Below are 72,089 nucleotides of genomic sequence, written 5' to 3'. Positions count from 1 at the left end.
ATAGATAATATTTGTTTGATTGTTTTACAAACAATATTGAAGAAAAAAACAAAGAAAAAAATCATAAACAATTCTTAACCCCTATAATATATATTATCACACCAATAGTTTATGTGTCAATTATCATGTCAAAGAGCGTGCAGCAAAGGGCAAGTGGGTAACGCGTCCAACCTCCCACTTGGAATTGTTCAAATCCTTCAATTTATTTATTTATTTTTTTTAAGTGTTTAGGAGAATTTGGTTAACATTACATTGGATATCCTTTTGGCGTTTTTTTGATCTTTCTAGGAACCTTATCTGGGTCTTTGGCATTGATATTGACTCTTGCCTTCCGATGATGAGCCAATTAAGATTTTTCTAAGAACCTTGTCTCCATCTACGATCCAATTGCTTCCTGCTTCTCCCTTCAGATCTGAACATTAGAACTTACTCTTTGCTTCTGCCATTCAGTAAGAGAAAGACAGAGCAGATCCATTCTAATCCAGTAAGTTTCTCATGTTTCTTTCTTTTCTTTCTTTTTTTTTTTTTTTTTTTTTTTGGTTCTTATATTTATAAACAAAAAATATATCCATAAAACAAAGACTAATTACTGGATCGACCTTGTTCAGGTAAATTTCTATTAGAGAGCTTCTTTTATATGTAGTACTTTTTTTAAATGGCGTTTGGTTTGTTCACATCTCATGCATCTTTTATTAGTTTATTTATTTTATTCTATTTTCTTTCTTTCTTTCTTCTTTTTTTTTGTTTTTTTTTTTGTTAAAATACCAAAAAAAAAAAATAATATAAGAAAAATAAAATACTCATCTTTATATGTATACACATCTCCGTGAACTACCTATACATTAATACATGCACCCAACTTTCTATCATTTCATTTTTAATCATTGTTAAAAAATAAAGATGCGATTAAAATATATGGCCTCTATATTGTTAGTTTAACCAAATTTTAGTAAAAAATATAGGAGATGTAGTAATATGCTATTGTGTCAGAATACACTGATAAAATTGCTTAAAAAAGAAAATATTATGGATCAAATATCAAAAACTAGTTGTAGTTAAATAATAATAATGTAGGGTTCGAAATAATATTGGTTAAAGTATTAGAGTAAGACCGATTGATTGACAATCTTCAACTTAACCAGCATATTATAATGCTCAAGTCCTCGTCTTGAAAAGCTAGAAATTGCCTAGGATTTTTTTATTTTTATATTTTTCCTAGCCATGCTATTTTCTTCATTTTTGTTTTGTTTTGTTATTATTATTATTAACTTTTCTTTCTTTTTTTTTATTTTTTATTTATCAGTTAAGATTCAAATTCTCTTATTATTTTTTGACAAATGGCTTTGCTAATGTTAAACGAACTAATAAAAGTCATGCATTCATAAGTTTGGTTTAATAGTAAAGCCACTGAAAATAAATCTTCAAGATTTAGAGTTCAAATCCTTAATCACTGTGAAATGCCCCCTTCCTATATTGTAATATAAAAAATAAAAGAAAAATTAATAATTAAAAAACCACTAATAAAAGCAAAATCAAATTAAAAATAGTCCCTACCTACAAAATGGCTAAATGAATATAAAAATGATAAGTCCTAATTCGAAGCAATTACAAAATAAAAATTAAACTTAAAATAATCAAAAAAATATTTAAATGGATATATATGGAGTATAGTGTATTAGTAATTAAATAAGCTTATCGTGATGCATATATACTAGTTTGGATTAATGTAACTTCATATATATATATATGGTCTGTACCCATATATATTTGCTCATTTATATTTTCCTCTCTGTAAAGAGATATATCTCCATGTATTTTGCTTGTTTCATAGTGAATTCTACATAGGGATGGTGAATTATCAATATTATTATGGACAAATATTAATTAATGTTTTATTTTATGTGAAATGTTAATATTAGTGTGAGGTTCTAATTTGACCAGATAAAATATTTGATTTTCTTTAGGGTTTATTTATCATAAAAATATGTGTTGTTTTGTGGTGGATATTTAATTGGCCTTAGTTGTGATGCTTTTGCTTAACGATCGGTTCTTTTTTTTTTCCCCCTCATTATTGATTTGTTTGAGCTAAACATTTCTCTTTTTAAGCACATAAAATATTTGTCCATTAGAATTGTAGAATATTTTGGATTGTTGCTTTATGTCTTCAAGCATATAGTTATCTACATGTTACTTTGTTAGGTATGGATTGCATTAAGACTGTTCTGGGGTACTTGTTGGACGTGAAGAACGTTGTAGAAGAAGTAAGAAATTTTATGGACATTGATGGAAAGATGAAGAAATTAAAAACGAAATGCGATGATTTAAAGAAAAAGGAAGAAGATGTCAAGGCAGGGCTCGAGTATGCAGAAGGCTCATCGTTGATGAAAAAACCAAGGAATGTAGTTGAAAATTGGTTGCAAAATGTTGCAAGCATAAAGAATGATGTTAATCAGATGGAGCAAAAAGTTCGTGAAAGGAGCAGGCTTTACTCATGTTTGATACTTAATCCGAAAATAAAAGAATTAACAGAACGAGTGACAGAATTCGATCAGCGTCAATTTTCTGATGGGCTTACACTTGAGGTACATGGAAACCAAAAGATCAAGTTAATTACAACAGAATTGATTGGTCAAAAATTTCAGCAACATAAGGATGAGATATGGGAAGGATTGAGGAGGAATGACGTGTCAAAAATTGGCGTATGGGGAATGGGGGGAGTTGGAAAAACAACCTTGCTTACACATGTTCACAATGAACTTCTTGCTCATCAAGACTTTTCTGTTACTTGGGTGACTGTGTCACGGAACTTTAGTATTAAGAAACTGCAAAATGACATTGCAGAAACTATAAAACCTAAAATAGAAAATTGTGATGATGAGATGAAAATGGCTGCGAAGCTAGCAGAGCGCTTGGAAGGGAAGAAGAACTTTGTGCTCATCTTAGATGATGTGTGGCAACATTTTCCACTAGATAGGCTGGGAATTCCTGCAGGCGAAAGTGAAAATGGATGTAAGTTGATTTTAACAAGTCGTTCCTTAGAGGTTTGTCGACTTATGAATTGCGAAAAGAATGTCCAAGTGACGCCACTTTCTGGGAATGAGGATTGGGAGTTATTTACTAAGGAACTTGGGCATGGCAGAGCACTTTCTCCTAAAATCGAACGTGTTGCAAAGTCAGTCACAGAAAAATGTTGTGGTTTACCTCTTGCCATTGTTACCATGGCACGATCCATGAGGGGGGTGGAAGACATAAGTGAGTGGAGAGATGCACTTGAAAAATTGAAAGAACCAGTGGCAGAGCGTAATGATGACATGGGAACTGAGGTATTTCAAGTATTGAAGTACAGCTACGATCAGGTGAAAGATACAAAAGTGCAACAGTGCTTTTTATATTGCTCATTGTTTCCTGAAGACTGTGAAATTGACAGAGAAACATTGACTGAGCATTTTATTGATGAGAGATTCGTTGATGGATTGACAAGTAGGCAGGCAGAATTGGATAGGGGCCATACCATACTGAAAAAACTTGAAAACGTTTGCTTATTGGAAGGTGGTATAAGCAAATTTGATAGGATAAAGTATGTGAAGATGCATGATTTGATGAGAAGCGTGGCGATCCAAATTGGAAGAGATAATTTTAATTATTCAGTAAAAACTAAAGAACAGTTAAAAAAGATACTCTGGGAAGAAGAGCGGGCTTCAAAGGTTTCTTGCATGGGGGAAGACATAAAATGCATTTCTCTTTCTAGTGCATCACCGAAGTGTCCTAGACTTACAACGCTGATACTAAATGATTGTTCAGGACTACACATCATTCCAGATTGTTTTTTCAGTCGTATGCCTGCGCTCAGTGTTCTTGATTTGTCTCGTACGGATATCAAAAATCTGCCCCCTTCGATTTGTCAGTTGTTGAATCTAACTGCATTAATGTTGGAAAGTTGTGAAGTATTGGGGTCTGTACCTTCTTTAGAAAATCTCAAGGCATTGAGGAAGCTGAACCTTAAAGCTACAGCAATAAAAGAAGTACCCCAAGGCTTAGAAGAGTTGTCAGAGCTGAGATATCTCAATCTTGAAGAAACGCGAATAAAAATGATACCAAGGGGCATTTTACCCAAACTATCTCGTCTTCAATATCTTGGAATTGACAATGAGTTTGGGTGGGAAGGGTCATCTCCAACCCTTCGATATGATGATATTGAGAATGGTTGGTGTGAAGTGGCATCTCCAAGTCTTCAATATGAGGGAATCAAGAATGAGCTTGGGAGCGAAGTGTCATGTCCAAGGGAAGTGAGAGCAGAGGAGATAATGAAGTTGAGAAAGCTGGAAACATTTAAAGGGAGATTGTATGATATGGACGACTTTAATAAATATGTAAGATGGCGGGAGAATAATAAAGAGCACCCCAATACTTACCTGCTTCGAGTGGGATCGGGTATCCTTGCAAATGGAGGTGGTTTTAACGACTATAAGAAAATTGTATGTTTACTGGAATGCAAGATAAGTAAAAGCAGTAGAGGTGGAGAAGACTCAGACTCACTGGCTGTGCTCCCTAAAGATGTTCAGTTTCTGTATATTGGAGGATGCAATGATGCCAGCAGTCTATGTGATATTGCGTCATTACACAATGCAGCCAAGTTGAGTCGGTGTTATTTTGATAATTGTCGAAGGATGAAACATGTGGTTTGTTGTTCCTGCAACCTTCCTCTCATCCAAAGTCTGGTATCTCTAAATCTGATGGCATTGTGCGAGTTGAAGGCTTTGATTGGGAGAGAAATATGTAGGGCATGTGCATCTGCATCATCATCAAAACTACTACTCCAAACTCCCATGTTTTCCTCTCTTCAGCATTTTGAGATATCTTTCTGCTCAGAAATGACGAGGCTGTTCATGCCTGAACTGCTCCCTAATTTTAAGAACCTTGTCAAGTTGAAAGTTGAAGGTTGTGAAAATATGGTGGAAATAATAGGAGAATCATCAGATGAAGATGAAGATGAAGATGATAATAAGGAGATCCAGGAAGCAGTGAGTACAACTAGTAGTATTGTATACTCTCTCCCCAAATTAACTGTACTCCGGTTGCGTCTTCTTCCAAAATTGAAGAGATTTTGTACTAGTAAAATAGTTTTTGGCTCTCTCAAACAAATTGAAATATTTGAATGTCCAATGCTGTCCTTCAATGGAGATAGAGTACAACATGTTCAAGCATTGGTCTAGTGTGGTCGATTCTCGCATAGGTCAGCCAATAAGATATCAATGAGGAACTTTAAGATGGTGTTATGGTTGGAAGTTGAAGAAAGTCAAAGCACTGCACACGTCTGGTGGTCTGTCGTAAGTACTGCAATTCCTCGTTTTCTTTTATAATCTTCATCACGCAGCTAGCTGTTGCTCTTCTTCACCATTAATCATCATCTTGTCCTCTTCTACTGCACATGTATTGAGTAGTGAAATTACGACATGCCTATTATTCTTTTTTGATAATATCAAAAAAAAAAAAAAAAAGCATGTTTTTCTTTTTTACTTTTTTTTTTTCTTGTTTAAAAATATTTCGTAATTTAGATTTTGAAAATCTAGCTCTCTTCGTATGCTTCTTATTTATTTTTGGTCTTTTAGAAATACGTAGTGCAGTCTCTTAGCAATCATTTTAGAGCAATTAATATTTGAATTTTTCGTACTTTTTCATTTTTGTCTTCAATTTTGTTCCTTTTTGGAAATTTCAATGGCATTAAGAAGAAAAGGCTGTTTATTTTATGATATGTTCATAAGGTATAGTATATTAAATTCACAAGTTACACATCTTAAATTCATGGTTGCATATTGGTGATTAGCTAATCTTATTGATTAATTATTTAAGAAATGATAATCCTTCATATTAACAGAGGAAATTCATGCAATATTGATGTAGTAATATTGCTACCATATATTATAGTAAAATTAATCAATCTAATGGGTAGTGTATGGTCAATCTCAACCATCTATATAATATATAAAAGAAAAAATATTTGCGACATGTGTCAGCATATCATTTATCCAATTTCCCTCCAAAAACACTATTTTTATTTTATTTATTATTAGTCATTATTTATTATATTTATTATCTTACCATGTATAAATATAACCCAATATATATAAAATTAATTTTCTATACAACTTTCCATAACTATTAAACAATTAATATTACTATATATTGTAATAATTTTAAATTTTAAAATAAATTTAAAATAATTAAAATATTTTATTTTAGCTTATTTATCAAATATATATTTTTAAATTATATTATTATTATTATTATAATTATAATAATAATAATAATATTGTATAATATAATATTTTTCTTTATTAAATGGTGCTGGAATTATATATTACCTTCCTTTTTAGAAGGTATCGTGGTTTCTTTGGCTAATTATGTATTATAATGGAGTTATGCCTAATATATACTAATAATGTATAATAAGATACATTTTCATATTTAATATTTGATTTTATTCTATTTACCAAATAAGTTAAACATATTTAGCTACAAATATGTAAGTGACACCTCCTAATTATTTAAAATTTCAATATTCAATATTTTGTTAGTTTTTAGTTTCTCATATTATGTTTTAGTTGTTCAAATTTTTAGTCTGTCAAAATTTACCTTCTTGTGAATCAACCATGATACCTGTAAGAAATCTTCTTCTTTTTTTTTTTTTTCTTTTATTATTATTATTATTTATTTTTGTTTTGTTTTTGAATGTGTGTGTGTGTGTGTGTGTGATTGTAACACCCCGTCCCAAAGTACAACGAAACTTTTCCAACTTTGACCGAGGTTGACCGTTGACCATTGATTTTCACCGTTGACCGAAGGGGTCAAAAGTTGACTTTTTGAGTCGGATGGAATTCTAGGTTGACTGAGGTACCATTACGAAGTACACATTGGCATGAGTTTGTAAACTAGTAGCACGTTGAAAACGGAGCTACGGGTTGAAAGTTATGGGCAAAATAAGTCGAGATTCAAACTGTCCAAAAGGTGTCGGGAGTTGACTTTTTATGGTTGTAGAATTTTGCTTTGACTTTTGTATGGTTGTAAAGTGCTCGTCGATACGAGTTCATAGACTAGCGGCACACATAAATTGGACATCTGGTTAAGAAGTTATGGACATGTGAAGTTTTTCGAATACCGTAATATTTTAATATTTTTTAATCAATGAACAGTGATACCACGTGTCGACATCTGAGAGGTCCACATGAGTGAACAGTGTCACCCATGATGGCTTTTATTTTGGCAAAACGGCGGGGGAGAAGAGAGAAAGAGAGATAGGAGAGAGAGAGGGAGAGAGAAAACCACCGGCCGCCGGAGTTGCCAACTTTTTCGGCCAAATCTTGCCACACGCGTCGGCCAGGCAGGAGCGCCTCTCCATTCTCGGCCAACCCCCAAAATTTCATGGCCAACCGACCAGCGACGCACCAGGATCAGAGCATTTTCCGACGATGGCGATTTTTCCCCTCCACCACCGGCCATCGCCGTTTGACCCATTTTCAGCCATTTTCAGGCCACATGCGCCAACTATCCCTCACCACCTCCTCATTTCCGGCCAACCCCCAAAATGTCACTGCCACCGGACCTCCGACGCGCCGGGATCGGAATATTTTCCGATGAGGGGTCGAAAACTTTGAAACCCAGATCTCTTCGCTGTCTAGCCTCCGTTTGCCTCACGGCCAGTCCCGTTGGAACCCTCTCCCCTTGATCTAAAAAACCTCCAAAAATCTCAGCCATCGGCCATCGGACGCTCCGCCACCGGCGATGGTTGCCGGTGACCAAGGCGACTCGCCGAAAAATCCAGTTCCGGCGAGTATCCAGTCCCATCTCCGGTCCCTCTCCACTAATTCGGACCCCCTGAATCCAAATTCGGTGTCCTTTTCCTCCAATTCGCGACGGTTTGAGAGAATCGAAGAGTTGACTCCCGAAAGCTTTCCGACGAGATTCCGGCCACCTCGGGTTCGATCTCCGGGAAGTAAGACCGGATTCGTAATCCTCGTCACTCAAGCTTCGATTTGGTATATTACTCGTCAATTTTGGTTAACATTTGTGTTTAACCCCCTGGGTACCAGGTATTATTTATTCGAATAAAATATTAATTTATTTGAGGTGTGTAATATTGTTGTTTTAGGAGCACGGATGCGTCGTGGAATTGATCCCATAGAGGATCTTAGGTTAATTACGTGCTCCAGGTGAGTGACCCACCTTCAAATTAATTTCGGGAATTAAATTTGTGAATATTTTGTGTGAATTGAATATTTGAAATTGATATTTTATGTGCCAAATATTTAGTGGTTTTATTTGTGAAAATTTGATGCTCAATTGAGTGAATCAAAATATTTATATATTAAAAAATATTTTGATTCAAAGAATTTTATGAAATTGAATTGAAATTATTAATTATTTAAATTAATTTGTTGGAATATTTCATAATTGAATATTTCCAAAATATGTTTATGTGTTCGATATTATGAGAATTTCTATCTAGAATGGTATTGCTAATTCATAATGTTTTTAATATACGTTTTGGTGCCAAAAGAATATATTTTGAAATTTAAAGACATTGTGGTTTGATTTATTGTAATTATTGCTATGGTTATTAGTTTTAAAAATTGTTGTGGGGTATAACATAATATATATGTGTTCGAATAATTTGGCTTATATACCATTTGATTGAATGTTTGGATTATGCATATAAAAATATTTGCCTTATTAAATATGAGTTGTCATTTTACGTAAGGTTTGATAATGTATTAAATGGTTTTATATTCTAATGGGTTCATAAGTGAACTTGGAGTAGTTAAATATTTTGGTATTTAAATTGAGATTTTAAATCATTTTGGAAACTATTTGGTTTGAGAAACCATATTGAAAATCATATAATTTTAAGCACGATCAAATATTTTATAATTTTAGGTGCTTAAAATTGGTTTATGGTGAATATATTTCACTGTGGTATTTCTGGTTTTCGTATGAAATGATATTTTAAGATTTTGAAATATTTGAACAAGCGGTTGAACTTGACAATTAAATTATGATTATGATACAGTAGGATACTATATCGGTTATTTTAATCAATGTACCATATAGTACCAGAGTTTGGTTCAGTATTATATCACAGCATGCTGGGTTTACCACGGTGCCGTGAGGTTGGATTCATCCAACGGTTATCTATTATTACCATGGACTGTGAGGTCGGGTTCATCTGACGGTTTTAGTATTATTACCACGGTGCCGTGAGGTTGATATCATCCAACGGTTTATTATTGCCATGGACCGTGAGGTTGGGTACGTCCCAACGGTTATTTATTATTTCCATGACACCGTTCATATATTGAGGGTCGTGAGGTGGGTGTATCCCACGGTTTACAGATTGGTACGTCGTATGGTACATTGTATATGTTGTATTTAACGTTGTTTTTATTAATTATTTCAATTGGAAAACTTAATACAAATTTTATGGAATTTTATTATGTTTTTGATTTCTTATTTATATTAGTGTTTTAACAGTGCATTTCATCTTGATTTTTCTATTTATATTGATTTGGTGATTTTAAAAAGATCTTACTATGTTTTTACCATTTATCTTAAATTGAGGTTTTAATTTGATTTAATTTTTTCATTACTTAATTTTTCAAGAAATTAATTCATTTTAATTAAACAATTATTTCATGAATTGTTTTAATGTGAGTTTTATTAATATTTCGGTATTAATTATTATGACATGGATTAATTATTAGTAACTGTTATAAGTTATTTTTATTTCAATTTATTCATTATAAATTTTGGATGCTTGATTTATTATATTTTATTGACATTTAATTGACTAATTGATTCCTTGGTTTTCGGAGAATACGAATAACGGGTTTTGTGAAAATGTTTTAAAAAGGGAAACTTTTCCAACGGAGTGAACGGTGAGGGTTTTGAGAGAAAATATTATTTTCAATTAATTATTATTTATTCTTAATTAATCAAGTGTACTATAATTATTATTACGATTATAATTATACAGTAAATAGGGTTACTCACTGAGATGATTAGCATCTCATATTTCTGCACTCCGTTCCCCTAGGTACCAGGTTTGGGAGACGTTGATCGTCCGGGACGAGCCCCACGTCTCAGTTCATTACCGAAAGTCCAAGAAGCATTTCTTCCCTTTTTCCTCTCCATCTTGTATTACTTCTTTATCTGTCATCGTATTAATTTCATATTTACTGGCATAATGCTCTGTATACTGTATTGGACATTTAGTTATTAATTATGCACTGATTTACTGTTATTCATTTGGAGTGCTGTAAATTTGTGGGATTATATTGTAGTAACGTGGGAGGAATAAGGGGATGTTTATAGAAGTGTGTTTTCAGTGCAGAAAATTTATGGTAAGTCCAACCCTTAGGGGAGGTTCTACCGGGTTTTCCATTGGAGGGTTCGGTAGGGTTTCCCTTGGATCAGGGCTTGTCTAGGGTTCCAGTGAGGAATTTTGGACGGGTCCTGACAGTGTGTGTGTTTTATTGTTAGAAAAAAATAAACATGAAAACCTCCATATTTTTATTCTTTCTTCCTTTCGCCAAAAATATATATATCTTCACAAAAAAGCAAGAGCAGAAAAGGGTTTCTTCATGATATGATAATTGTAGAATTGAATTTTATGAATAAGTACTTTAAATCTCGAACAAATTTATAAATTAATCTCACTTTTTAGATTCAAGTCACATATTCTCCCTTAGATTAGACAATTATTGCAATACCCGACGAAAAAAAAAAATCTGCATGAAAACAGCCAAGTAAAGAAAAAAAAATTTGTTTCACCTAATCATATAAAGGAAATTTAGCTGGGATAGATTAAGGGAAAGTAGTCTTGTGTGAAGATGGATAGAGATCTTTTATAATAATATGAGAATTGAATAAGATGGTATAGTTCTCATTCAAAATATATACATATATATATATATATATCTATATATGTTTTTTTTTTTTTGAAAAAGAAGTTAAAAGATTATTCCTAAAAAAAAGGTACTTCGACAATCATTCCATAAAAATAAACTATAATTCCATAAAAATATTTTAAGTATTAATTCATTTCGTTTGAATATTAACTTTTTTCTTTTTTAATTATGTTGACTGTTAATTACTTTAATTGATCCAATTAAGTAAAAACTTTATTAGCCTTATTTATATTTAGTATAATTACATATAATCAGCATCATCGAAATTGAATTTTAACTTCTAATTAATTAGTGTTAACTTAACATTCAAAATAAATTCGACTTCATATATATAATTCAAATTAATTAAATTTAAAAGTAAAGTCTAATTTTTAACTAACTAGAATTAATTTAAAGGGAAAATCTTTGTCCTTTAATTATGGAAAATAATATATATTAATTTAAATAGGAACAAATTTCCTAATGACAATTAGTTTTGAACAATGGTATATGCAAAATTAGAAATATTAGTTGTAATTTTTCTTTTTTATTGAGGTGTCTTAATGCCGTTGTCCTTATAGCTTATATCCTAAATAGTAGTTATATTTTCAAATTACTTTAAGGTTCCAATTAGTTTATTCAAAGAAATAAAAAAAGTTCCAATTAGCAGTGCATTTTTTCCGGCAGTAATTCTTCAGAACATGTTATAATTTTTTATGATAGTGTATCTTCATAATGTATTAAATATTAATATTTATGAAAATAAAAAAATAGACTTTAAATTTGTACACAATAATAGAAAATCGAATAATTAAACTATTTTATAAAATACCTAACCATTAGCACATACGATTATTCAATAAACAATACAAGGAAAATAGAATCTCATTTTTTAAACAATATAACGAAAAAAGGAATTTTCTTTTTATTGGGATTGTTGATTAATAGAAAGATATAAAACAAATGGGTGCTTTTTGTTTTTTCATACATGGTCTATTATTTGGTTTTTTGTATATTTTCATAATTGTTAAAGGTAGACTAATTATTTCATACACTTTTGTGTTCTTATTCTAAGGTTAAATTAATAATTGCACTTGTCAAAATACTTAAATTAATTTTGCATTAAATATTAATAATGGATGTACCGTCCAAAAAAAAGCAAGAATAAAAAGAATACAGATCAGATCTCAAAAGTACCAAAAATCACATTGTACATATGATAGTTAATTTATTTTTTCATTATTTCTTTATTAATCCAATCTTTATATATTTGGAAGCTTTTGTTAAATATATATATATATGCAATATATTTTATTATATATTTTGTAATTTTATATTTAGACTATTATTTTGTATTTTAAATGTTCATCATTATTATTATTATTAGTATTTATTATGTAACATAAATAATTAGTCAAAAATATAAGAATACAATTTAGTAGAAAAATAGAAGAAATGCTTGGAACATGGTTTTAGCTTGATAATATATTCCAAAATTATATTTATAAAATATTTTTATAAAAAGGACAAATAAATTTGTAATTTTTTTTAAGGAAGCCTATGTTATACAAATATAAAAAGAATATACATGTTGTATACAGTGATTTGCAATTTCTATTTGTAACAAGCTCATACTAAATATATTTGGACAACATACAGAAAATATACCATCATAAACAAGAGCATTAGATGGCTGTTTCTTTTCACCAAACACAAAAGCTATTTGTCAAAGTCAAGATTTGTTAAGAAGCTCACAAAGTTGCTCAAGAACCCCATTGAGTGATGTCACATATGGTATGACTATTTATTTATTAATTAATTTACATTCTAGAAGTTTCAAAAGGTAAAGATTTACTAATACAAAAAATATAAATTTTGTGGCAATTTTGCACAAAGAAGGAAGAGATTGCACATGGGACTAGAAAAGTACTCAACGTCTAGAGACTTTTCAATTCATTAAGAGAATTGTGCAATGGGACTAGATTGGTCATTATAAGGCTTGGCAATCATGTTCTCGAAGGAAAAGTTATTTCAGGAAGTAATGCTGAGTTTAAAGTTTTTATTCCAAGAATGATTTTATGTAACATCCCACATCGGCTGGAAAGGGGAACAAAGCATGGCTTATAAGCATGTGGATACCTTTCCCTTTAAGAGACCTTTTCCTGTGACCCACCGTTGTTCTGGGGTCGGGAAGAGCAAAACCGTGCAGGCCGGGTCCAAAGCGGACAATATCTTGAGGCGGGTGGTCTGGGCTGTTACAGTGGTATCAGAGCCGGACCCGGATCGGTGTGCCAACGAGGACGCTGGGCCCTAAGGAGGGTGGATTGTAATATCCCACATCGGTTGGAAAGGAGAACGAAGCATGACTTATAAGCGTGTGGATACCTTTCTCTTTAAGAGGCCTTTTCCTGTGACCCACCGTTGTTCTGGGGTCGGGAAGAGCAAAACTTTGCAGGCCGAACCCAAAGCGGACAATATCTTGAGACGGGTGGTTTGGGCTGTTACATTTTAATTGTATCGAACCCAAGATTATCTTTTAAGTTTCAAAGAAAACAGTATCCTTTGGTTGTATTATATGCTATGACTATTAATAAGAGCCAAGGTCAATCTCTTTCGCATGTTAGATTTTATCTTAAAAAATTAGTTTTCAGTCATGGACAATTATATGTTGTAGTCTCAAGAGTTATAAATATGAAATGATTGAAAGTATTAGTTTGTTATAAAGATGGAGAACCTACCAATTCAACTATTGACATGGTCTTTAAAGAAGTTTTTCAAAATTTGGATTAATTATGTTGAATTGAAAATTTTGGTTTAATATTGTTTTTATGATTCTTTATATATGATTTGATTATAATTCTTTTTTTTTACAATTTATTATCAAAATAATGGATGGCAATTATATATGTTATGCATCGCATGGATATGTATCTAGTTTTTTAAAAGAATAATAATAACAAAGTGTATCTTATATATTTAAAGTAAAGATTACATTTCAATTTTCATTAAAAATAAATAAATAAATAAATAATAGTCTTTTTTTTAATAATTGAAGTAGGATAATTCAAATTCAGAATAATTATATGAAAAGACATCAATTTGAGGTGCCTTAAAAAGGATTTAAAAAAAAAAAAATTTAGTCCAAGTCATAAAGATGGAGTTGAACTTTAGCGGTACATAATTAATACGTTAAATTTGTTTTACCAACGTTCGGCTAAAAATTGAATAAAAATGAAAGTGTATAACATTTCTAGACTTAAAAAATTGACATACTTAGCCATTAACATTTTCTATATAATCTGTCATTTTGACTATTTTTATATTCTTCTTTATTACCTTTAATTCTTATGCTAGTATATATTTCATTTATTTATTTTTATTTCTCCTTTTTTTTTCTTCGTGTTTTTAATGCAAGATTCCAACGAATTTCTGTTTTATTTTTTTCATATCTTCTTAGCAAACAATTAATGGGATCTCTAATTTCAATAACCAACAATAACATCTAAAAATTTCTTACACTGGAGTCAATTGGACAACAAAAAAAATTTGTAAAGCTTTTATTATCTCAGTTATTATTATGTTACAACATCGAACTCTAAAAAAACAATGAGGATAACATATATCATGGAGGATATTGTTTTTGAAAAAAAAAATATATATTTTTAATACAACCAATAAAGGTAAAAAATTTCATGTTTTAAATAGCTATTTCATTTGGTATTTATTAATATTTTAATAAAATCATAAATAATAAAAAAAGTCTTTTATTGATAATTTTGAAAAGAAATTTAGAATGAAAATATGCTGACATGTGGTATAAAACTTTTGCTATTTTTTATATATTATTATATAAATATTGGTTAGTTTGAAGATCGTCAATCAATTGGTTGTTTCATATGGTGTTCCATCGAAAGAAGACTTTTCTCAAACCTAAAAACAAAAACAGAAATTATACTGTGTTAACCATATTATAATAAATTACTAATAAACATATACATAAATGTATCTTTCTAATGGGCAACATTTAAAAGTAATAATATTACTTTATGTATTGATTTATTTTTATTTCTACAATTTCCATCTCTTACAGCCATACAATTTTTCTTTTTAAAAGACTAAAAGATGATGTAAACAAACTGTCAAAAAAAAAAAATTATGCGAAAACAAAGGCTGGACAGTGATTAGTTTGACCTTATTTTTTATTTTTTATTTTTTTTTGTTAGAGGACGACAATGTATATACGTGGCCAATTAGTTTTTTAAAATTTGATGACTAATAAATATAATTATAAATTTTAATTTTATATGTGATCAAAAAATATAAAAAAAATTCATATTAGTTTTTATATTAAAAATTTTATTTCAATCTATTAATATATATGCAAAGGTTTTTCCTCATCAGAATATCGTAAAATATTAGATAATATAATATGCTATCTGAAATATTTTTCAAACATGTAAATGGTATCCAAATTTTATAAATTTAAAATATCCAAAATTTTGCTATATATATATATATGTATATACATATATTTTTACATTATCGCGACAAAAACATATCTTTTTTTTATTTTTATTTTTTTATGAATTTTCTCTATTAACGACATGTCATTGCATAAACCCGCGGTGGATTAAAATTTTTCCTCCGTAAACCAAAGATAATAATTAGGTGCCATCTTTCTTCTAGAAAAGTTCAAAAAGTCAAAGAAACCACCAAACATGGATGCGTTTTATTTTGACTTGTACAACTATCATTCCGACCTCTCTGCCAGTCCATTTCTATCTGTGGGTCTGTAGAAAATTTTAGTAACTTTAATGACTCGAAAGGACTTCTTTTTTACTTTGTTACTTTTTTGACAAGAAATTTATGGCAACCAATGTGGCACCTGCTGGTTTGTAGCCACAACATTAGTCGCCACTCCTTCCATGCTTTGTTAAGTTTTCCAACAATTTTTCTCCTGATTAAACGAATATCTAAGGTTTAACTGTTGAATTATTAAGAAGTTTCTCGCTTACTTTTATTGAGATGTAGAATTTCAGCCGGCCAAACAGTGAAGGTATAACATCAGCATGAGGTCTATTTCCATTTGAAAATTCCGCTGTATCTTTAAATGGCTTCTAAGCTGAGAGCTCTGGCTCAGACTTTGATGAAATGGGGATTCTTTCTTTTACACTTTTGAGTACCATTTTTTTTGCTCATATTCTTCACTGAGAAATCTCCAGGGCTGCTGACACCATTTCTAGGACCCAGTCAATCACTGGAAACAGCACCTTAGTTTCAAAAGATGGAAACTTTGAAATGGGTTTCTTCAGTCCAGGTGGTTCCACAAATTGGTACGTGGGAATCTGGTATAAGGATATCCCAGTTATAAAACTGTTGTTTGTGTGTAGAACCGGCAGAATCTAATCAATGACTCATCTGGTACTTTGATGACAAACAGCACAGGCCATCTTGTTCTCAGCCAGAAGAATGGTGTTGCTTGGTCAACAAACCCAACTAAACCTATCCAGGCCCCGATGTTACAGCTTCTGGATTATGGAAATCTAGTAGTAAGAGATGAGAAAGATGAGAACTCAGAGAATTATTTGTGGCAGAGCTTTGATTACCCTTGTGATACGTTATTACCAGGTATGAAGCTGGGATGGGACTTGAAAACTGGTCTCCCAAGGCGTTTAGTATCATGGAAGAGCTCAGATGATCCTTTTCCTGGAGACCTTACTTGGGAGATAGATATCAATAACTATCCTGAGCCTGTCATGTTTAGAGGCTCCGAGAAGTACTACCGGGGTGGCCCATGGAATGGCCTTCAATTCAGTGGTGTACCAGAGTTAAAACCCAACCTTTATTAAAGTTTGAATTTTTTTTTAATTAAGATGAAGTTTACTATACTTATAAATAATTCTGAAAAATCAAGGATAGTTGTGAACCAGACCAATGGTTATACGAGGGATCGTTATGCCTGGAATTCAGTGACCCAAAATTGGGATGTGTTTGCTACAGTATCAAGAGATAACTGTGACAAGTATGCTCTTTCTAGTGCCTATAGAAACTGTATCATTGGAGAATCCCATGTTTGCCAATGTCTAAAGTGTTTCCAGCCAAAAGGAAACTTGATGGACTGGTCTCAAGGATGTATACGGAATAAGCCATTCAACTGCCAGGACAAAGATTCATCTGGATTTTTCAAATCCCGTGGCTTCAAATTGCCAGATACTGCACATTCTTGGGTGAATGAAAGTTTGAATCTTGAGGAATGCAAAGCCAAATGCTTGAGCAATTGTTCTTGTACGGCTTATGCAAATTCTGATATCAGAGGAGCTGGTAGTGGTTGTGTTATGTGGCTTGGGAATTTGATTGATATTCGAGAGTTCCAAGCTAGTGGACAAGACCTATATATTTGATTGCATGCTTCAGAGTTAGGTATGGCCCGGAATCGCTTTCTCATCTACGCACTTCTTAACTTGTAATGTCGTTAAATAATTAAGGTCCTTATTATTATTTTTCTTCCATGTGTTCTGCATCATGGTTCTGTTTTCAGTAAAAACGGAATGAAAACTTTCCTTGTTAAGTCATGCTGCTATTTATTCTCTCCAAGCTTTATAGATATAATAATCCTTTTCTGCTGTGCTTAAATTATTATGAAGGTTCAAAAACGAAGCGTACTGTGAGGATAGCTATACTAGTTTTGCTAGTCACTGTTGTGGTATGTGCAGTGTTCTTGGTTGCTCATTGCATACGGACCGGCAATGTCCAAAATTCATTTTAGAGTGGCACACCTTGTCTGTATATTGCCATTATTTCAAGTTCAAATTATGCTCAGTTGTATATCAACTTATGATGTTGGATGATATTTCCTTTAGGGAATGTGAATGTCATGCATATATACTACGAGACCATTTTGTTGCTTCTATAATCAACTTATTTATTCAGTTTTTATGGTAAATCAACTTATTTATCCAGTCTAAACATTACGACTTTCTGTTTCCTTTTCATTGCTTAATGTGAAACTACCTTTTCTTTTTCTTTCCTTTTCAATTCCTTCATTAGACCATGCAGGGACGAACAGAATAATGATGAATCAGAACAATGCAGGCCAAACTGAAAACCTAGAGATGCTATTCTTCGACCTGGATAAGATTATTAAAGCCACTAACAAGTTTTCAAACAGCAACAAGCTTGGTGAAGGTTGTTTTGGACCTGTTTACCGGGTAGCCCACAACATGATAATAAGAACTGTCAAATGTAACACTTAATCTTAGTTAGTATATATCATAATCCCTTTAGAAATATAATTCAGGGTACACTACAAATGGGCAAGAGATTGCGGTGAAGAGGCTTTCAATGAGTTCAGGACAAGGATTGAATGAATTCAAAAACAAAGTTATTCTAATTGCTAAACTTCAACATCGAAACCTAGTAAAACTTCTTGGTTGTTGCTTTCAAAGGGAAGAAAAAATGCTAATTTATAGATATGTGCCCAACAAAAGCCTGGACTCCTTCATTTTTGGTTTGTATATCATATAATCCTTACAAATTCAATCAGAATTCACACTGTAATTTTTGTAAAACATAGAACTCTCAGTTTTGTTCTCAATGAACTCAAATGGGATATTGCATTTATTTGAATGAGAATTTTTCCAGATCAAAGAAAAAGTGAAATTTTAGACTGGTCCAAGTGCTTCAATATAACCTACGGAATTGCTAGGGGACTTCTATATCTCCATCAAGATTCCAGATTAAGGATTATGCATGGAGATCTCAAAGCTAGTAATGTTTTACTAGATAAAGAAATGAATCCAAAAATTTCAGAGTTTGGTATGGCTAGAACTTTTGGAGGAGATCAAAGCGAAGGGAATACAAACAAAGTGGTTGGAACATAGTAAGTTTTTCATTATACTGCTTTCTACTTCAAATATTCAACTGTTGGAGATCATAAGTGGAAACAAAAATAGAGGGTTCTATCATCTAGAAACTAATCTTAACCTTATTGGATTTGTAAGTGCCATTATTCTTATTTTTATTTTCCCATTGTTAACTCCTATGTTAGAGTATATAATCCATTCTTCGCCCATCTCCTACTAGATTTAATATGATAGCAATTAGTAAAGCACGTAACAAGAAATTGGTCTTGACATATTGTAAGCTTTGAGAATGTGGAAAGAAGGCAAGCCTTTAGAACTTATCAATCCTTTCTTAAGAGACTCGAGCAATCTTTCAGAAATGTTACGCAGCATCCATGTTAGTCTTTTGTGTGTGCAAGAGCACCCTGAAGACAGACCATGCATGTCTTATGTGGTTGTGATGTTGGGCGGTGAGAATGCTTAGCCTGAGCCCAAACAACTTGGTTTCTCATTAGGTAAAGACCCTGTTGCAGCAGATTTTTTCATCAAGCAAGCTTGAATCTTCTTCAACCAATGAAATTACTGTGACCCTTTTAGAGCCTCGATAGAGGTTTGTAACTACATGTACTATAAGCACTTTTGGTCATCAACACATGTCTTGTTTCATAGTTTAGCAATCTAATTTGTGTGATCAAAACTGAAATATATATATATATATACACACACACATCCATATAAATGGTCCTGTTTAACTTTTTGTGCAAGTTAACCAATATTTGTTCAACTTCTCAATGAATCTAGGATAGAGGTTTGTAATTACAGGTCTACTGGTCAATTCTGGTCATCAATATATTTCCTGCTCATATTTCTAGAAAATTTTCAATACACATGGTGTAAGGGCCGATTCAGTACACACGGCCAATAATGTTTTACCATGTGTATCAGTAGTACCATATCACATAGAAAAGCCAAATCAGACTTAAACCAATAACACTAGTCTGTTCTAAATTCTAACTAAACAAATAGTTCTTCTTCAATTCTTCTTCTCCACTATGTCCCCATCTCTGTCCTTATTTCTGTATGTTGAAACATCTACAAGAATCTGCATCTCATCCAGAAGATAGATAAGCTGGAAAATACTGTCATTTCAGATCCTTTACTGATTATTAAAAAGAAAAAAGGGTTAATGTCATTGACATATGACTCTTTCTTTTACAATTTAGTCTGTCTTAATCATTTGGACTTTGATTAAATTAACAAAAACAAATTTCACATTCAACATCATCTTCCATCTGATCATTTTATCTTAAATGGACATTGTTTTTTTTATCCCTTTTGTTTAAAATGTAATGAAGCAATGCATAATAATGCCATAGATGGACTATTCTCAGTGAAGTCTGATGTTTTTAGCTTTGGTATTTTGCTGTAGGAGATCTTAAGTGGAAAGGAAAATAGAGACCATAGTCAAAACCTTACTGGACAAGTAAGTTCCAATTTGTTTTTGATTTTTATCTTACCATAATAAACCAATGTTATACTATATAAATCATTCTTGACCAACCTCTTATATGTTTGAGATCTTAAGATATGTGATGTTTTAATATGATATTAAAAGCAGAGCACCCTGGGTAAGAAATTAAAGTCAACATGTTATAGGCATGAAGATTGTGGAAACAGGGCAGAGCTTTGGAACGTATCAATCCATGCTTTAAGCACTCAACCAATCTTCCAGAGGTGCTGCGCAGCATTCATATTGGTCTGCTGTGTGCATAAGGGCACCCTGAACATAGGCCAAGCATGTCTTATGTAGCTGTGATGTTTGCAAGTGAAAGTGCCTTGCCTCAGCCCAAACGACCTGGTTTCTCATTAAGTAAAGCCACTGTTCCAGCAGATTTTGCACGAACAAGATGGTATATATATCCTCTTCAACCAATGAAATTACTGTCAACTCTTTTAGACCCTCGATAGAGGTTTGTAGTTAGAGGCCTATTATAGTTACTTTTGGTCATCAATACATGTCTTGTTTCATATTTAAGCAATCTAAGTTGTGCGATCAAAACTATAAAAAAAAAAATCTAAATGGTCATGTTATTTTTTAGTGCATGTTAACCAGTTTGTTCAACCTCTTAATTAATATAGGATAAAGGGTTGTAATTACAGGTCTACTATAGTCATTTACGGTCAGTAGTACATTTTCTTGTCATATTTCTTGAAATTTTTCAATACATATGGTGTAAGGGCTGATTTATTACACACAGCCAATAATGCTTTACCATGTGTATCATTAATATCCCGTCACATGAAAAAGCCTGCCATTAGTATCATCTCATACAGAAGATAGATAAGGTGGAAAATACTGTCTCTTCATATCTCAAAAGACCTTTACCTATAAATATTATTAAAAAGAAAAAATGAAAGGGTTTCCGTGAATAGGTATAAGATTTGCTAGTTTTATGCTAATATGATGCTCTTTATACTAAAACAGAAAAATGAGGGATGTTATCTGAATGTAATTTTGTTTAATTTATTAACCAGGTCTAGAAATTTGACGGGCTGGGTATACCACATCATAACGTAACAGACCAGTCCTACAAATATTTTAAAGCTTCAACAATATTAATAATATATAGGAGTCTCCTTTCCACTGAGTATATTCTTTCCTCAAGTATTTGTCTCGTTCCAAAACTCTTGCCGCCACTTACAAACATGGAAGTCCTATTTCCATTCATTGTTTTGTGTAGAAAATTTCAGCAACCTTAAATATTCGAAAAGCTTCCTACGATCTTCTCTACTTTTTTTGGTTTCTTTTTTGACAAGAAATGCTCTTTACTGGTAAGAATTGCTGCATTTACTAGTTTGTAGCTACAAAAATTGTCATTGCTGTATCAATTTCGATTAATGAAAGATCTACTCTTTGCTTGGCTTAAAAAAAATGTTAAAGCTTCGACCATCAAAGGAAGAAACGGGGATTGTTTCTTTTACATTTTTTAGTACCATTCTAATCACTTTCTTCTCAGAGTTATCCATGGCGATTGACATTATTTCTGTAACTCAGTCCATCAGTGAGAACAGCAACTTAGTTTCCAAATATGGAAGATTTGAACTGGGTTTCTTCAGTCCTGGTAGTTCCAAAAGGAGGTATGTCGGAATTTGGTACAAGAATATTCCAGGCAAAACTGTTGTTTGGGTGGCTAAGCATCAGAACTCAATCAATGATTTTTCAAGGACATCAATGATGAACAGAACCACCCATCTTATCCTTCTAGGTTAGAAGGATTAGTGTTGTTTGGTCAGCAAGTCCAACTAAATCTATCTAGGATTCAATATTACAGCTTTTGGATACTCAAAATTTAGTACTAAGAAATGAGAAAGATGACAACTCACAGAACTATTTGTGGCAGAATTTTGATCATCTTAGTGGTACTTTATTACCAGGTATGAAGCTGGGATGGGATTTGAAAACTGATCTTGATTGGCATCTAGTATCATGGACAAACCCTGATGACCCTTCTTCGGGAAACTGCCTGCGGGGTAACAGTTATAATCTCCAATCTATCATGTGGAAAGGCTTAAAGAAGTACTGTCGGAGTGGCCCATGGAATTATAACACCCTGTCCCAAAGTACACTGGAAATTTCTCAAATTTGACCAAGGTTGACCGGGTTTGATCGTCGTTGACCGAGAAGGGGTCAAATGTTGACTTTTTGCTCCTGATGAAATTTCACATTGACCAAGGTACCGTTAAAAAGTACACATTGTCACGAGTTCATAGACTAGTAGCATGTTGAAAACGGAGCTACGGTTTGGAAGTTATGAGCAAAACAAGTTGAGGTCCAAACTATCCAAGGGATGCCGGAGTTGACTTTTTGTTCATGCAAAGTTGAGCTTTGACTCATGCATGATTGTGAAGTACTCATCGATACGAGTTTATAGACTAGCAGCACGTCCGATTTGGACATGTGGTTTGAAAGTTATGGACCTATAGAATTTTTCAAATACAGTATTATTTTAATATTATTTTTAAATATGTGAACAGTGTGCCACATGTTACTTAATAAAGGGAGCCATGTGTCACAACGGTGAGATGCCACATGTCAACCATGATTAAATACCATATTATTTTATTATTATTTTATACAATAATATTATTTTAATATTATTTAATTATTTTCTTTTATTTTCTTTTTCTCTTCTTTTTTTTCTTTTTTTTTTCCCCCCTTCCCCCATGTGGGAAAAAAGGAGCCACCCCCCCCCCCCCCCCAACCTTCTTCTTCTTTCTTCTCCTTTCTTTCTTCTCTCCCTTGGGTCCATCGGCCTTCACCATTTCCGGCCACCCATTGCTCAGACGCGCCGACCATAGGCAAAGCCCAGCCACCGGTGAGCTTGGCTGCCAAATTTGGTGGCCGATCAGGTGGCGACGCGCCCAGTTCGGGTGATGGATGCGGCGGCAGCCGTCTCTCTCTCTCCGGCCGAATCCTCCGTGTTCCGGCGCACCCAAGCTGCACCGACCACACCACCTGGCAGGCCATCATGTGAGCGTCATCGAAGTGTGCTCTGGTCGCCGGGGAAGCCATTGACGTGCCGGGAAACTACTATGGAAGCCGGCGGTAGTACCCCGTCCGGTCACCGGATTCCCGCCGTTTCCGACTGTGTTCTCAGTCTGTTCCCCTTAATTTGGATCCTCTGAAGCTAATGGTGACCTCCAATTTCTCCAATTCAAGCTCATTCATGGTGTACCGGGGGGACAAGTCGGCAGCGGCTTCCGACGAAAATTCCGGCCACTGTCGGCGGTTTCAAGCCAATCGAAGGTCGGAATTGCATTCTCCATATCCTTAGCTTCGCATTGATATCTTGTTTGTAAATTATGGATGTTTATTTGAGAAGTTGTTATTTTTGATTAAATTATTAAATTAAATATGAAAAATGGGGATTTAAATTAAATTGTATGTTATATATATATATATATGTGTGTGTGTGTTTTCTGTATACATGTGTATGGGAGTATTGATAAATACATGCATTATATATATATATATATACATGTGCGGTGATGTATATAAATACATGGTGATATGTGAATATATATTGATATGTGTGAGTGGGTATATATATATATGTATAAATATGTATTGTTGAAGCCTTTGATTATGTATATCAAAGTGTATTTATACATATGTATCTGGACATTGCGCTTGTTAAATTGGTTGTTAAAGGTTTTACCTTGTATATATATATTTAAATCTGTGAAAATGTAAATATATATATATATATATACGAATATATACGTAGATATCTATGGATGACTTAGAATAAACTGTATTGCGATATCTTTAATGTATTTCTGTATCTTTACTTGTATGTAAAATTGTATGTGGCCTTGATGATAAATTTTGGTATAAATTGAATTGAAGGATTGAGAAGAAAAAGATAATTATATTAAATTATTGTGATCAAGAATATCCGTATATTTGATTATTTATTATTTATTAGTATTGTTTATGTAGTTGATAAAAGCATATGAATTGGATTATATTTTATCTAAATTTAATATTTATAATGTTATGAAATTTATACTTTTTTTTAAGATGCACCCATACACATACCGGTGTTTTGTACTGTGTATGTCATTATGATAAGTGCGCAAGTTGTAATGTCTCTTGTGAGTTGCCTTCGGACCGAGGACAGGCAAATTTAATATTGACCATAAGCCGCCCCTTCCATGGCCAGGATGATGGTTTAAGTAGTTACGCTGTCGGGACGCCGAAGCGACCACATGCAAGTTTCTCTCTTTAACCTCCTGTCAGTAGGTGCTCAAGATGCTGGGTACCTTCGGGCACCAATGGTATATAGTATGGTGCATCAAGTATTTTTTTTATATGTTCATACATATATTTGTATGTTGCATTATTTGATATTATACTGCATATACCGCACCATACGGAGGCGGCGAACCAATGTGGTCCATGTAGAGCTAGCCTCATAACCATGTTGCCTACGAGTCCAGGGGATCGGATGGCCAATATAGACAACCACCCTGGTTTGTATTGGTAGCAAAGCGCAGGCGACAGCTGGAATCATGGATCACGTAGCATGTTAGAAGGTATCTTACGTATCTCTATTGCGAGAGTGCATATTTCATTTTATGCTATGGATTTTAAGATATGATTTATGTATTTATGTTATGTTATCTATTTGTGATTTAATTTCTTACTAATATTCTTAATCGATGTTATTATATTCTTGTTACTATTAATTGTATTTAACTATTTATTTAATCATTATTGTCACTGTTATCAGGATTGTTATTATTATTTATAATGATTATTTTTATTGTAATTCCAATTTCTATTATTATCATTATTATAATTATAGTTGTTATTATTGATTATTATTTTTATTTTTTATTTTTATTAACATTATTATGAGATCTTTAATTTTAATTTTGTTATTGTTTTTATTATTATTACTACCATATGGTACCTTGGGATAAGTATCATAGCCTACAGGCAAGAAAGATAGCCATCGGGCAAGTATAATAGTCCTCGAACAAGTGGTAGCCTCTGGGTAGGTGAGATAGCCCTCAGGCAAGTTACATTAATACATGTATGGGAATATAATAGCCCTCAGGCAAGTTACATCAATACCATCATCATTAAAACGTTTGTTATAGTTTTTTTTTATTGTTAATGTGATGTTGTTTTACCTTTCTTTCTATGTTACGCATTGGCATATTTGTAAAACGATATTTAAAGTGTATTTGACATGTGTAGCACTAAGTGGGTGGTGTGGGTGGACAAGAATCTATGATGGTATATTTTAATTGGTTATTTACTAAATTAATTCCACTATATGCCTTTTATTTAATTTGTTTTCGAAGTGCTGCCATTTGTGGAATTAAATTGAAATAATGTGCGAGGAATAAGGGGATCTATATAGAAGTGTGTTTTCAGTGCAGAAAATTTTTGGTAAGTCCAACCCATAGGGGAAGTTCTGCTGGATTTTCCATTGGAAGGTCTGATAAGGTTTCCCTGGGATCAGGCCTTGTCTAGGGTTCCGATGATGAATTTTAGACGGGTTCTGACAAAATGGTCTTCGATATAGTAGTCCATCAGAGTTAAAACCCAACCCTTTATTAAACTATGAATTTATTTGGAACAAACATGTAGTTTACTAAATTTTTTACCTCAAAAATGAATCTGCAAAGTCAAAAATAGTTGTGAATGAAACCAATGGTTATATCAAGCATCACTATGCTTGGAATTTAAGGACTCAAAGTTGGGAGGTATTTTCATCAAGCCTTAAGGAAACTTCATGGAATGGTTCAAAGGATGTGTACGAAACAAACCATTGAATTGTCTGCACAAAGATTCAGATGGATTTGTCAAGTTTCAAGGCTTGGAAGTGTCAGATACTATATATTCTTGGGTGAATGTAAGTTTTAATCTTGAGGAATGCAAAGCTAGATGCCTGAGCAATTGTTCTTATACGGCTTATACGAATACTAATATCAGTGGAGGCCGTAGTGGCTGTGCCATGTGATTTGGGGACTTGATTGATATTAGAGTTTCAAGATGGTGGGCAAGATCTATATTTTCGAATGCACGCTTCAGAATTAGGCAAGCTCTCATTTAATTATCTGCTTATTTCCCATATCTTTTGCATAGATTTTGTTTTCGTTAGAATGAAAAAAACTTTCTTCATTATAGGTTCTTTTTAAAACTGTGATGGTATATTGACACATTTTTATTCTGTGACAATGTCAAATATAAAAGTGCAAATGGTGAGCGTAACGTGAAGATGGTTGTAGAGGTTTTGGCTGTCGTTTTTATGGTATGTGGGATGTTCTTGCTTGCTCATTATATTTGCGAAGTCAGAGCAAGGAAAGGCTTAGGAGGTAAGTTTGAACAGCTTTTCAAAACATTTGTTTACCAGAACCATATTAAATTATAGAATTCCAAAACGTCCCAGTTGTGCTGTGCATTTGAGTTGCTAGTAACTGCAGTGCATTGATGCATGACATCCTTCAAAAAGTTGCTGTTTTTGCACCAATATGTTGTATGTGAATATCCTGCTCCCTTTTGTTTTAGGTAACCTGGAAAAACCATTAACAAGAACTGAGGTTATTCTTATCAGTAGAAATCCAGTAGGAATAGTTCACCTTTGATGTCTGCAAAAATATAATATTTAGCAGGAAAGCCTGACAAAAATATAATATTTGGTTCACTTGCATAAAGATTTATTGTAGACATATAGTTTTCTAAGAAGTGATCTTAATTTGTTGATTAAAAAAAAAAAAAACAAAAAGGATTAGATTCATGCTTTCATGATTATGAAATTGGAATTTGATATTTAGTTTCATGTTAAATCAATTTTATGTATTTAATCCAAACTTATCAATCTATGCTCTTTTTCATTTCTTAATCTTGAAAAGCATCTTTTTTTTTTTTTTTTTTGAAATTACCTTGTTTTGCATTAGACTATTCAGGTACCAGTGAAAGACTAAAGAATCAGAACAATGAAGATGAAACGGAGAACATGGAGGTGCTATTCTTTAACCTAGATAAGATTATTAAGGCAACTAGCAACTTTTCAAGTGGTAACAAGCTCGAGGAAGGCAGCTTTGAACCTGTTTACAAGGTAATTTCACAACTTGCTAACAGAACTGTGAAAAACAACACTAATCTTAGTTCATATGTATCATAATATAACCTTCTAGAAATATATTTTCGGGGCACACTAGAAAATGGGCAGGGAATTTCTGTGAAGAGGCTTTCTAGGAGTTCATGACAAGGACAGAACGAATTCAAAAATGAAGTAATTCTGATTATGAAACTTCAACACCGAAATCCAGTGAAGCTTCTTGGTTATTGCTTTCACAGAGAAGACAAAATGTTGGTTTATGAATACATGCCCAATAAAAGCCTAGACTTCTTAATTTTCGGTTTCTTTTTCTCACAATCCTCACAAGTTTAAGTCGAATAATTTTGCAATTTTTTTTAAAGCATGGAACTTCTTAATGTGGTTTAAAATATGAGAATTCAAATTAGGCATGGATTAATTTGAGCAAGGCTCTTTCCAAATCAAACAGAAAATAAACTGTTAAACTCATCCTCTGTGGAATTGCAGGGGGGCTTCTATATCTCCATCAAGATTTGAGATTAAGGATCATATATAGAGATCACAAAGCCAATAATGTTTTACTTGATGATGAAACGAATCAAAAAATTTCAGACTTTGGAATGGCTAGTAACTTTTAATGGAGATCAAAGTGAAGGGAATGCAAAGAGAATGGTTGGAACATAGTAAGTATCTCTTGAAATTTCGATGCTTGAACCTTTCATCTAAATGATACGGTTGTCAATGATGTTTTACGGTGGTAACATGGCACCTGAGTAAGCCGTAGATGGTCTATTCTCAGCGAAGTCTGATATATATATATATATATATATATATGTCTTTAGCTTTGGGATTTTGTTGTTAGAGATCATAAATGGAAAGAAAAGTATAGGGTTCTATCATCTAGACTGTCAGAACCCGTCCAAAATTCCTTACCGGAACCCTAGACAAGCCTTGATCCCAGGGAAACCCTACCGGACCCTCTAATGGAAAATCCGGCAGAACCTCCCCTAAGGGATGGACTTACCACAAATTTCCTGCACTGAAAACACACTTCTATATTTTTCTCCTTATTCCTCCCACATTACTACAATATGATTCCACATATTTATAGCACTCCAAATGAATAACAGTAAATTAGTGCATAATTAATACATAAATATCCAAGACAGTATACAACAAGGATGAAAGAAATATTACAATTCAAATAAATGAAGACAAGATAACTTCTCGAACTATGACAGCGATGGGGATTGGGTTTGCTCCGGAAGAACGTCTATTATCCCTTGCACCTAAGAGAACGGAATTTAAAAATATGAGATGCTAATCATCTCAGTGAGTGACCCTATCTACTGTAAAAATTTTAATATTAATAATATGAAAATAAAAGGAATTTAATTAATCAATACCAAACAATTAAATAAATAAATAAATGACAATTCATTGAAAATAATATTTTCTCTCAAAACCCTCACTATTCACTCCGTTGGAAAGGTTCCCCTTTTAAAACATTTTCGCAAAACCCGTTATTCGTATGCCCCAAAATCGAGGAATTGTTAATTTAATAAATAATAATTGAATGACCCAAATATAAATAAAATGTAATAAAATATAATAAATAATTTTAGAACACTTTAGGGTTTGAAATTCCTATCTGAAAATTTATACTTGACGCACCACACCATATACCAGTGATGTCTTCCGATACCCAGCGTCATGAGCACCGTCTGGCGGGGGAGGGGTTAAAGAGAGAAACTTGCATATGGTCGCTTCGGCGTCCCGACAGCGCCGCTGCTAAAACTGTCATCCCGGCCATGGAGGGGGGCGGCTGATGCGCATTACATAAGACTTGCCTGCCCTCAGTCCAATGGCAACTCATGGGAGACATTATAACTTTTGCTCTCATCCACATATACAGTACAAAACACCAGTACTGTATGAGTGCGTCTAAAATAAATAACCAAATTTTATTATAAAAAGATACGTAATTTTTCCAAAATTCACCGTGGGAATTATACCATTTTTCGAACTCAACCTCCAACATTTTTCTTTAACATCTTCGATACAAATCCACCGATAACAATATACAAATAATTTTTCTAGTATCACAAAGTCCATCAAATAATGTTCCACGGGCATAATTATAAAATTTGAAACCACCAATTTAAACCAATATTTTCCTTGAAACATTTTAAAATCAAATCATGCCCAAAACTAATATTAAAATCCAAATACAATTAATTAATGAAAACATCTTGCTCATGCGTAACAAATACAATTAAATCATAATAATAATAATAAAAAATTTCTTAATAACCCAAACTTCCGTTTAGCATCAATGGTATATATATATATAAAATAATATTTTTTCCACAAATATACTTAAATTCCACCACATGAGCATATTTCTAAATATCAATTTAACATAAAATAAATATAATTAATCACCCCAAAATAGTTTTAAAGGTGGGTCACTCACCGTAAGCACGTGTATCAATCAAGATCCTCCGCAGGATCAACTCCACTATCCACACGTGCACCTAAATTATCCACAATACACAAAACCAATTATTTTACTATTTTAATCGGATAACTCCCAAATGGGTACCCAGGGACCAAAAACAAACGACAACCAAAATTGACGAGTAATATACCGAATCGAAGCTTGAGTGACTAGGATTACGAATTCGGTCTTACTTCCCGGAGATCGGACCGGTGGTGACCGGAATCTCGCCAGAAAGCTCTCGGCCTTTGGAGGAAAAGGACACCTGATTTGGATTCAGGGGGTCGAAATTAGTGGGGAGGGACCGGCAGTGCAACTGGACTTTCCGGCGAGCCGCCGAATCCCACCGGAAACCATCACCGCCGGTGGCGCGTCCAGTGGCTGGTGGCTGAGATTTTTGTGGGTTTTGTAGATCGAGGGGAGAGGGTTCCAACGAGACAGGCGGTGAGGCAAACGGAGGCCGGACGGCGAAGAGATCTGGGTTTGAAGATTTTTGGCCCCTCGTCGGAAAATACTCCGATCCCGGCATGTCGGAGGTCCGGTAGCCGTGAAGGATGGCCGGAAATGAGGAGGTGGTGAGGGGTTTCTGGTGCGTGTGGCCTGAAAATGGCCGGAAATGGGTCAAACGGTGGTGACCAGTGGTGGAGGGGAAAAATAGCCGTCGCTGGAAAATGCTCCGATCCTGGCGCGTTACCAGTTGGTTGGCCGTGAGATTTGGGTGACCGGTCGGAATTGAGGAGGGGGAGGTAGTGGGGTGATGCATGTGAGGAAAGGGTGGCCGAAAAACGGTTAAGTGGTGGTGGCCGGTCGGTTCTCTCTCTAGCTCTCTCTCTCTCTCTCTCTCCTTTCCCCGCCGGCCCACCCGTTTTGCCAAAATAAAAGCCACCATGGGTGACACTATTCACTCACGGGATTGGCTTAAATATCGACACATGACATCACTGTTCATTTAAGCCAAATATATTAAAATATTATGGTATTCGGAAAACTTCACATGTCCATAACTTTTTAACCAGATGTCCAATTTAAGCGTGCCGCTAGTCTATGAACTCGTATCAACGAGTACTTTACGACCATACAAAGTCAAAACAAAATTCTACAACCATAAAAAGTCAACTCCTGGCACCTTTGGGACAGTTTGAATCTCGACTTGTTTTTCCAATAACTTTCAAACCGTAGCTCCGTTTTTGACGTGCTACTAGTCTACGAACTCGGGGCATCATGTACTTTACTATGGTACCATGGTCAACTAGAAATTTCAACCGGAACAAAAAGTCAACTTTTGACCCACTAGGTCAACGGTCAACCTCGATCAATGTGCAAGAATTCCGATGTAGTTTGGGATGGGGTGTTACAACCTTCCCCCCTTATAAGAATTTCATCCTTGAAATTCCGCATGTCACTGGAACAGGTAGGGATACTAATCACGCATCTGCGCCTCGGGCTCCCATGTTGCTTCCTCGATTAAATGATTCCGCCATAAAACTTTAATTAAAGGAATAGTCTTGTTACGTAGCACCCGTTCCTCGCAATCCAAAATCTGCACCGGTTGCTCTACATATGAAAGATCTTCCCTCAACTCGATGTTAGGAGTCTCGAGTATGTGTGATGGGTTTGCAATATATTTCCGTAGCATCGAAACATGAAATACATTATGCACGCGGGCTAGCTCTTCCTGTAATGCTAATCTATAAGCCACGGGGCCAATCCTCTCCATAATCTCGTAAGGCCCAATATAACGAAGACTCAACTTACCTCATCGACCAAAGCGTACTACTCCTTTCCATGGAGATAACTTCAGGAATATCCAATCTCCTACTTCAAATTCCAAATCCTTCCTACGTACATCGGCGTAACTCTTCTGTCGGTCTTGGGCAACCTTCAACCGATCCTAGATAATCTTCACCTTGTCCAAGTTCTTCCGTAAATACTCAGATCCAACCGCATTATTCGTCACAAGGAGTCTCTCTTCTCCTACTTCACTCCAGCACAAAGGTGTCCGACATTGCCTCCCATATAAGGCTTCATACGGGGACATCCCAATACTTTCCTGATAACTATTGTTATAAACAAATTCTATCAATGGCAATTGTTCATCCCAACTAACGCGAAATTGCATAACATAAGACCTTAGCATATCTTCTAATGTCTGAATTGTGCGCTCAGCTTGTCCATTAGATTGCAGGTGAAAGGCGGTGCTATAGTTAAGTCTTGCTCCTAATGCATCAGCCAACTTCCGCCATAATTGTGAAGTAAAACGTGGATCTTGATCGGATACGATGGCTAGCGGTACTCCATGAAGACTCACAATACGTTGTACAACCAACTAGGCTAATTTTTTGGGTGAAAAATGCTCTCGTACCGGTAAGAAGTGTGCCGACTTGGTAAGACGATCAATGATCATCCAAACACCATCATATCTCCTGGGTGTAGGGGGAAGCTTGAACACAAAATCCATATTGAGTTCTTCCCACTTCCATATAGGAATAGGTAAGGATTGGAGTAGTCCCGAAGGCTTCTGTCTTTCTGCCTTTACTTGTTGACAAATTAGGTATTTTGATACAAAATTTGCCACTTTCCTCTTCATGCCAATCCACCAATAATACTTAACTAGCAGTCGGTACATTTTGGTACTTCTAGGATGCATCGCATATATCGAGCTATGCGCCTCCTCTAAGATCTCCTTCTTAAGTTCTGGAATATCAGGAACTCAAAGTCGTCCTTTATACACGAGGGCCCCATCCCTCCTTATGGAAAACTACGGATCAAGACCTTCTTGTACCTTGCTCTTAATTGTTCTCAATTTAGGGTCTTCCATTTAAGTTTCCAATATACGCTCCACTAACACCGGTCGCACCTGAAAACTAGCCATAAAGACTCCCAAAGGATGCATATGCATTAACACCCCCATTTTCTTCAACTCCACCATGAGAGATAGTTGGATGGCTTGAATGTGAGCAAGAGATCCGATAGCCTTCCTACTCAAAGCATCTGCTACTACATTCGCCTTGCCCGGGTGATAATCAATCACACAGTCATAATCCTTCAATAACTCCATCCATCTCCTTTGCCTCATATTTAATTCCTTTTGAGTGAAAATGTACTTGAGGCTTTTGTGGTCGGTATAAATTTGGCATGCAGCCCCATACAAGTAGTGTCTCTACTTCTTTAGAGCAAAGACTACCGCCGCCAATTCTAAGTCATGCGTAGGGTAGTTTTGCTCGTGCTGCTTAAATTACCGTGAGGCATACGCTACCACCATTTGATTCTGCATTAGAACACAACCCAACCCTTGATGGGATGCATCACAATAGACTTCAAAACCCTCATTCCCATTAGGTAAAGTTAAGACAGGTGCGGATGTTAACCTTTGCTTCAATTCTTGAAAACTCTGCTCACACCTGTTCGTCCAGCTAAATTCAACATTCTTTCAGGTTAAGTTGTGAAGTGGTCCGGCAATTCTCGAAAACCCTTCTATAAAATGACGGTAGTATCTCGCTAATCCAAGAAAACTTCGTACTTCCCTCACAGTAGTAGGGCGCTCCCAATTCAACACTACCTTCACCTTATCAGGGTCCACATAGATACCTTCGGTTGACACAATGTGTCCGAGAAAACCCACTTGATTTAACCAAAACTCGCACTTGTAAAATTTAGCATAAAGCTGATGCTGTCTTAGAGTTTGGAGCACTCTCTTCAAATGCGTCACATGCTCCTCTTGGCTCCTAGAATAGATCAGGATGTCATCTATAAAAACAATGACGAAACGATCTAAGTGCGGACAAAACATCCGGTTCATCAAATCCATAAAAGCTGCTGGGGCATTGGTAAGTCCGAATGACATCGCTAGGAACTCATAATGTCCGTACCTCATCTTAAAGGCAGTCTTAGGAATATCTGACTCTCAAATGCTTAACTGATGATATCCAGATCTTAAGTTGATCTTAGAAAACACTTTGGCACCTTGGAGTTGATCAAATAAGTCATCTATCCTTGGCAACGGGTAACGATTAGGGATGGTCGCCTTGTTAAGTTGTCGGTAGTCGATGCACAGTCTTAGACTACCATCATTCTTCTTCACAAACAATACTGGAGCTCCCCATGGCGATATGCTTGGTCTAATGAATCCCTTATCCACTAAATCTTGCAATTGGACCTTTAGCTCCCTTAACTCTGCTGGGGCCATTCAATACAGTGGTAGAGAAATAGGCATGGTACCTGGAATTAATTCAATGGAAAAGTCAACTTCCTTTCCCGGAGGCAATCCCGGTAATTCTTCAGGAAACACATCCGGAAAATTCCTCACCACGGGCATGTCTTCCAATCTGACTCCACTTACTCGGGTATCTATCACATGAGCTAAATACCTTTGGCAACCTTTATTCAGTAGCTTTTTGGCGGTGAGGGTAGATATTAATCTTGGCAAAGGTCTTCCAACTTCCCTACGAAATACCACTTCAGGCAAACCTAGCCTCCTAAATGTTACTTCTTTGCTATAACAATCTACGGAAGCATGGTTCCTTGCTAACCAATCCATGCCCAAGATTACGTCAAGTTTGGATAGATCCAACAGGATCAAGTCCGCTTCCATCACTTGATCTTCGATACAGAAGAAATACTCCTTGATCAACTGGCTAGGCCACAAGGATTCTCCTGCAGGAGTGGCTATTTCTAATAGACATCCTAAAGGAGTAGGGGTCATACCGACCCGAGTGACAAATTCTTTTGAGATGAATGAATGTGTTGCTCCCGAGTCCATAAGCATAAGTGCATCATTACCAAAAATATTCAAAGTACCTATAACAACGTCAGGTGTGGCCAGGGCTTCCTGCTGCGTCGTAGCGAACACTCAACCTTGACCTGTCTGTTGGGGCTTCCTTCCTCTACCTCGACTCGATCCTGCAGACGGTTGGGCCAATCCCGATAAACCTCCTGCTGCTTGACTTCCCTGGGAACCCCGACCCTGAAATCCACTAGTATGCTGTGCTCGCCGACCTGCCCCTAACACACTGCCACTACCATAAGGGCATTCCCTCCTTATGTGGCCTGGTTATCCACACTGAAAACATACACCATCCATCTGGCACTACCCGAAATGCTTCCTTTTACAAATTGGAGAAGTTCGCATAAGACCAAGGTGTGACTGCTGATACGAGCTTGTATCCCCACTGGTCGAATGGCGAGCTGTCTGGGGCATTCGCTAACTGCCTTTCTGCTGAAATCTGCCTCGTGGGCTCGGTCCACCACTACCCGATGAGCCTGAACTATGGCTCTTCTTGGATGCTCCCTGACTAGGTGCCCCACTATATGAACCTTCAAATGATCTACACCTTGAAGGTTTGCGCATCTCCACCTGCCTCTCTAACTCCAGCGCTGCATCCCTAGCGGACTAATAAGTATGATGCACTGGTCCAGCAAGGGTGAGGGCTATGTTCTCGTTCAAGCCATCTATAAACCTTACCTTTTTCGTATGGTCATCGGGAATCATGTGCATGCAGAATTCAGATAGTTCTCGAAACTTTCTCTCACACTTGAAAATAGTCATGTTCCCCAGTCGCAGCTCCTCAAACTCTCTCCTTCTGGCCGCACGGTAGGCAGGAGGGCAATATTCGGTGGTGAAGGCAACCTTAAACTGGTCCCATGTATGCCTTCTACGAGTTTTTTTCACTTTCCACCACTTCCGGGCGTCTCCTTCTAACATAAAACCGGAGATCCTAACCATATCTTCGTTGGGGCACTGCATCCTTTCTTCTAGGATTTTCTCCATGTTAGATAGCTAATTCATAGCTGCAGCTGGACCTTGGCTTCCATCGAAATTCACAGCTCCCAATCGTCGAGCCTAGTCCACAGAATGATTACTAGAGCTTAAACTCCCTAAGGCTCGAGTTAGTTGAGAGACAAGATTTTTAAGGCTCAATCTACTCCCGGAACTCTTAGCCGAGCGTTCCCGAGTACTACGTGTGTCCCGCCTACGCATCGTAGCAAATTCTGAAGAAACAACAAGAGTTTAGAGATAAAAATACTTAAGCACGATTACAAAAGGGAGAAATTTACGGATGGGCTGTACAGCAACGCACAGTCCCTTAGGATTATAAGAACCTATGCTTTGATACCAACTATAAGGACCCATCCAAAATTGCTCACCGGAACCCTAGACAAGCCCTGATCCCAGGGAAACCCTACTGGACCCTCCAATGGAAAATCCAAAAGAACCTCCCCTCAGGGATGGACTTACCACAAATTTCCTGCACTGAAAACACACTTCTATATTTATCTCCTTATTCTTCCCACATTACTACAATCTGATTCCACAAATTTACAGCACTCCAAATGAATAACAGTAAATCAATGCATAATTAATACATAAATGTCCAAGACAGTATATAGAGTTTCATGAAATACTATTAAGTATAGAAATTATACAACATGGATGAAAGAAATATTACAATTGAAATAAATGAAGACAAGATAACTTCTCGAACTATGATAGTGACGGGGATTAGGTTTGCTCCGGAAGAACGTCTACCACCCCTTGCACCTAAGGGAACGGAATTTAAAAATATGAGATGCTAATCATCATAGTGAGTGACCGTATCTACTGTCAAATTTTAATATTAATAATATGAAAATAAAAGGAATTTAATTAATCAATACCAAACAATTAAATAAATAATAAATGACAATTCATTGAAAATAATATTTTCTCTCAAAATCCTCACTATTCACTCCGTTGAAAAGGTTTCCCTTTTAAAACATTTTCGCAAAACCCGTTATTTGTATGCCCCAAAATCGAGGAATTGTCAATTTGATAAATCATAATTAAATGACCCAAATATAAATAAAATGTAATAAAATATAAAGTGTTTGAAATTCCTATCTGAAAATTTATACTTGACGCACCACACCATATACCAGTGATGCCCTCCGATACCCAGCGTCCTGAGCACCGTCTGGCGCGGGGGGGGGAGGGGGAGAGGGTTAAAAAGAGAAACTTGCATACGGCAGCTTCGGCGTCCTAACAGCACCGCTGTTAAAACAGTCATCCCGATCATGGAGGGGAGCGGTTGATGCGCATTACATAAGACTTGCCTTCCCTTGGTCCAATTGCAACTCACGGAAGACATTATAACTTGCGCGCTCATCCACATATACAGTACAGAACACCAGTACTGTATGAGTGCGTCTAAAATAAATAACCAAATTTTATTATAAAAAGATATGTAATTTTTCCAAAATTCACCGTGGGAATTATACCATTTTTCGAACTTAACCTCCCACATTTTTCTTTAACATCTTCGGTACAAATCCACCGATAACAATATACAAATAATTTTTCTCGTATCACAAAATCCATCAAATAATGTTGCACGGGCATAATTATAAAATTTGAAACCACCAATTTAAACCAATATTTTCCTTGAAACATTTTAAAATCAAATCATGCCCAAAACTAATATTAAAATCCAAATACAATTAATTAATGAAAACACCTTGCTCATGCATAACAAATACAATTAAATCACAATAATAATAATCGAGAATTTCTTAATAACCCAAACTTCCGTTTAACATCAATGGTATATATATATATATATAAAATAATATTTTTTCCACGAATATACTTAAATTCCACCGCATGAGCATATTTCTAAATATCAATTTAACACAAAATAAATATAATTAATCACCCCAAAATAGTTTTAAAGGTGGGTTACTCACCTTAAAAACATGTCTCAATCAAGATCCTCCGCAGGATCAACTCCACTACCCACATGTGAACCTAAATTATCGACAATATACAAAACCAATTATTTTAATATTTTAATCGGGTAACTCCCAAATGGGTACCCGGGGAGCGAACACAAATGAAAACCAAAATTGATGAGTAATATACCGAATCGAAGCTTGAGTGACGAGGATTACGAATCCGGTCTTACTTCCCGGAGATCGGACCGGTGGTGGCCGGAATCTCGTCGGAAAGCTCTCGGCCTTTAAAGCTTTGATTCTCCCAAACCGTTACAAATTGGAGGAAAAGGACACCGGATTTGGATTCAGGGGGTCAAAATTAGTGGGGAGGGATCAGCGGTGCAACTGGGTACTCACCGGAACTGGATTTTCCAGTGAGCCGCCGAATCCCGCAGGAAACCGTCACCGCCGGTGGCGCGTCCGGTGGCTGGTGGCCAAGATTTTTGTGGGTTTTGTAGATCAAGGGGAAAGGGTTCCAACGGGACTGGTGGTGAGGCAAAAGTAGGCCAGACGGCGAAGAGATCTGGGTTTGAAGATTTTCGGCCCCTCGTCGGAAAATACTCCGATCCCGGCGCGTTGGAGGTCCGGTAGCCGTGAAATTTGGTGGGCTGGCTGGAAATGAGGAGGTGGTGAGGGGTTGCTGGCGTGTGTGACCTGAAAATGGCCGGAAATGGGTCAAACGGTGGTGGCCGGTGGTGGAGGGGAAAAATAGCCGTCGCCGGAAAACGCTCCGATCCTGGCGTGTTACCAGCCAGTTGGCCATGAGATTTGGGTGGCCGGTCGGAATTGAGGAGGCTGAGGCAGTGGGGTGGCACATGTGAGAAAAGGGTGGCCGGAAAACGGTCAAGTGGCGGTGGCCGGTCGGTTCTCTCTCTAGCTGTCTCTCTCTCTCTCTCCTTTCCCCGCCGGCCCACCCGTTTTGCCAAAAGAAAAGCCACTGTGGGTGACACTATTCACTCATGGGATTGGTTAAAATGTCAACACGTGGTGTCACTGTTCACTTAAGCCAGATATATTAAAATATTACGGTATTCAGAAAACTTCACATGTCCATAACTTTTTAACCAGATGTCCAATTTAAGCATGCCGCTAGTTTATGAAATCATATAAACGAGTACTTTACAACCATACAAAAGTCAAAACAAAATTCTACAACCATAAAAAGTCAACTCCCGACACCTTTTGGATAGTTTGAATCTCGACTTCTTTGCCCATAACTTTCAAACCGTAGCTCCGTTTTCGACGTACTACTAGTCTACGAACTCGGGCATCATGTACTTCGCTATGGTACCACGGTCAACTAGAAATTTCAACCGGAACAAAAAGTCAACTTTTGACCCATTCGGTCAATGGTCAACATCGGTCAACGTGCAAGAATTCCAATGTAGTTTGGGACGGGGTGTTACATAGACCATAGTCTAAACTTTATTGGACGAGTAAGTGCCTATTTATTGTTGATTTTTATCTTTGCATAATAAACCAATGTTTACTATACAATAATATTAGAAGCAGAACACCCAAATTGAGAAATTGGATTTGACATGATCCAGGCATGCAGATTGTGGAAAGAAGGCCGAGCTTTGGAACTTATCAATCCATGCTTCAAGGAATCTAGCAATCTTTCTGAGGTGCTGCACAGCATTCATAGTGGTTGTGTGTGCAACAGCACCGTGAAGGTAGGCCAAGCATGTTATATGTCATTGTGCTGTCAAGCAGTGAAAGTGCCTTGCCTCAGCCCAAATAACCTAGTTTCTCATCAGATAAAACCAATGTTGCAGCAGATTCTTCACCAAACAAGACTGAATCCTCTTCAACCAATGAAATTACTATTAACTCTTTTAAAGCCTCGGTAGATGGGTTTGGAATCATGAAGTCTAGTATAGTCAATTTTGGTCATCAATACATCTCCTGTTTCATACTTTTGCATTATAACTTGTGTGATCGAAACCCAAAAAAATCTAAATGACCATGATTATTTTTCAAGTTAACCTATTCTTCTACCTTTCATGGAATTTTAGATGTACCAAACCTAAAATTAAAAAAAAAATTAATGGAAATAAAACTGAAAAAGAAAGAAGTAAATGTATATGGAAGAACTCTTAAAACTTTTTGCAACCAAGTTCAGATACCCTCACATATGAAGGAGATTGGACATTGCCACCAAGCAGTGTTGCAAGCTGTAATCATCTATATGTGTGAATTCAATAATATAAAAGAGTATCACTTTACATTATCAACTGTTACATAGCTTTTTGTATGTGCCTTTGAAATTGATGTCAAGGAATGGAATTGAATTGTCTCAAATTTAAATCTTTTACTTTTAATTGATTTTTAGGGACATTAATTTAAAACATCAATAATAAAGTATTAAAATAACTATTCATAAAATGCATAAAAAGCTGTTGGAGTCAAAATGTGTGATCTGGGCTTAACATGTGGTTTCGGATTCAGTTTGTAAGGACGTTCTTTTGCGTGTTCAAATTGGGTCCCTAGATTCTTTGAGTGGTGGAGCCAAATCAGGTGTCCTTCGATTTGATGCTAAGTTTGAAGAAGCACCTAGTAAAAAACTATAAGAAAATACCAACTAAAAGAACAAAGAGCTCTCTAGGGGAAAAAGTTAGCATAAACTGGAATATTTAACAATGTTGGATTAACACTTTTACATATAAGAAAGAATAAATGCCATAATTATAAATAGGAAATTAGATACATGAACACTCATTAACACAATTCCATAAATGAAGCAAAATTAGTTGAGAAAATGATTTAGAGAAATGAGAAAAATGTGTAATCCAAGAGGTATAAAAATGTATAATCTGGAGGTTACAAATCATATAACCTGGATAATAAAATAATATATCTAAGTGAAAATAGTACTTCCAAATGAGTAAAAGAGTGTGATTATTTATTTATATACTAATGGTTGAAATAGAGATACTCAAACTACATAGTTATCTACCTATATAACATGTAGATACAGTATAACGAAATTGGGAAAAATAAAAATAACAATTTTCAGAAAATAAATCAACAAATTATTGAACCTGTATGTATGGATGTTTAATTATTCAATTTATCTGAGGTCTATGTGATATCATAATATCTTTAAAATGATTTGAGCTTTACCGATATAGATGGTTCTGTGATGCTTGTTTTCCAGAATATAACGGATTCTTCTACGGCACCATCAAAGTTTTTCTCTATGAACTTCCAGTACCTTCACTTTACCATACTATGCAACCCAACGTTTTCTCTCAAAATTTCTTTGTGAATGCTAAAGGAACTCTAAAATTACATGTTTTTACTAATTTTTCTCCAAAACCAATTTTCCTAAACTCATGCAGCGTCTTCCAAACACGAAAACATTAAGGAAAATAAAAGGCCACCATTAGAACACATTAAAATCCATTAAAACCAAATCATTCAAATACTTTTAATATAAAAATGTTACGGATATAACATTATATAAAGAGAAATATGAGTAGCCAAGTAAAAGAATATATATAATCCATATTCAACCCATACAAACATAAAATAGTAATATCTGGATATATATATATATATAACCATACCAAAATATCAAAATATACTTAAACCAAACTAGCATAACATAAATGCGTATTTATGTATAACAACAAATATTGAAACACTTAACAACCAAATATGCATACCTATATGTTCTCTTATACGTATAGAATATATATGAAACATGAAATGAATAAAATACCTTTTCAGGAAAAAAAAAAATGGATAAAATACCCATGCATTAATATATATGCACACATAAATACTTCCTCCTTTCAAAGATAAATCAAAATAAGGAAAAATGTTTAGAGGAAGGAGAGCAAATTTGTCATATATTTATAAATGGCATTTATGGACTAGCTAAGAAAATAATATGTTATGTGATTGGACATAAATGAAGTGAATTTCCTAGAGGCATGGTGATAATTATTCGAAGGCCCAAATCCTTTAGCTATGAAAGGTAATCCAAAGGTTTTTAGAGCTAGGGCTATGATGTCTTGTATTCTCTCTCAAAGAGATTGAAAGAATAATTTGGAGGTTCTGGTGTGGTGCGGTTGAAAGAAGAAAAAAAGAAGAATATTTAGTTTCTAAGTGTTAGGATCTGGAACAACACATCTCTTGTAAAGAAAGAAGGAAAAACAGAAGAATGCATTTTTTTTTCTTTTTTTTTGCTTTTTTTTATTTTTTTTTTATTTTTATTTTTTCCAAAGAAGGAAGAAGAAGGGTCCCTTGTAAAAGAGGAAGTCTCCTATTTGTAGAGGTCCTGAACCTTCTTCTAACATCCTCTTTATCCAATGAGTTTATTGTTCACTACACAGTGGTAAGATTCAGCGATGACAATGTATAAAAGGGAGGAAAAGCTTAAAAGATGGTTTAATTCCCTTATTTGGCATACATATGGGTACAATCCAAAAGCTTTTTTGAAGCATTGAATAATGTATAGGTCAAAAAGCGATGCATACTGGTTCATCTGGATGACTATTAGATCTTTGTTCTGGATAAAACAAATGGTACAAGTTGGTCATGGGAAGATGAGAGAGAGAGAGAGAGAGAGAGTTGTTGGTAAAAGATGAAGCATGAAATGATGGCTTGCTTGGCTCGTTTGTTCAACTCAACTTCCTTTTCAGTTATACATATATATTTTCAAAATAAAAGGAAAAAAATTCCCTTCACAGAAGATATTTTTGGGAGTATATATAGGTGTATATATATGTATATATACACGCATAAAGCTGATTAATATATTTATATATATATATATATATATATATAAACACATATTAGAATATACGAGGCTGAAAGCATATATATAAATATATAAAACACCATCATTGTATTAAAATAATGGATTGAACAAATGTGCAGTGTTTTGGGCTTCAACAAATGGACCAAAAGTGATAGATTAGATTAAATACAAACATGTAAGCTAGCATGGGAATACATGGGCTTGATTAATATTGCAGGAAACTATTACTTAATTTATGTTATTTGGATAATTGTAGGTTAAGAACATTTAAAGTCGTCACCTTTTGATAAAATAGGTTAAATTAAACTTATAATAGAAGGTTTATGCCAATCAAACCATTCCCTAACGAAAAGCCTTCATATGGAGTTTGAGACTATTCTATGTATATTTTATATATAAAAATAATTAATTTGAGTAAAAATGTAAGTTTGGGCCTAATGAACTTATTGGACTCTTTTTATTAAAACTGGGTATAAAGAAAAAAGCAATTAACAAATTTTTAATTTAATGTAAATAGAATTGTCTTTGAAATTTCATGTTGATTTTTTTTTAAGTATTTATTAGATAATATACAGTAATTTTATAATCTAAAATTTATCAATATTATTTAATAATAAATTCTCTAAAATTATATATATAAAACGAATATACGTCTCAAGATAAAAGAATATAAAACTATGATTTCTTAGTAAATAATTTAACTCATGCAATTAAAATTGGATGAATATAACTAAAAAAAACATAACAAAAAAAAAAAAAGAACAATGGACTAATTATTAAATATACTACTATTATAAACTATCAAATGGAACTAAAAATAATATTAACAATTTTAATTAAATAAATTTTCTATTTAAGACTTTAATTAATTAGTATTTGTTGGCTATGTTTTGAATGAAACTAAATATTAAAATAAATAAATTTAACTACAAAAATGAAACATAATAAAATTACTATGTATAATACATGTAAAATATTGATGCTCTTTGTAACAAAATCCTATATATAAATATATATAATAATCATCTGATGAGCTATCTAACTCATCTTATAATTAGCTATCTAAGGGTTAAATTAGAAAATAATATATGGCAATATTAATTTACAATATTTATTTTAATTCTCATGTTTTAATACCAAAAATCTAGTGAGGAAAAGTTAGCCCTTCAATGGTAATTTATTAAATTATTATATGATATATAAATGATATTGGATTTAAAAAAATAAATTTTTCTACATTTTTTATTTTGCCTCTATTTATTATTATACCACATTAATATCATATATTATTAAATTGATTAGATAATCCATTAAATTAAAATTCTATATATACAAATACATGTAAAAAAATAAATGATATAGGTAACTCAGTGAACCAAAACTCTAAATATAAATATATATATATATATATACACACAAATGAATAATAATATTGTTAAATGGGCACTGAAGATTTCACTTTTAGCGAAGTGAGCTTGAGTCGTTTAATTTATTTTAATGAATAAATTTGAACCGCTTGACAAGAACTAGTTTCAAAAAATAAAAACGAAAACAAAAATAAATAAATAAATGAAACCAAACAAAAAGTGAGAAGGCATGAGCCGCATAAGAGTCCTGAGAAATGCACAAAATAAGAGGGATTTTATTTTTACTTCATTTATTTATTGTAAGAAATTTATTTTTTAATAAAATTATAACGTATTTAAATTTTTATATTCACTGATTTTATTTTTTATATTTCTGAATAAAATTTTAAATTATTGTTGGAAAACAACGTCTAAGAAAATGACCATTTTATCAACATTTGGTAACCTAAAATCATATAACCAATGTTTTGACTATTAGTGACCCCCAGTCCCTGATAAGTAACCTTTTTCAAACCAAATACATGGGTGACCACCATCGTGGTCACCCACGAAAAATTTTTTATTCCCTAAATTTGATCACTGAAATACTCTATATTTAGCAACTCAATTGTGCATACTTTCAACGACCAAAATTTGGTCTCTAAAAGCAATTTTTTTTTGTTATTTATAATTTTCTTAAATTTAAATCAATTAATTATTAATGATGCAAAAATTCATAACATCCAAAATTGTAAATAATATTTTATAAAAACTATAGTCATCATAAACAAATAATTAATTGTCATTGTGTAATTACAACAATGATTTAAATGTGTACAAAGAAAATAAAATTCTACAGAAAAGGTGCAATAAAATTCTATAGAAAAAGTGCAGCTACAGAAGTAATGGTGGTGGATGAATATTGCATTTAACTTCATCTTGGGTCTTTAAAAACCTGAAATTTGTAAAATATAATAATTAAAAACAAATGAAAATAAACCTACTCTAACAATGTGCTAAAAATAATAATATCAGCCAAAAATAGTTTCAAGATAAAATTCTACATGCCGATAACAGTATCTATATGATAACGAACATATTAAATAAATTACAACCTGAAATTGAAATTCAAACTAAAACCTCTTAGACTTCCAACCATCTTATGAAAAACCCTCTAAACACATGTAGCAAAAAACATAAGTTAATATGCCCTATCTTTGTTGAAGGCATCCAAAAGTAGCATGGACTATCATAAACAACATGTACAAAAGTTATGACGTTGATAGGATAATAAATGGATCAAGCGTATTATGAAATAAACATTGAAACAGCACTAAAACTAAACTTTATATGTAAGACTGATAAATTATCAACAAACTAGAACGTACATGTTAGTCTGCACTTTTCATTTTGAGTTCTTCATCCACTTTCAAATCTCAAATCTTAAGACTTGGCCTACAAGATCTGCAAATCGACAGCTACTTTATAAAAGGAACAACCATCCATATAATCAGCATTCTCAAACTTAGTGACTTACACATCACATAACTCTTTTAGAATCTCAACAAAAATTAGCATGTTCAAACTATTTAAGAATAGCAAGTATAAATATTATGCTCACACAGAATAAAAGCATTTATATGCTAATCATTATATATATAAATATATATATACAATCACAATTTTCAGACAGAATACTAATATGTACCATGTAATCACTTCCATTTATAACGAAAATTAAGTACTTGTGGGGTAAACTAGGTATTATGACACATAATTCTGGAATTTTTTTAATCTTTTATTGTTTTCTTTAAAGTAAAGGAAACCCCCAAAAAAAAAAAACAAAAAACAAAAAACAAAAAGACACATGAGTATTTGAAAAGACCAAAGACATGATATACTATTTGGGACATTTACTGGATCGATCAACTTCATTCATATAGCTAGATTTTCTCTACCTATCTAATGCAATCTATCTTGGAGGCATCAATTATTGCTAATTATGTCTCATCTCTTATGGACTACCATAGCAAACAGACTTGGTTAGAATGGAATAGCACATTAGTGTCACTAACAAATACCTTCCCAACATGCAACAAAATTGAATCAATTATTAAGTTAGAAGTGCATTAACATGCACTTTCTCATACCTCAAGTACGCAAGAAACAAATTCACAATAATTTAACTACCCTCAATTTTGAGCAATTCATGAATGTTAAAAAAGAGGTGACACATCTCACTGAAACAAAGGCTGTACACTTAAGATGGTTGATTGTGACAGACACTCAAAAATTATATTTCTCATCAGCAGCATGCTTTAAAAAAAAAAAAAAAACTTAATTAGAAACCATTGATTTTATTTGGAGATGAAGCATTTATTCAAAGACATCCTTATCCCTCAACAAGAAAATGTCAATTTCGAAAAAATGGTTGGAGAACTACCTCATCCACGATAAATAAATCTTGATCTAACTTCCTAATGATGAACCAAGACTGAACTGTCTAATTACCTGCCAAGAAAAAGTAAGTCTTGGTCATAAATATAATAAAAATTTGTAGGCATGCATTCAGATAAGTTAGCTGCTAATTAGTATGTTGTGGGGTCTACAATATATGCAAATGCCACACCACAAGCTTAAGTAATTGTATTATTTTCTAGTTTATATAAAACCAAGCTTTTATAGATTACTCAAACAATAGTTTGTCCCACTTCCCCCCACTTCCAAAAGAAACTATGGTAGACTTTAAATGAAATTATTTTGAATTTAGGGCACATATGTCGTAGTGTGTCCTTCTTGGCTTAATATACACGTGCTTTCTGGACTTATGCTCCGTTCCTAGTGACTTATTTCAAGCAAATTTTATCATTTAGTAGTGCCTGAATTGTTTCTAGTTAAGAAACGTCCCAACACATGAGAGTTTAATGTATGCATGCATTAACTTGATATAATTAAGTGAACTTCCTATAACTTAAACAAAGGGCCTAATGCCAGGACAATATGATTTTCTAACTACCATAGCCTGTCTTAGAGCAGCATTTTAGCATAGGTAAACAAAAAATCGATGAAAGAAAAGCAAATAATTAATGCCACAGAAGAAAATCTGTTTTACTGATTTAATTTTGTGTTAAAAAAATGATTTCAAAGGCATTCATGCCCACCAAGTTAATAAACAAACAAGCATTGAAACATCACAATCAAAAGATATTTTAAATAACATCATGGTATACAAGCTATAATCAATTGGATAAGATAAACTCATATATACCTTTGGACAAAGCCTACGGATTACAGAAATTTTCTTTAGTTGTGTCATCACATCCTCTAGTAACTCAACCTATAGCAATGGAAACTTAAGTTAATAGATTCTGAAGCACATGAAGAGTAAATAAATCACAAAGGGAATAAATATTGTACTTAGAAAGCACACATACTATAGACAAGTCCACTTTATTCTCTACAATACTTATGGCATGAAGCCCGTTTGTAGCATAAATCAATACAGAAAATGGTCTCTCAGTATGAAGAGATTAAATGATCATTTGTCTTCATGATGATGCATGATGTAGTGGAAGAGAGGACCATGGAGAGTCTAGTAACCATTTATTTTGTCATACAGCATCTCTACCTATTAATAGTAACACCAGATATTTGAACTTTGCAAATTCTTCACTAACCAACGATAGAGATTTTGAGCTAATATTCATATATGAGGATTGATTTTCCTTGCAGAAGCTCCACCTTTCCATCTTGCTTGTCTCTAGAATGTTTACACTAAGATTGATGGTTTGTTTGGTCACGTAGATAATCAAAAATAAGTTACAAACCTTTATGCAAGTTATGTACGCCATTAGACTAGTTTAAGTAAATTGTAGAAGCAACGAGTTTATTAGCAAAACAGAGGATGGTATTTAGAACAAAAATACGAGAACTTATACACTGAAACTTAGAATGGAACTTATTTACAATGAAACTTAGAATGGAAATAAACTCCTATGTTTACAACAAAAATAACAGAACTTATACACTTAAATGAGTCTTTGGTAGGCCTTAGCAATTAAACTAGATTTCAAATAGTTAAGACCATTCTTGACACTTTGATTTATATAGGAATTACGGGTCTAAAGAATTAAATGTCAAGAGCTAACTTAAGAATAAGTAACTTAAAAACAAATATGAATCCATTCATCTAAGAAGCATACTTTTTCTTTTTTGAAGGTCTAGACTGCAAACTATTAGCAAAGGTTTTTGCATCTATCCTAGATGTCAACTTCAAGTATAAAATATCTTACTAAAACTGCTACATCTTTTGTATAAAAATTGAAATCCAATTTTGTAAAGCAATCACTAATTATTATGACAATACAAAACTTAAACCCTAGCCGAAGAAATATATAACTGAAAGAAAAAATCAAAAAGGAACTGCTTACCCTAAATGCCATATTTTTTGTCTTTAGTTTCCAAAATATTGCTCATAATTAACATGGTACTTAGTTGGGATAAAATCCTTGAATCATCAAACATATACTTTCAAATATGGATCCTGAAACTAATGGAATATATGGAAACACTCACAAAAAAATTAAAAACAAGATCTTAGAAAAGTTATAGTATTTTTCCATATATCCTAATAAACTTGCATTAACTATTTTTAGAATTAAGATGAAGTTAACCTCGTTAGCCTAACATTAGACAAAAGTGACATATTCATAACATATAAATTTGTCCATAAAACAGCCATTATCTATCCCTTTTTCTGGAATATAGGTCCCCATCATATTCTCCTGTGCCAATGGAAGCCAAAAATACTAGAAAAAATTAAATTCAGAAAACAAGCATAAAGCATTACGAATAAAGATAGGTGCATATATAAAACTACACAACTATCAATAAAATGCTACAAAAAGTAACAAAAGGCATGAGAAAAACCTTGCTAATTTTGATTCGTAGCTCTTGATCCTATGCACCGTGTGAATAGGGAGTCCCAATCCAAGCTCAGCTCCTTCCACAAACTTCCAGAACCTCCACTCTCTCTCATCATCTACCCCAAAACCCACTTGTCTCAAAATATACAAACTTAAAAATCAAAACCAAAACTTAATCACAATGAATATATAATTCAACCCACAAGAAAAAATAAGAAAAGAAGTCAAAAATTCTCAAAGTACCCCGTTGAGAGCCGAATCGAGATCGAATTTTCTCAAATCAACCTTCTTCAAGTCCCAAAGATTGAAATCAACATAGGAATTGTACTCATCATGGCCAATCTTCGGCCTCTACCAAAAAATTAGCAAAAACCAAAACAATTGGCTGCGATTAAAGGGGATGGAGAAATAGAGAGAGGTAAAAGGGAAAGAGAGGAATAGAGAAACAGAAAGGGGAAACACACCTAAGAGATAGAGCAAGAGGGGCTGCCGATCGGAGAGTACGAACCTGCAAGGACAACATCGGCAATCGGAGGACTAATTGGATTGGAGGCTGTGTTTCAAAAGAGGACTAGAGCAAACATCATTTGAAGGGAAATGAAAATGCAGCTGCAAAACTTCCCTCCTGTAGATGAAAATTTCATTTTACCAAATATTAAAGTTTTTTTTTTTTTGGCTATGCCCCAGGCACCCCGTTTCCCCCCGATAGACTTGAACCCTTCACAGTAAGCTTGGGTGGTGGTGCTCGTACCAATTGAACTACCACACCCATCTAAATGAAGAAGAAAGTTATAAATTATAATGATAGAAATTAAATATGTTATATGATAAATAATTTAATATAAGAATTTTACATAAATTAATAACATTACTAATATATGGAGCTCTATATATAGAAATTGTTAATTTATTTTTTGAGCGTTATTCATAGTTAATTAATACTATATATTTAAATGTTGGATAATATAATTATGTGATATTAGATCTACCACTGGCATTAATATACTTATATCGTATGGACTTTTTTTTATCAATTTTTATAATTTATTTCATACTATATCTAATATGTGTAATGCTTGCGAAGGGGCATCAGTGAGTATTTCACTTTGTTGAAAATGAGCAAAATGCAATTTTAATATAATTTAAGGGAAATAGCATTAATATTCCAAAACATTTATATCTAGACTTATTTTGTCCAAAAAAAGAAATTAAGAATTAAAAATATTGACTATTCATACCAATTTTGTTTTTTTTTAAATACTTGGTAGAATCAATAGAAGAGAATAAATATTTACAAATAAATATATAATTATTTATTCATAAAAAACAATAATGCTAGGTACCAAAATATTTATTAACTTTATTTAGTGAATAATACATGTTAAGATATTATTGGTTGATATATTCATATAACATAAACATGGATAAGTAAACCTTTAAATGAAAAAAATTAAAAAAAAAATAAGCTAACTAAATATTAACACGTCACTTTGATTAATAAATTTGATAAATATTTTAATAACTTTAATATTGTGGTAAAAAAAATAAAAATCAAAGAAAAAAAAGTGAACCAATAATAAAAAATGAAAAATAATTATTTGATAAGAATCTTTTAGTAAAACATATTCTTATATGTTTTACAAAAACATAAAATATAAAATATAAAATATTGAAAAAAATGTTTGCAAATACTAATATAATTATCTTCATGAAGAATTAGGAAAAATTGAACGAATAATAAAAGAAATGGAAAAGTTATTATTTGATAATAATTTATATGAAAAAGCCATATAAATAATTTTAAAATATAAAAATATATTTTACTAAAATATAAAAAAAGAAAATTTATTGTGTACAAACAATAAAAGTTAAATTGTTATAATTAAATACGTACTTACGGTTCATAAAGAATTGGGAAAAAATCGAACCAATAATTAAAAAATATGAAAAATAATGATTTGACAGGAATATTTATAAAGGTGATATGAATAGTTTATTCATGTATCTAGGGTTAAATTATTGTGGGTATGAATGGAGGGGAATGCACCTTTAAGATTGCCAGATTAGTTGTCTAGGTGCGCATAAGTTGACCTGGACACACTTTAATGGTTAAAAGCAAAAAAAATAAAAATAAAAACAAAATTCAAGAACCAATATTTTTATAGTTATAATATTTTTATTCATTTTTTATTATTTTTGGAAAATGCATATGTGTAATTTTTCTTAAGTATTTATAAAGTTCTTTATAGGCAAATGTTATATTTAAAAAAAAAATTATATATTTTTCAATCTAATTATATTTTTTTAATGATTTATTATAAACTATTTTTTTTATTGCTAATAAATATTTTAAATTGTTATAATTGTTAAACAAATAATTTTGCAGGTTTGTAAGTACTAATAGTCAACATGTTTAATTTTAAATTTTTTTTAACAAAAAAATTTAGATATAAATATTTTTGAAATATTGACGTTATTGTCTCGAAGGGATGACTAATTTGCATTTTGTCCTCCCTCGGCAAGCTTATATAAGAAAATGACCATTGATATTCCTCTATAAGCCTTGCACATGAATTTTTTGTCGAGGATTTCACATAAAATTGTAAGCATTATGAGTTTAAGGAGCTAAATGCCAAAAAAAGAAAAAAAGAAAAACCATATTAAGACACCAAAATATAATAACTTGTAAAGATTAGGGAGTATTTGTGTACTCTTTTAATTTTATCAAATTTATATAATTGTCTTTATTAAAAAAATTAAATTATCTATATTTTAAAAGAGTATATCCATCTATGTATATGGATGGATCTATTGGTATACTTTTTTTTTTTTTTTTTTTGGGTGTGTGTGAAGAAATGCACAGAAAATTGAAGCTAATAAAAAAAAAATTAAGGCACCAAAATATATTAACATGTAAAGTTCAAGCTATTCGTACTAATTACCTTTAAATTTAAACAAATTTATATATAATACTAGAATACTTTTATAGTGCAAACGTCCGTATCTTTTTATCGTGCAAATGTCTATAAAGATGATATTTTATGAATAAATTATTATTTTTATATAATAGTATTGACCATAGTTTTTTCAAAAACTGTCATTTTGTGAACATCTGCATGATAAAACGATCTTATAATACTATGCATTTATTTATATTTTTAAAGTATATGTACATCTACATGGATGGATTCATACAAGGCTCGAGAAACATTTCTACTAAAATATAATAATTTGTAAAGTTTTGAAGGTATTTAACGCTAAACATAATTTTGAAAGGGCAAGTTTTGCGTCAGAGTGGACACTCTGTTACGTAACATGCCTACATATTCTGGTAAAAAACTGATCATTCTAAAATGATATTTGATATTAAGTTTCCACTATATGGAATATATTTGATCTTCTCTATAGTAAAATGATTATATATATTTTTAAAAGTATATATCCATCTACATGGATGGATCCACATAAGGCGTGTTCCTGCCTAATGTTTTTTTACTATTTTTTGTTTATTTTAAAATAATATTCAAGCAAAATACAAGTTGTCTCCCCTCTCAATTTCTCTTTACACACTGTGAAATTAGTTTGCAAATTTCCTTTTTTCATTTTTTATTTTAGTAATTCTTTTTTCTTAGTTATCAATGTGACATTTTTTTTTTTTTTTTTTTTGCCTTTCACCAAAGGTTATCTTTGATTAGGTAAAATCTTTAGTATGGCAGTCTACTATTAGCTCAACCAACATCTTGTTTATACTTAATATAGTTATTTTAATACTAACAAATGATCATTGCTAATGGTACTACATTATTAATTTTGTTTTCTCTTATATTATTTTTGAAAATTTTAAAGAGCTTCAACAACCAACGAATTGGTCGCTTTAATAGTCACCGAATGTTTTTACCCAAAATATTTTCTTATTTAGTTTTTTGTTTAGAGCATCAGCAACCCTAGAATTAGTCATTGATATGCACTTTTACTGACCAATATTCCTAGTTGCTAAAAAATTTATATTTATATTTTTTATTAGTTAGATTATCATCAACAAAATTACTGGTCATTAATAATGACTTTTAACCACCAAATATGTTTTGCTCTCTAAAACACGCTCTTCCCACTCTCATCTTTAGCAACCAAATCTTTATTTGTCGTAGGAAAAACTTACTAGTGACCAATATTTTGGTCTTTGAAAGTGATTGACCGATGTTTACAATTTTTTCCTACATCAGCTACAAAATATTTAGTTACCAACTTTTTGTCCCTGTTGGGCTCTTTTAGTTATTAAACTAATTTGGTCGTTAAAAATTTGGTCACTTATTTTCATATTTTTTTGAAATGTATTTAGATAATTATTTATTATTTATGTATATTTCAATCTTTTAGTTAAAAAAGAAAAAAGTATAATAAAAATATAACATAAACTAATCTTTACTAAACGGACGATGGATCTGTCGTGGCTTGTGTCCAAACACTTTTGATGCATGCCTTGCTCAACTGATATCCAAAAAGAATTTATATTATAATAAATGAAAAAGATGAAACAAATAATGGATAAGTCACAATAAAAATGATGAGACCATCACTCCAAGAACCGTTCATCCATGTTTTTAATGGAATCCGTGCGCGACACCTTTCTTCAATTTCAAGCATCCACAATTTTTTTTTTTTTTTTTAAACTGTAAGTAAGCCTATCCAAATTAACCCCCCCCCACAAAAAAAAAAAAAAAAGGAAAAAAGCAAGCCTATCCAATCCTCATGTGATATGGTTGACAACAATTTTTAATTGATTATATTTTTAGTCTATCTATTTTAATTTATAGTATTACAATTTATTAATTTATTTTTTAAGTAAATACAATTTATTAATTATTGATAACTACAGTTGGTTACAGATGATAAATTTAAACCCCTCATTTTAATGGCAATGGCGTTAAATATTAGATAAATATGAAAAAACTATTGCAGGGAAATCGTCCACCGCAACAACGTAATGATGTTTCAGGGCCATGTACTTCATTCAAAGTAATGATAAGTATAACATTGATATGTTAATTCATTGACCCAATTAGCTTCATACATTACTAAAATATTATTTTTAATTCTAGCAAAAAATGAATTTTAGTTGAAAATTTCAATAAAAGGAATTTAATATTGTACGGCCTACTAAAAAGTAATATAAACTGTGAAGGAAAAAAAAAAAAAAAAACCACTAATATATAAGAAAATGATGCTACCCGACAGAGTATAAGATATATTGCAAACAATTAAAAATCTACAATTAACATTAAAAAAATTTTTCACGTGAAAACAACTTTTTCTTTAAAATATATGTATATATATATACATATAATTAACATTAATCTTTATGAGCATGTTATATTTGCTATTATGGATTTTGGCTTTGGTGGCTGAACACATAATTTTTATCATATGTTGGAAATGCAGTGTTAAATTTACAGGGTGACTAACAATAAAGATGAGATATTTAGTTGGTGCTGCTCCAAAAGAAGATTTGATTGCTCTTAAGGTTTCTATCGCATTTGATTCATATTTTTAAATCTGCGTCAATAGGTGCATAGCAAGCTGCTGCTTCAGCAGTCTGTTGGGGTGGTGAGTTGGGGTGCATTCCTCGACTCATCAAGATGCTCGGGCCTAAATTGAAGAGTGCTAGAGAGGTCACCGTGTAATCTCAAGCTTGTTTACACTTTCACAGAATTGCAAGAAAAGTCAAAATGGGTGACGAAATGATGCTTAATTTTGTTCAATGATCCAAGTCCATAAAACACTGCCGAAAGAGCATGCAGTTTCCTGCCTTGGCTCACCTTCTTTATGTAAGGAATTCAAGAAACTGATGATTTCATGTGAAGCAATTGGGTAGATGAAGAAGCTAATAGAGATGGAGTCCCTGAGGCCAAGAGTTTGCTAGAGCGATTAGTTTTTGCATTTTTTTTTCATATATTTTTTTTAGCTTGATCTTAGAAACAATTATTAGACGTTTTGGAATTTGTGCTATCATAAATGAGATAAGTTGGTCAGTTATTGTCCTTATCGGGGATAATCTTGTTTCTAGTTTAATATGGTCCTATAATTCTTCAAACATTAACTAATACATCGTGCTCATAATTGAAACGAATCCTAGCTACTATTGTATAAGTTTACACATGTAGAATTAGTCGTGAATTGTTTTGTTTCCAGAAGTGTAGTGAATTTGTTGTCGGAAAATAGTTTTTGATTCTCTTAAACATAGTTTCACAAATAGACCCCAAGTTGAGCGGTGACATCGTTTAACGTGACTTTTCAAGAAAAAGTAGGGAAAAAAAAAAAAAAAAAAAAAGTTGAAAGTTGAAGAGGATTAAAATAGTCCTGGCTTTCTAGGGAAAAAAGCAGCTTTCAGCAACTCTGAAACCTCTCTGTCTTCTTCTCATTTAGTTTGTCTTGTGGTCTTCCACAACCGCTACACTTCTATAAGTAGTGATCTTTGGCGAATGTGAGTAAACACTGCCATGGTCGGAAATTCAGGCTTAAATTCCAGGGTGACTGGTACTATTTAAGATGAGAATTTTTAATAGTGCTTGCTTTTATTTATTTATTTATTTTTTTTTTTTTTTTTCTCTCCAAATTACTACACTTCTGTAAGTGGTTGTTTTTTCCCAAACTAGTGGGTTTCTGTTACTCAGAAAAACAGTATGTTTTCTTTCATGTTTGGTGGTATTGTCTTTACTTTTGGTCTAATGCTCTTCTCCAGAATTCAAATCAAAGTCAGAGCTTCACAATGTATCTGCTTCATCTTATAGTCTCCTGCAAACTGCCAAACCTTTACAGGTTGTGGTCTTTCGCAAATGTGAATGAACCTCAACATATTTTGCATTTAATTCTTTTGTCTTTTACTTCTTTCGGATTTTTTGCCACTTAGATTTCGAAGATCTTATCTGGTACTAATAATATATTCTGGTTTTGAGAAATAAGTAGTCCGTATTATACTTCTACAGGGTGCATTCCTCTGCATCAAGATGGTTGAGGCTAAATTGAACACCAGCTGACCGCACAGGCAATCTCAAGATCAATTCCACTTTCTCAGATTATTGCAGAGAAGTCAAAAGGAATGACAAAAGTATGTCAAATCTGGCTCAGTTGCTTGATTCAAGTGCACAAAACACTGCCAAAATGTAAGCAACGAAGTTAGTCGGTCAAAAATTTCTGGAAAATAATATGTGCTATTGAAACACTTGATGAGTGATGAAGTCTAAAAAATTGGCATATCTGGAATGGGGGGTGTTGGGAAAACAACCTTGGTTACTCATATTCACAATGAACTTTGTAAGATCCAAACTCCTCCATGTCTTGGGTGGCTGTATCATAGAACTTTAGGATTTAGAAACTGCAAAGTGACATTGCAAAAACTATAGGACTTCAAATAGAAAATGATGATGATGATGATGATGAGAGGAAAAAAAGGGCTGCAAAGCTGGCATGGTGCTAGAGGAATATGAATAATTTATTAATGAAAGATTGATTGATGGATAAACTAGGCTGGCAGAGTTGAACAGGGGTCATACTATATTGAATAAACTTCAAAATGTTTGCTTATTGGAAGGAGGTGCCATGAATTACAGTATTCTAAGGATATACAGTACGTGAAGATGCATGGCCATCCAGATTGCAACACTAAATCAACGATTTTAGTAGAAGCTGGAGAACGGTTAAGAGAGATACCGGTGGAAGAAAAAGGGGAAGTGGATTTAACAAAGATTTCACTGATGGAGAACTGTACATCAAATATTCCAACTAGTGCATCACCAAAGTGTCCCAGGCTTACAACACTGATGCTAAATGGTAATAGAAAGCTAGAAATTATTCCAGATTGTTTTTTCAATCATATGCTTGCATTCCGTGTTCTTGATTTGTCCATACAGATATTGAAAACCTACCCACATCAATTGACGACTTGGTGAATCTAACTGCACTATGCCTTGTAGGTTGTTCAAGATTGCAAAATGTACCGTCTTTAGAAAATCTCAAGTCATTAAGGAGGCTGAATCTTAGATGGGCAGGAATAAAAGTAAGTACCAAAAGGCATGAAAATGTTGTTGGATCTGAGATATCTCAACCTAATAGGAACAAGAATAGAAATGATACCAGATGGCATTTTACCAAAACTATCATGTCTTTAATATCTTGGAATTCGGGCATTAGAGAAAGGCAAATTAATAGTGAGAGGAGAAGAGGCAGTGAAGTTGGGAAAGCTTTAAATTTTTCAAGGGATATTGTATGATATCCATGACTTCAATAGATATGCAACATATGCAATATTTACCTACTTCTGGCGGGACCTTGCAGAGCATATGAGCTCTCTAGATATGGTGTGGAAAATTATGAGAGAGGTGTAGGTTTATATGGATGCGAAATATACCATGGAGGATATAGGTTTTGCTAAATGGCATGGCTTTACAGTTCTCGTGCCATGTTTCAACGCCAAAAATACATCAGCATTGAGCATCAAAGGTGAACTACTAAACATTTCAATGGATACAATACCTTTTTCAACAAAATTTAATGATTTTCTTTACTCATTTTTTCATTTGGGACTACTTGCAGCACCATACTTTCAAAAATGATGTAATTAGCAAGTTTTTCACTTTTTTACTCTTCTTGTTTTATTATTATTTTGTTTTTTTTTTTTCACATATAATAGTTTTTTCTCAAATAATTAATTACAAGTTTGAAAGAAAGAAGAAAAAGTAAATAAACAAAAACCGAAAATTAATTTTTCTTTTTATAAAATCCCTCTTTTTATAATTTTTCTTCTCCAACTTCATGTGCACAAATGACCATCTAGATAAGAGATATTATCATTAAAAATCCCTAAACTATATAGTTTATGACAATTCCTAAAACTTTTTCTTTTTAGACAATTTCATCCCTGAACTAATTGGAAGTGTGCACCGCTATTCCAAATTGCTAATTCCGTCAAATGTTTAACTAAACAAGCACGTGGCCATCATATACCCATTTTATAAGGGCATTCAAAGTCATTATTTTAAGCATGCCTCTCTGTGTCTGAAGAATTTTCTCTTTCACATGTTCGGTGGTGCTCTCTTGACATCTTTCTCTCCACCAGAGTTTGGATCTTACTTGGTCTCACAGCTCACAAGTGGGTTCGGCTGACCTTCTATTCGAGCTTGTCGGTTGGTTTTGTCAACAGAGATGGTGAGTAGTAAAGTTGAAAGATCTAGTCTCGGCAATTTAGGATTTTGGTTCATGAAATCTCATTTCAACTTGAGCAATTCAAGATTTTTCTTGGATAAGATTTATATTTTCACAACTTAATAAGACCAAAACATTAGAAAAGTATAAGTTTCACTTTTCCAACCATTCTTTTAAGAAAATTCATTTGTAGATTAAACAAATGGCTAAAACGCATCAACTTTACACTAGTACTCTTCATAATAATAATGTAAGTCGAGGCTGTATCAACTCCTTGGATCAATCTACGTTTAAAAGTATGAAAATATTATTAAAATTTAACAAAAGTACAAATAAAAATAGAATATAAGGTAAGAACGTAATTACGGCCCAATCCAAGGCTCAAAAACAAATTTTGTTGCTGTTTTAGAGTTCTACCACAACAAGTACACTAACCTGCGTTGTGTAGGATAACCCCCATACACATTCGCAAGAATCGCAACTTCACCACAGTAGTCAAAATCGTCGCAGCTTAGTCAACAGGCTGAAAGGGGAACCCAAGCCATCTTGAACATCTACCACCTTCATGAGCGACTTGTCGTTCAAAGTTTTAGGCTCTCCAAAACGATTCCTAATCAACGGTCTCCAAAGATCCTTAAGGGATCGAAGATGATTTGAAATCTGATATTATGGAGTCGTTAAAGTCATCATAATTGAGGTCATAAGAGGAGGAGGGCATGTTGAGAACACTGACTTTGATTGGATGTCCAAACTTGACCATCGTAGGAGTAGAATGATCTTTAAAGCCTTTATAAAATGGGCATGTGACAGGCACTGTTCAGTTAAATATTTAGATGGAGTCAAAATAAAATTTTGAACTAACGATGAACACGTTAAATATGAAATTGTTAAAAAAATAATTTAAGTATTAAAGTGTCACAAACAATATAATTTAAGGAAGAAGATATCCCTTTACATAATCATTTATTATTTATGTATGTTTGAATTTGATTCTTTTAGTTAATATATATATATATATATGTATGTATATGTATGAAATAAAAAAAATAACTTAAAATAAATTTATTAAACGGACTATGGATCTGTTGCGGCTTTTTTTTTTTTTTTTTCGAAGATTTCTGTCCAAACACTTTGGGTGTATACGTAGATCCACTGATATGATGATATCCCAAAAAAAGGAAAAAAAAAAACAATATTAGCAAAATATATGTACGTACAAAACCAAAGATGAAAAAAAAAAAATATATATATATATATATATAGAATATGTTTCAGCCAAAAAACAGAAAAACAAAAAAAAAACCAAAAAAAAAGAAAATATATATCATAAATAACATGAAACAAACAAAGGATAAGCCACCATAAAAATGATGACAACGTCACTCTGAGAACTGTTCATCTATGTTGTTATCGGAATCTGTGCATGCCACCTTTATTCTATTTCAAGCATCCTCAATTAATTTGTTAGGAAAAAAAAAAAAAAAAAAAAAAAGCATCCTCGATTAATATACTTTTTTTTCCCTATAAGCAAACCTATCCAAATTTACCAAATACAAAAGCGAAAAAGCGAGCCAATCCTCATTTGGCAGTTGAAAAGAATTTTTAAGTTGACTATATTTTCAGTCTACCTATTTTAATTTGAGAAGTTATAGTTGTACTATAGTCAAATTTTATAAATTTTATATAGTCCAATTATAAATTTACAATTTTATCTTATTTAAAATTTATTTATTATTTAAACTTACAATTTCATCCCATCATTTGATATATTTAGTGCCTACGAATGGAGTAACAAGTCGTTGGTTAATTTACAAATGCATGAATGGGGTATTTCTTCACGAAAACATTTAATAAATGTGCTAGAGTTGTTGGAGAGGTTACCAATGGAAATTTTTATTATGATTAACTTGAATCAACCGTCAGTACCTTTTTCCTCCCTGAAAATAATATGGTGTTATTTGCTTTATATGCAGTTAACTTGTATGATGCTTTTATATCCACATGGACATACTGCAGGTTGTGATTCTTTGGTGCAAATGGCTCACATAATTATTGTATTTCCATTGATGAAGAAAATATTATTAGATAACAGGAGGAGAAAATCTGCATAATGGAATGAGATTAGAGAAGCTCAAATTAAAGCAATGTCTTTTACTTTGTAATATATATCCTTATTTTTGTGAAATGTGTTGCGTCAATCTCTTAGCAATAAGATAGAGCAATGTCTGAATTTCTCTTCGTTTTATTTCTCAGTCATGGGTTTAATCGTATGGAGCATTGATCAGTTATGCTATGCTGCTTTCTTGAAGCTTTTTCTGAAGCTTTCAATGGCGCGCATTTGTGTGTTTGAAGTGATTTGTATTTTCTTTTGTATGGAATCCCGAGGGAATAAATGCAATTTCCATTTTCTTTTGCTTTAACAACCAAATGAATAATCCATAAAAAAACAAAATTAAAAAAAAAAACATATGAATAATCCTTTTCTTTGTCTCTCTAGTATTATATTAAATGAATTATACCTCAATTTCTAGTTTTTTTTGTAATCGTTATTAACATAACATGTTTGGAACTATTATGGATTTTGGCTTTGGTTACTGAATACTTATTTTTATATGATATGTGTTTGGAAACAACTATAAATTCAGAGTGCCAAGTAATAAATATGACAAATTTTGTTGGTTCTGCTCAAATGCAAGTATTGGTTGCTATTGGATTCCTACTTATTTGATTCATGTTCTTGAATCCTGAAACACTTGGTGCACAACAAGCTACCATTTCAGCAACTCTGTCAGGTTTGCAGCCAGTAGGAGATGAACAATCTGGTTGGTGAGGCAGGGTGCATTCCTCTGTTCATCAAGATATATGCTTGAGGCTAAATCGAGTAGCACCGGAAAGATCACCATGCAGGCAATCTCAAGCTTGAGACGCTTTCACAGAATTGCAGAGAAGTCAAAGGGATGACCAAAAGGGTGCCAAATTTGTATCCAATTGCTTCCAAGTCCAGAAAGCACTTCCAAAAAATTTTGGAGTTTTTCTGCCTAGGATTGCTTTCTTAGAAGTAAGAAATGGAAGAAGCTCATGATTTCATATATAGTTTTGCAAGTTTTTATAATGTAATTTTTAATGAACTTCTCATTCTCATGTTTAGGTCTGTTCTGGATTTTGGCTTTGGTAACAGAAGACTTATTTTAATATGATTTGTTGGAAATATTGGTTTAAAGTTCAAAGGGTAACTAGTACTGAAAAACTACAACAATTTTTGTTGGTTATGTTCCAATGGAAGTTCTGGTTGCTCTCATCTAAAACTAGGACTTCCATGACTCACAAAGCCATATATTTTGCTTCCCATTTGGTGGTCTTCTTTCTCTTTTAATAATCTTCCGTAGCTGATGCTCTTATCCAGCATTGAAATCGAAGTCAGAGCTCCACTCTAAATTTGCTTAAGCTCATAATCTCCTACAAACTGCTAGTCTTCTACAGGTTGTGGTCCATGCAAATGTTAATGAACCTCAACATGTTATGCGTTCAATTCTTTTTCTATTTTTCTTTTCTCCGGATATTCTTTCACTTAGATTTTGAAGATCACGCTTTTCTACTATACTTCTATCATATTCTGGTTTTGAGAAATAACCTGTAACACCACATCCCGAAGTACACCGGAAATTTCTCAAATTTAACCAAGGTTGACCGGATTTGACCGTCGTTGACCGAGAAGGGGTCAAATGTTGACTTTTTGTTCCTGATGAAATTTTACATTGACCAAGGTACTATTAAAAAGTACACATTGTCACAAGTTCATAGACTACTCGCACGTTGAAAACAGAGCTACGGTTTGAAAGTCATGAGCAAGACAAGTTGAGGTCCAAACTGTCTAAGGAGTGTTGGAGTTGACTTTTTGTTCATGCAAAGTTGAGCTTTGACTCATGCATGGTTGTGAAGTACTTATCGATACGAGTTCATAGACTAGCAGCACGTCCGATTTGGACATGTGGTTTGAAAGTTATGGATCTGTAGAGTTTTTCAAATACAGTATTATTTTAATATTATTTTTAAATATGTGAACAGTGTGCCACGTGTGACTTAATAAAAGGTGCGATGTGTCACAATGGTGAGATGCCACATGTCAACTATGGTTAAATACCATATTATTTTATTATTATTCTATACAATAATATTATTTTAATATCATTTAATTATTTTTTTTTATTTTTTTTATTTATTTTTTTTTTCTTCTGCCCACGTGGGGAAAAAAGGGAGAGCCTCCCCGAACCATCTTCTTCTTGCTTCTTCTTTCTTCTCTTTTCCTCTTCTCTCCCTCGGGTCCATCGGCCTTTACCATTTCCAGCCACCCATTGCTCAAACACGCCGGCCATAGACATAGCCCAGCCGCCGGTGAGCTTGGCTGCCAAATTTGGTGGCCGGTCAGGTGGCGATGCGTCCAGATCGGGTGGTGGAAGCGACCGCAGCCGTCTCTCTCTCTCCGGTCGAATCTGCCGTGTTCCGGCACACCCAAGCTGCACCAACCACACCAACCGGCAGCCCATCATGTGAGCTTCGTCGGAGTGTGCTCTGGTCGCCGAGGAAGCCGTTGACGGGCCGGGAAACTGCCATGGAAGCCGGCGGCAGCAGCCCGTCCGGTCATCAGATTCTCGCCGTTTCCAACCGTGTTCTCGGTCTCTTTCCCTTAATTTGGATCCTCTGACCTTCGTTAGCTCCAATTCGAGCTCCTTCATGGCATACAAAAGAGGGGCAAGTCGGCAGAGGCTTCCAACGAAAATTCCGGCCACCGCCGACGGTTTCAAGCCAATCGAAGGTCAGAATTGCATTCTCCATATCCTTAGCTTCGCATTGATATCTTGTTTGTAAATTATGGATGTGTATTTGAGAGGTTGGTATTTTTGATTAAATTAATAAATTAAATTGTATATTATATATATTTATATATATGTGTGTGTGTGTGCGTTTTCTGTATATATGTGTATGGGAGTATTGATAAATACATGCATTATATATATATATATATATACATGTATGGTGATGTATATAAATACATGGTGATATGTGAATATATATTGAGATGTGTGAGTGGGTGTATTTATATGTATATGCGTATAAATATGTATTGTTGAAGCCTTTGATTCTACATATCCAAATGTATTTATACATATGTATCTGGACATTGCGCTTGTTAAATTGGTTGTTAAAGGTTTTACCGTGTATATATATATATTTTTTTTAAATGTGTTTAATATTTAAGAAACTGCTATTTAAATTTATGATGCTAAGTTATGTTGATTTAGTATATATATTGCCTCATATTTATATTTTGGGTTGTTAAGTTAAGTATATTTTGTGTTAATTAAATATTTGAAAAATGAATTTTATGTGTTGGATATTTAACTAAGTTATTATTTATATTGAAGATGCCAAATTGTGTTGAATTGAATTATTGTGGAAGAGACTAATTTTATGAAATTATAATTTAAATTTTGTAATGTTTATTGATGCTAAATGGAAATTTGGTTTATTAAGGTATTCTTGATTTTATTATTGTGATTTAATTGTATTCATTACGTATGAGCAAGGTGTTTTCATTTAATTAAGTGTATTTGGATTTTAATATTATTTTTGGGCATGATTTGGTTTAAATATTTTGAGAAAAATATTGGTTTAAGTTTGATGGTTTCAAACCACATAATTATGCCCTTGGATTATTATTTGATTGATTTTATGATTTGGAAAAAAAATTAATTGTATATTATTATCGGTGGATTTATGCTGGTGTTATTAAAGAAAAATGTGGGATGGTGAATTCGAAAAATGGTATAATTCTTACGGTGAATTTTGGAAAAATTGCGTATTTTAATAATAAATATCGTTATTTATTTTAGATGCACCCATACATGTACCGGTGTTCTATATTGTATATGTGATTATGATAAGCGCGCAAGTTGTAATATCTCCCGTGAGTTGCCATCGGACCGAGGGTAGGCAAGTTTGATATTGGCCATAAGCCGCCCCCTTCCATGGCCGGGATGACGGTTTAAGCAGCGGCGCTGTCGGGACGCCGAAGCGACCGTATGCAAGTTTCTCTCTTTAACCTCCCATCAGTCGATGCTCGGGATGCTAGGTACCTTCGGGCACCACTGGTATATAGTATGGTGCATCAAGTATTGGTAGCAGAGTGTCGGTGACAGCTAGAATCATGGATCACGTAGCATGTTAGAAGGTATCGTACGTTATCTCCATTACGAGCGTGCATATTTCATTTTATGCTATGGATTTTAAGATATGAATTTACGTATTTATGTTATGTTATCTATTTGTGATTTAATTTCTTACTAATATTCTTAATCGATGTTATTATATTCTTATTACTATTAATTGTATTTAACTATTTATTTAATCATTATTGTCACTGCTATCGAAATTTTTATTATTATTTATAATGATTATTTTTATTGTAATTCCAGTTTCTATTATTATCATTATTATAATTATAGTTGTTATTATTAATTTTTATTTTATTAACATTATTATGAGATCTTTAATTTTAATTTTGTTATTGTTTTTTATTAGTATTACTACCATATGGTACCTTCGGATAAGTATCATAACCTATGGGCAAGAAAGATAGTTATCGGGCAAGTATAATAGTCCTCGGACAAGTAGTAGCCTCTGGGCATGTGAGATAGCCTTCAGGCAAGTTGCATTAATACATGTGTGGGAATATAATAGCCCTCAGGCAAGTTACATCAATATTATCATCGTTAAAACGTTTGTTATTGTTTTTTTATTGTTAATGTGATGTAGTTTACCTTTCTTTCTATGTTACACATTGGCATATTTGTAAAACGATATTTAAAGTGTATTTGACATGTGTAGCACTAAGTGGGTAGTGTGGGCGGACAAGAATCTATGATGGTATATCTTAATTGGTTATTTACTAAATTAATTCCATTATAACCCTTTTATATAATTTGATATCGAAGTACTGCCAGTTGTGGAACTTAAATTATAGTAATGTGGGAGGAATAAGGTGGTGTATATAGAAGTGTATTTTCAATGCAGGAAAATTGTGGTAAGTCCAACCCTTAGGGGAGGTTCTGTCAGATTTTTCATTGGAGGATCAAATAGGGTCTCCCTCGGATCAGGGCTTGTCTAGGGTTCCGGTGAGGAATTTTGAATGGATCCTGACATAACCAGTATCAATTTTTTGTGTGTTTATGATCAAGAGTTTGGAGGAATAAATGCAAGTGCCCTTTTGATGAAAGTTCTTTTTTCTTCACTTTTCAGGTTATTTTTAGTTGTTGCATTGTCTTTATATGAATAAAACAAAATAGTTTATGCTATGAACTTTGATGCACAAGCTTCCTAATTGATTAAAAAAAAAAGAAAGTATTATGCTAATTCATAAAATATTGTTAAATTATCGTTGATCCCGTGTTTATTATATATAAGTCCTAAGTGTTGACTCTTTAAATGAGTAGTTAATGTAACTATTGTAGAATTTTCAGCTTTAATACAATTTTTAATTAGTAATGATTCTAAAAGTTTGAGGTATTAGGATATGGATTAATTATGCATATCAAATTTTTTGTCTAACAAATATAAAATCTCAGTTTTTGTCCTATAAATTCATGATTTTTAATTTTTCTCTCATTTTTTATTTTTTGTCTCCTTTTATAATTTGATCATAGAAACAAATGGACTCTTGTAGCATGTGCTATAATCAAAAAAACATGTTGTCTCTGTTATTGTCTTAATCCTTTTTGCGAGAGATAATCTTATTTCTAGTTTAATATGGTTTTATGTCTTCATATACACATTTCATAATACATTATGTACATAACTAAAATGAATTCTAGCTACTAGTAGATTATGTTTGTAGAATTAATTGTAAATTTTATCAGTTTGATTAGTTAATTTTTTAGCGAAGTTAGTGTAATATTTTCAATCATCTATCAATTGCTGTATACTATCTGTACAAAAATCCATGGGTTAAAAATGCTTTACAATCTGTTTAAAAAAAAAAAAAATTAACTGTTTTAAAGAAACTCAAATTTTGAGCTTTTTTTTTTTTTTTTTATAGTACTTTAAAATACTTTAAATCTGTTTGATAAATTTTTTTTGGCCCAAAAGCTCTACTTGATGATAAAAAACTTTTAGTCAAAAAATAAATATGTTTTGGCAAAAGTTAATAAGCATTTGTAGACCAACTAACAACTTTTTAAATTGTTTTAGTAAAACCCAAAATTTTAAGCTTCTCTAGAAATTTTTTCCATTTTTAGTTATTCAATGAGTATCTAATATAGTTTTTTAATTTACAACAAAAACTTATTAGCTTTTCAATAAAAGTTTTTTTTTTTAAAATCTATTATATAAAATTTTACAAGTAAAATATTTACTTTCATTACTTATACCAAATGGATACTTACTATCCTTTAGTTTGGGTAAAGTTTCATTTTGGGGTCCCTACATTTTTTTTTTATTTATTTTGTTTGGCATTTAATACCCTTTTAATTTCAAAGGGTTGCATTTTACTGATGAATTGTTAAATGCTAGGAAACAGTTAAGTTCATCCATTTTTTCACTCTACATCTTTGTTTTTTTTTCTCATTTTTTTAAGTTTTGTATCCTTAATTCATCTTAAGATAACCAAAAATTCATTATTTCGTGGACAAAATAAATATAAGAAATAAAGGGAGGGAGGGAGGGAGAGAGGGAGAGAGAGAGAGAGAGAAAGAGAGAGAGAGAGAGAGAGGCAGGGAGGGAGGGGGGGAGGGAGAGGGAGAGTGAGAGAGAGAGAGAGAGAGAGAGAGAGAGAGAGAGAGAGAGAGGGAGGGAGGGAGAGAGGGGGAGAGAGAGAGAGAGAGAGAGAGAGAGAGCGAGAGAGAGAGAGAGAGAGAGGGAGGGAGGGAGGGAGGGGGAGGGAGAGAGAGCGAGAGAGAGAGAGAGAGAGAGAGAGAGAGCAAGAGAGAGAGAGAGAGGGAGAGAGGGAGGGAGGGGGGAGGGAGAGAGAGCGAGAGAGAGAGAGAGAGAGAGAGAGAGAGCGAGCGAGAGAGAGAGAGAGAGGGAGGGAGGGAGGGAGGGGGAGGGAGAGAGAGCGAGAGAGAGCGAGCGAGAGAGAGAGAGAGAGAGAGAGAGAGAGGGAGAACGAGAGAGAGGGAGGGAGGGACGGAGGGAGAGAGGGGGAGAGAGAGAGAGAGAGAGAGAGAGGGAGAGAGAGAGAGAGAGGGAGAGAGAGAGAGAGAGAGAGGAAGGGAGGGAGGGAGAGAGAGAGAGAGAGAAAGAGATTGATCCTAAAATGAACTTTCCCAACACTAGAAAATAATAAAGTTCATTTAACCCAAAATTCATTTATAAAATTTACAAACTTTTGTTCTGTTACCCTGGAATTTGTTCTAATCAAATTGGAATCTTAAACCCACACTTACGTGACTTGTTTATAGTTATATACGTTTCTTTTACTCATGTTAAATTTCTTGGAAGAGCTAAATATTGATTTTGGCAAATGATAGCATCCAAATAACAGACGTGGATTATATTGGTTTCGATTGATTTATTACAGACAATATTGGTGTAAAAATAGATGAAAAAATTGAACAATATTTTTCATTCTTATTCTCATAAGGTAGTCTTTATTTATTGTCTCTTTTGCTTTGTTATGCGTCTCCAGCTACTGCTGGATTCCAAACATTCTTCACTCCATCTTCCTATAAATTCTAGGCAAAGAGTCAAAGTAAAAGGTACATGAATTACTTCAAGTTCTATTATGTGTGTGTGTGTGTGTGTGTGTGTGTGTGTGAGAGAGAGAGAGAGAGAGAGAGAAAGAGAAAGAGAGAGAATGATATCATGGAAGAATGGAAGTGTGTATGTTGTTGTAGTTTATTTATTTATTTTTTTTCAAATAACTATAATATTTGTTAAATAGAAATTTGGAAAAATGAAACAAAAAATTTAAATATTGCTTGTTAAATAACACTTAAACGCCACTTCTTAAAGTGTTTAACTCCAACAATATAAGATTATTGTACTAATAATTTCACGTATTAATCATATCCTGAATTTCAGGTGGATCCTAAAAATAAAGAATGATTCACATAATGAAACCAAAATATTATAAAATACATTTTTCCTTGTAAATGTTTATGAGTATTTGTTCTACATTTTTATTTTCAAAGAAATTCCTTATAACTTTAAAGATATTTGACAAAGAGTTTACCCAAAAATAACACAGGGTAACATGACCCAATCGACCTTCCACTTGGATTCGGCTCAATTCCTCCGTCTGGATGGTTGCATTGGTTTGGACTTCCATTTTTGATATTTATAAAGACTTTTTCCTTATATAATGTCCTTCAGATTGATTTTGACTTCTGGTTTTCAATAAATCAAAACATATTCCCCATTGCTTCGTCTCCTCCTCCCATCAGTTTTGGAAATTATAATTCCTCTTTGCTTCTTTAATTGATCAGTAAGTTGCTCTCCTCTTTTCTTTCTCACTTGCTTTTCTAAATTAACACACTTTCTTTGTTTCTTTCTTTTTTTTGTTAATTTAATCTGAGTATTTTTGTTAATTTACGTATTTTTGTTCTATAATCCGTAAGTTGTCCTAAATCAGACTGAAATATGCTCCTATATATTTACTTCCTTAATTGTTCTAAATCGATCTTTGTTTTTTCATATTAAGATTCTTATCAGATTTAAGATTTTCTTTTTTTTATTATTGAGTAAATTTATAAAAGCTAAAATTTATGTGGACTGATGAAGCATTCAAATGACTTACATGAATAATATTTGTTTGAATTGTTACAAAACAATGTTGAACCAAAAAATAAATAAATAAAAGAAAAAATCATAAACAATCATTTTTTTTCCCATTTTTAATATCTTATAGTATTTATTTATTTACTTGTTTATTCATTGTTATTGTTATTATTATCTATCCATTTTCCTTTGTTATGCCAGCAATCTTCTACCCGTTTTAGTATAAATGCTAGGCAAACAAACTGATTATAATTGTAGTTAACCAACAACAGTACTCAAAGAAATCTTATTTCGAAATCTTATGCATTAGAAGAAGTGACTAAGCAACTAAGATGTATTCTTAATTAACTCTCAAATGCTACTTTTGTTGTTAAAACAACAACAATCAAAAAAAAAATAATAAAAGGAGCGAGAGAGAGAATGGCATCATAGAAGAATATTGTTTGTTATAAACAGCATGCGCTACTTAAGGTGTTTAACCCCTACAGTATGATCACATCAATAGTTCTTGTGTGTCAATATCATGTCCTATAATTCAAACACTCTAAAATACATAATTTCTTTTTGGACATGGACACTAAAATACAGAATCATTTATATATGAAACCAAAATATTGCATAGAATCTGTTCCCTATTAAAATAAAGTATTTTGAAATTATTTGCATTTTTGGTGGATTGATTGCTTGGAATTGATAAGAATTGGGAAAAAAAAAATTATTTTCTATTTAATTGCCAACGATATTAGAAATTATGAATTATGAATTTATTAGATAATTTAACAAATCATTTTAGAATCTATATCCATATTCATCTTTATCTATATTATATATAAAAATAAAATAGGTAGTAAAAAATTTATTCATGTGTCATCATTAGAATTAATTACCATTTGTTTAGATATCTTATTACTTTTAAAAATGTATCTTTTTAACCAAGTGAAGAATACAATAACAAATTATGGAAAAACACTTTTTATATATGAAAATAAAAAATTAATGAATTATGGAAAAGTTACAAAAAGACCATCTTTTAATAGATAAAAAAATCTATATCATACAATTCACTAAATAAATTGCCTTATACATGATATTGACACTACACACATGAGTTAGTTAAGCATTAATTTTAAACTTCAAAATTTAAAATTTGAAAGTATTTACTTATATAAATTTTGTTATTTTTATAAATTATGAAATTAATTGTACATATTGAATACCCATTAATTGCAAACTTTAAATTTTCAACATAAGGCTCATTAAACTTTAAATATTATAATTTAAAATTTAAGAATTTGGCTCACATAAATTATTTATGGATATTATTTACCAATAGTAAAGAGCACGTTAATTTAAAAAGGACAATTTCAATATAAAACTGTTCAAATTTCAAATTATATATATTGTCATAATAAGTAATTAATATGGATAATTAAAGAAGAGCATATTAAAATATCAAATATGATATTGAAATGTTAAAATTTTAAAAATTTTGCCCACAAAACGAATATTATTAATCCCAAAGCTTAAAAAACATCTTCTTAACTAAGTAAAAATTAGGATAATAAATTACGGACAAACACTCTCCATTTACAATTAAAAAAAATTCCACCTATTTCATAAATATTAATTAAATATCATTTATGTACAGTTGATATTACAATAAGTAATTAGGTTGTACTTGATTTCATTTGCATTTATAACTATGGGAAATAAAAAGGGTAACCAATTATTTAAGGTATGTTTGTCCAAAACACCCAAATTAAGTGTTTTTTTTTTTTTTCTCTTAAACACCTAAATTACAATTTTTAAATACTAATAATAAATTTGGAAATTGGTTGTGGAATTAAGAGAGGCTGAATAAATCTACTTTTATTTTTTTAAAGATAATAAATGAGTCCGAGAAAGGCAAATAACACGCTTTTAAAATAATAATTATTTTTTGGAACAAATGAAGCTTCAAATAAAGCTAATTATTTATTTAAAAAAAAAAATAATTTCTTAAATGAATGAGGGTATAAATAAAATTAGGTTCACAACAGACTGAAAGGGATAGTAACCATAGTATTTTTTAAATTAATTCAAATAATGGAAAAAAAGTTTTAATTTAGAATAACAACTTGATTTTAGGAATTGAAAAAAATTTATGTTCATCATTCAAAACAATATTTATGTCTTTATCAAGTTTTAAAAATTTTTACCTATAAATAGACAATTAAGCAAGTGATCTTTTAATTCCAAATTAATCATACATATAGCTAATGAATAATATTTCTTCCTTAATTTCAATTCTGATTATAATATTTTTTTATTCTCTAAAAAAATTAATTGTTATTTTTTATTATCTCAATTAGTTGACTAAATTTATATTTAGTCCTTTTTTATTACAAGCCATTTAAGAATCTTTAATTTGTTTATTCTCTACAAAATTAGTAAAATTATCTGATTTTTATTCGATTTATTTTGCAAAATTTTTATCATTTTATTATCATATATTTTTTTTCATTTGCTAATTAGAGTGACATTCTCGCACCCCTTAAATAAGACGTTCAAATTGTTTGATTTTTATAAATTACCAAACAATATTAATGAAAATTGTAAAATTGATAACAAATTATCAATAGTTTTTAGTTTTTATTCATCTAAAATAATATAATTAATTAATTTAATTTGATCTGGATATAATTAATTTTCAAAATTATCTATTACACCTATATATCATATATCGTATCAGATCAATAATAATAATAATGATGATGCTAATGTAGGGTTAGACATAATATCGGTTAAAGTATGAAAGTAAGACCGATTGACGATCTTCAAACCAGCATATTATAATCCTTAAGTCCTCGTCTTGAAAAGCTAGAAATTGCCAAGAACTATATATATATATATATATATGAACATGCTGTTTTCTTTCTTTCTCTGTTTTTTTTTTTTTTAATTGTATTGGAGTTGAGATTTAAACTTGGTAATTATTTTATGAGAAATGACTTTGCCGTAGAAAGTGTTATCAAACTTGTAAAAGCATTATCAAATTCAAAATAGTCCCTAATTGAAAAAGTGGTTAAATGAATATTTAAAATACCTAGTCCTAAATTAAAGAAAATACAAAATACAAATTAGACTAAAAATAAATAGGAAAATAATTAAATGGATATACATGGTATAGTGTATTACTGATTAAACTACTAGCTGGGATTGTAAATTTACATCTCGTTTGTATATATATTTGCTCTTTTTTTAATCCTCCTTGTTGACAGTATAACTCCATCTTAATTTGTTGTTTTATGTTGAAATCTACACAGGGATGTTGAGTTATTATTATTATGAACCAATACTAATGTTTTGTGTCACTTAAAAAAGGAGCAGGAGTGACAAGTTTTATGCTGCGACTAGAAATATTCCACTAAAGATTCATCAACTCTGACATTGAA

General features: G+C 32.7%; 1 protein-coding gene and 1 long non-coding RNA gene across 5 annotated transcripts; one reads left to right on the top strand and one right to left on the bottom strand.

The window, feature by feature from the left end:
* Positions 1-21,806: 21,806 nt before the first annotated feature.
* On the top strand, positions 21,807-28,083 carry LOC107430672 (G-type lectin S-receptor-like serine/threonine-protein kinase At4g27290). The gene is made up of 5 exons (XM_060815462.1): positions 21,807-22,047; positions 22,136-22,358; positions 26,553-26,674; positions 27,266-27,417; positions 28,012-28,083. The coding sequence occupies exons 1-5, from the start codon at positions 21,807-21,809 to the stop codon at positions 28,081-28,083; spliced, it is 810 nt and encodes a 269-aa protein (XP_060671445.1).
* A 16,440-nt stretch (positions 28,084-44,523) lies between these two features.
* On the bottom strand, positions 44,524-49,469 carry LOC107433428 (uncharacterized). 4 transcript variants are annotated; one of them, XR_009638197.1, is made up of 7 exons: positions 49,152-49,469; positions 48,931-49,038; positions 48,692-48,838; positions 47,031-47,099; positions 46,206-46,273; positions 45,151-45,226; positions 44,524-44,717 (listed from the first exon to the last, which is right to left on the bottom strand). It is a non-coding gene; the product is annotated as an uncharacterized LOC107433428 (long non-coding RNA). The 4 variants fall into 4 exon arrangements; XR_009638199.1 differs by having other exon boundaries at positions 48,692-48,818; XR_009638198.1 differs by having other exon boundaries at positions 48,692-48,803.
* Between the last annotated feature and the right edge of the window lie 22,620 nt (positions 49,470-72,089).

Source organism: Ziziphus jujuba, chromosome 3, assembly GCF_031755915.1.
Source record: "Ziziphus jujuba cultivar Dongzao chromosome 3, ASM3175591v1".
In the NCBI taxonomy this organism is placed as follows: Eukaryota; Viridiplantae; Streptophyta; class Magnoliopsida; order Rosales; family Rhamnaceae; genus Ziziphus; species Ziziphus jujuba.
This window is presented reverse-complemented; position numbering and strand designations above follow the sequence as displayed.

Coding starts and splice junctions, on each gene's coding strand:
- LOC107430672 (XM_060815462.1), top strand. CDS start 21,807: ATGGCGATTGACATTATTTCTGTAACTCAGTCCATCAGTGAGAACAGC. Junction 26,675..27,265: donor AGCAAGGAAAGGCTTAGGAG/GTAAGTTTGAAC, acceptor TAGACTATTCAG/GTACCAGTGAAAGACTAAAG. Junction 27,418..28,011: donor GCTTTGAACCTGTTTACAAG/GTAATTTCACAA, acceptor AAAAAATTTCAG/ACTTTGGAATGGCTAGTAAC.